Genomic DNA, 72,089 nt, shown 5'->3' with positions numbered 1-72,089 from the left:
AAAAGTAAGATAGGAAATGAAGATATAGAAAATCAATAATAAATGAAGTACAATAATAGTTTTAATAAGAAAAACTACTTTTTCCTATTAGTGCAGTGACAGAATAGGAAAAAGTCGATTATTAAAGGAGTTTAATTTCACTTCATGGTACACGGCTAAAAGTTGGCACAGTCCTAGAAAAATGATTTTACTTGAATTTAAGATTGGTCGTCAAAAAGTCGTATGGTGCAGTTTTTTTATTTCAGCTTTTAGTCAGCAAATTTGACATCAAATGCAGATCATAAGTGGCATGCAGTTTGGCTTTTTATTCAAAAGCTGCCATCGCATATCTTTCTTTTTTGTTTTATTTAAACGTGAAACATAATGTTCTATGCATTAGACAAGAAGGGTAATCCTCAAAGCCTTTTGATGACAAATTATGAAGGTAAAAACCACTGTTAACGGGGATATTTTGTGTTTTACCCGATTCCAACATCATACAACAAAGCGCTGATGAATGGATTATATCGTATCTACTATAAAGTAATAAAACTACATTTTTTCTTTTCATGTGCACATGTTTTTATGAGGTCATATTGTTTAAAACGATATTTTTTTAATTTCAAAAATCTCTTCTCATCAATCATTTACTTAAAAATATTCCGGATAATTGTGTCCCGTCCATGATTGGGCTGGGACATAGTTTTCCTGTAATATTTGGACTTGATATTACTTGTTTTTGTTGATGTTTTATTGTTTCGTTGAATTATTTTGGTGTCCGTAATTCTTTTTTAAGGTTGTGTTATTTTGATTTTATTTATGTAAAAGGCGAAATAAGTTTTTCAATGATTTATTTAAGAAATAGGGATCCGACAAAATCCCAAAAAGATAACAAAACTAGAAAGTCCGTTGAAACTTTGCGTTTTCATTTCAAAAAAGCAAACATTCATTTTAATACCCTAAATAGTGCTATTTTATTAAATGCAGAAGTAGAATAATTGATTTATTTTTACAAACGTACAGTAAATTGAGGTATTTTGACACAGTTGATTGGTGTAAATATAAATATACACAAGATTGTGCATATAATTGTGACTTTAATTCATAGATGTACATCTATCATCGGATTCATTCTATTCGCTTGAAAATTGTTTATAATAAAAATGGATACGAATGATGCATAAGTCTACATGACATAGTGATATCTACATTTCGCACTGCAATTTGAAATGCTAAACCTTTTAAAGACCTAAAGTAAACCGTTTTGCTTAGTTCTATGATTTCAAAATTCAGATGTATTGAAGATTACCTTTCTTTTTTTTACCTACATTTTCGTCAGTCAGTACTTACATTTCCCAGTTAGCCTGTGATAAAGGATACTACAGAAATTAGAATGTTCACTTCATATCTTGGCCTTTTTCTTTGATATTGAGACGGATTGACGACTACAAACAAAAATCTATGACAAACTTTGGAGGGCGATTTTAACTTTCCAAATGTCAATTCCCCAGCTAGGTCTCAATGTACTACACTCCTCTGCGCCATCGTATATTGTGCACATATCTCAACTGATACCCTATGCTGGTGCTTGTTGAGTCAATACAGTCTTCTTGGGCAGGGGTATACCCCTGACTACTTAAAACAGGCCGCAGAATTTTAAGGGATGTTCAAACATATTAGTCGACGATAATATCAAAACGGCATGGTAAAATTAGGAGAACGACGTAAATGACAAACAAAATTCTGCAAAACTATTCATAGACCACCAAAGATTAACACGAAACATACTGAAAACACGGTTATCTCGTGTGCCCCCGGAATGTTTAGAAGATTATGTTTCAATTTTAAAACCTGAGTGTCGAACGTGGAAATTTAATTTTGGTGTCATGTACTTAATTATGAAGAACTTGCGACTGAAATAGACACAAAATAGGTTTTTATATTACCGTATCACGAATAATGATACATTTAAGCTCTGTCGTGGCCCAACTCACTAGCACGTCTTTTTGCGGTTTACAATTTTAAGTTACTAAGTGTCAGATCAGATCTGAAAATTTGCAATTGATTTGTGTTCCATTCCTGTTTGTAATATAATGATACTTTTGATTCGTATGACACGGGTAACATCTTGTTGACACAACCAAACTGAGCTATTTTTTGTTTTTCCTGGAATTCACCATGCTTTGTTTTAAACATAACCATCGGTAACTTATGTACTGTTGTCTGTTTTTCTTTGAGATATACAGACAAAATGGCAGCCGGCTCAAGTCAAGAAACCGAAGTCACGGCTATCAAAGGTTGTGCTATGTGTACTATTGTTTGTCTGTGGGTTTTTTTTTTAATTTTTTGGCCATGGCGTTGTCAGCTTATTTCGACTTATGACTTTTAATGTCCCTTTGGTATCTTTTGTCTCTCTTTCATATGCTTGCATCTATTGTAAAGAAAACTACAACCAAGACGAGGAATTTCATTCTAATCTCTAAAACAGAACATTTAAGTAAAGGCTGTTTAATGCGTATTTGTCATATAGCCACTATGAACCTTTACTGGGAGTCAAACTGTTGTATTCTAAATTACAAGATCATTCACAGAAGAAAGTGTTTTTACCATCAGCAGTGTGATATAAATGCTATCCCTAGTTCAGATATCAAATCACTTATACAGACCAGAATGTAGGGCGTAACGACCACGACAATCGGAAACTTTGCACAAACTACAGTCATGTGATCATGGCTAGTGTATACTGTCGATGCGGATCACATATTTTTTTTTTCTTGGCTTTTGTTTAAAGATATTTTGAGTTTCAAGCAGCAGGACAAGACGTTTCTTTCAACACAGGGTTCTTTTGACATTTGTCCTAGAGGTGCACTGATGTTTCAGTTGTTTTATGTCCCCCATAAAATAGATTGACATGGCCAAAGTGTATTTAGCAATAACGATGATGTCAAATGGTGATGGATAAAAGATCGCTATATGTGGTACACAAACATTTGACCAACACTCTATTGCAAGGCATAACACGTTAGATGTCCGAAGTTTAACATTGATATTCGCAATATCATTATAGGATTTGTGGCTTAAGAATTTTGTCGTGTTCGTTAAACACTACGGACCAATACTGACATTCGAGATTTGCTAATACTTCCACTTGCGAACATACGTATTCCAGCCAATGGTCAGAACGTCCTAATAACGTCCCTACATTACAAAAGTCATTTGAGGTCTGAATTACTGATTAAAGTTAGATATATTTAGTGCTATGTCAATATATCCCGCATAAAAAAAATATGATCTTGCGTCACTTAGTTTGGGATTGAATAACCGAAACGTTCTTCATTTTCAAACGAATAAAAGGCTATTCTTTCATAAAATATACCTTTTTAAAGTTGTAACTTTATCTTAAAATGATTTATTTTCCTATTGATACAAATTTATTTCATAGAAATCGTCATGACATTGTCAAAACTCAGCTATAAGTATGTTTTAAAATAATTTGTGTTGTCTGTTTTGCATGAACCGAGTTCAACGTATATGGCAAAAACTTAAGTTTTCACTTCCATTGATGTATACTAGATGGTTATATGAATAAATACATATTTCTTCATAATTTTCTTTAAATTTTGTTAAGTTTTGACAGACGTTGATCTTATTATTTGAAAAAAATACATCATGTAAAACTGAAAACTACCCCCCTTTTTGTACAGTCGCAAACGTGTGTTCGGAAATCTCATATAATGATGGATTTCCACTTTTTGGATGAAAAATTGAATAAGGAAGAAAATAGATGTAAGTTTTCAATCATTCTACTGTAAAAAGGGTATTTAAATTAGAGTTGGATATTCAATTTTAATTTTCCTTGAAAACGACATATGACCTTTGATCAAGATTTCTGAAAAACTGCACCATATTTTCATTTGACGACCAGAAGAATCTCAAAGTACACATATTTCCGAATCCAATGATATATGATATAGACGTGTACCATTTTTGACGATTAAAATTTTATAAATCCGACTTTGGTCACCGGCCTATATACCAGCAATGTTCAACCAACAATCTGTGACTGTGTAGACCTATCAAAAGAAAGATAATCTGCATTTAGGTATGGTAATTTATTTGATAATAAGGTGAGTTGTAGACTGCAGCAGTGATGTCAGTGGGAGCACATTAAATTTGTGTATTTGATATCAAAATAACAAATCTATATATACTATGCAGTCTGGGCCTTGCTTATTGTTACAGGCCATACGGTTACCTTTAGTTGTTAATTTTGTGTCATTTGTTCTCGTGTGGAGAGTTGTATCGTTGGAAACTATGCCACATCTTTTTTTTCATAAAGTTTGAAATATTATTTTATGAATAATTTAGTTAGAAAATAGAAAATTTATGTGTCGCATTATATAGATTTATTTCTTGTGTATATTTCAGAAAAGACAACCAATTTTTGTTTCTATAACAGTACGGTATTTATAAAACTATTTTTTTTATTGACATTGACAAAGGACCAATCATATCTTGAATTATAAGAGGACTGGTATATATATATATAATATTCCAAACGACGAAAAGATAACAGTGTACACAATACCGAAAACAAACGACTGAGTAACACAAACTCCATAAAAAAAATGGGGAATCTCAAGTGCTAAGTAACAGATTATGCTCCATATATGACACTAGTCGTTTTACTTTGAAATATAGTTAGACTCATATGAATAAAAATACAAGTCTCTAGTATTAGCATTTTGAAATTTCTCAAGGGGAAAACATTTTGAAACGGGTGGACAAATTTGGATATTCACCTTTCTACGGGTCATTCATTATATATCAGTTCGTCTCATACTAAAAGTAAAATGGAGTCTTAACATATTTTTCTGTGTGAAAAGAAAAACCTCCACGCTTTTTGTTAAACTTCTTTTTTAAAAGCATTGCAATGAAGAACCTTACTCAGCATCTGTCTCACAAATAAACGGATAATTGGTAAGACAGTTCAAATCATTCCAATATCCATGGTAAGAACTCTCCAATGCCACACAGTTTTGGGAAGTATGTCCATTAGGTTGTCCTGGTTGAAAATGATTAACTGTAATCGATTTCTGTCCGGTTGAGTATATCCGTCTGTCTTCAACGATTACGTCTGATATGCCAATCCAAAAATTTCCTCCTGCAAAGATATATTTTGATATTCTCTGAAAATACATTTAACCAATTTCAATTGGTTCCTCCAATATATATGAATCAATAGACCGGCGCATATATGAGCCTCTTTCCTAAAAAAAACCAACACTTTGTTAGAGTAAACCGGTTGACATGATGGGACATTTGTTTATAGGAATCGTTGCTCTTTACAAAGTATAAATCAAAGAAATGAAACATTGGACTTAAATTACTAGGCTTACACAGCATAGTGTTTTCTTTCATCTATATAGTTGAATTTTCCTTCATTAAAAAGTTGGTTTCATTAAGGAAGCTCGCTTGTCAAGTTTTGGAATTTTGGTCAGATTTTCAGAATTATCTGGTTTTATCCATTTGAATGCCTTAACAAATTTTGCCCGGTGACCCCCATTTTTCTTTTTATAATTCTTTTACATGTATAATGATAAACAGTCTGTTAAAGTCTAATAAAATTTTAATTATATTTCAATAGTTTTTGAGGACTTAAACTTCAAAAAGTCAAGAGAGAACAATTTCCCGGCAAAATTTCAATGGCTAATATCTAGAAAACAAGCAATATATCAATATATGCTAGTGTTTTGAAAAGTTAATTATTTTGAAACTGAGAAACCAAAAGACTGTGATCAATAACAAAATATCTCAATATCTTTATATCAGAAATTTAAACACGTAGGGAATAGTACCAGATGACAAAGTATAATATATAATGTACTAGTATATATTTAAAGAGTATACAGAAAGTGCTTAAAAAATCAAAATACCAGTAGAAAGGATTGTTTGTGTCCTCCCCAACCGTGGCTGAACCTGTATTTTTCATTTTAGCTTCTATGACATAACCGCCTAGCAATATGCAGACGCCTTGTCCCCTATATATTTACTTTAATATTTTTTGTAAGTTCATTCAGACATATTTTGAAGACCCATTGGTTGCTTTTGTCTGTTTTATGTACATTTTCCATTTCAATTCTAGGATCCAGCTGAAGCCCACCTCCGGGTGCAGGAATTACTCGCTGTGTTGAAGACCCTTGGTGAAGTTTGGCTGTTTTCTTCCCATCTGTCGGGTTATTGTCTCTTTGACACATTCCCCATTTCCATTCTTTGGGCCAGCTGAAGTCCGCCTCCATTTGCAAGATTTTTTTGCTGTGTTGAAGACCAATTGGTGGCATTCTGCTGTTTTCTGTCAATTGGTTGGGTTGTTAACTCTTTGACACATTCCTCATTTCCATTCTCAATTTCATATATCGTGTAGAAGATTGGATACATTATTTGTTGAGGAAATCTAAAACAAAATACATACCAATATGCTGACTATGACTTATTAAAAAATGTGATTCCTCTGCAGTCAATGGCTCGGCTAATTTCGAATCAAACACACGACAAAAGGACTGAAAAAAATCAATAATTGAAGAATGCACATACTACTTGAAGCGTATTCCTAAGACCAAGCACAATGCTTATTGAATTTGAAGAAGCTGTATGACGAAATCTTATTTTCTGTTCACTTTTCTGTTTAATTTTTTTTTCTGTTATGATTTCACACAGTAATATTTTCTAACAATCAAATGAAAGACCTTTATTCCAGTGTATGATATATACTAATGCCGTTCAATTTGTAGTTACTATGGTCTGTTTGAATGTAAAGAGACTGATTAAAAAATGTGATTCCTCTGCAGTCAATGGCTCGGCTAATTTCGAATCAAACACACGACAAAAGGACTGAAAAAATCAATAATTGAAGAATGCACATACTACTTGAAGCGTATTCCTAAGACCAAGTACAATTCTTATTGAATTTGAAGAAGCTGTATGACGAAATCTTATTTTCTGTTCACTTTTCTGTTTGATTTTTTTTTTTTTTTTTCTGTTATGATTTCACACAGTAATATTTTCTAACAATCAAATGAAAGACCTTTATTCCAGTGTATGATATATACTTATGCCGTTCAATTTGTAGTTACTATGGTCTGTTTGAATGTAAAGAGCTAAACAGCAATAGGCATCTTTGACCCCTTAATAGTTCAATATGCTAGGAAATTATATATACTATTCTAGTATTATTATTAATAGGGATTTTTAGGACAGCATCAAAGCAAAGCTCAACGTGACTGGACAATAAACTAGGTGACAGGGCTTCTAAATAGTCACGACAATACCTTGTATAGATAGTAGTGCAACTTTATAGAAAATATCGATAATCACCAGAAGTTCCTATTAAAGCATGTGCATCTCTGAGGAGTCAAACATTTCTAGAATTAAACTTTTTTTCTTAACCTGATTTCTGCGTTTATATTACTATAAGAAAGTTATTAATGAAGAATAAATCATATAGTTGTGCACCTTTTTAACTCCAGCTGTTAGAAAGTACCCTAGTTTTTGTTATTTACCAATTTTTTTTATTTAAAGGTTTACCCAATTCTTGGCTATAACTTTGAAAAAAATCACAGTTTTGTAATACTTTCAGTAAAGATGAAGCGAAAATAAATGGATTCATTTATTTTCATGGGTAAAAACTTTCATGGATTGAGCAAAACTTGCTTGTTCGTGGATATGTTAGTTCGTGCTTTTGTGTAGGTCTGTATACAATCTGATGGAAAATGTGTAATTCGTTGAACATTTGAATTCGTGGGTCATCTGTTCTAACGAAAACCCCGAAAATTGGTATCCAACGAATAATAATGAATCCTTAGAAGTCATGTCTATGAATTTGTCAGGAATGTTTTTTTTTTTTTACATATAACATATACAGATGTATACTTCACATTTGCTTTTATTCAAAGTATATAAACTTTATCAAGAAACAACATAATCTTTTTGGTTTTGTTTTTTTAAGAAACAATAATGTTCAGACAATTTTCTAAATATTTATGCCAAATTTACGACCATACTATTTGATACTAGTCTATTCTAAGGAAAATAATATAAAGAAAATAAATAAGACACGTGGAATACTTTTTTCGAGCTTTCATTTAAATCCAATATGCCGTTGTTTTATGCAACGAAAAAGGGTGGCATCACTCATTTACTTAAACTCAATCACATAGTAACTTACAACTTATGGGCGAAACACAACACAGAAAAACCACGAAATCAAAAACACGTACTGCCATTTGCATTTGAACTGATAAGATACTATTGAAAAGACGTGTAGGTCGTCTTAAATATAGGTCTTCAGATTTGTGTTCATATTATCAACATGTCAGAGTTCATCAATTGTATGCTATATTCAACTTCAGAAATGTGGTAATGTTTTACGTATGTACAATATTAAGATTTCTTTAAAACATAATCAGCTAACGGAGAACCTGTTTCAGATTGAATCTAAACGTTCGGGGTTAAAACACACAGAAACTGAACTTTCGTTTTATGACTTATGACAAAGTTTTTTTTCTTTAGGAAACAATTGTGATTTATAAATATCATTTATAATATGACAAAAATATTTTCAACGATTTTGATTTGTTAACACAAGTTTTTAACAATGTGTAATTCTGTGAAAAAGCACTAACGATTACAATTTTGTTCAAACATTGTTCAATACATGGTACTAATTATATACCCACTATATCTGATATGTGTACACCAACGTGACAAAAACCCTACATACAAACATTTTGAAGGCAAATAAGTTAGAATCATGAACAAATAACTCTCAACGGGAATATATTAAGGTCAATCAATTTGTCCCAAGACTACTTCGCAGGGGTATCTGAAAGTTATCATGTATAAAACATTTTTTTTTTTCAGTATGAAATTTTATAGTTGTTAGAAATATGTCAAAGGATATTAATTGTGAATAGATTTAAGACAAGCACTTGATTTATGAAAAAGCCTTCCATTACTAATATGTTTCAATCGACATCCGTCCCACAAATAAATCACTTTCGAGTTATGTCCTTCTCCAGAAAAGTTCGTCAATTTTGTGCGCCTTTGTGACGTCATTTGCCAGATATGGGGAATCGCCTGTTTTTTGTATCTTTTAACGTTCGTCAAGCGTCTTCGTGGTCGTCATTATGCAGGAAAAACTAAAATATATATAGCTTCCTGTTCGTTGTGACCCAATGCTCTGTGTTAAAGACCATACTTTTACCTATAATGGATTTATTTTTTTAAATTGTGACTTGGATGTAGAGTTGTCTCATTGGCACTCAAACCACATCTTCTTATATCTATATATGAGAATGAAACATGAGACGTCCAACAGAATTCCGAGTAAGACGGCTTGATATTAACAGGACAAGAATCTCCTGCTATAAGAAATCAAATAGATGATTGACATGGATATGCAAATTCTTATTTTACATTCATATAATAGACGAATAACCAGATCCTGCCCCACATGTAAATGTGTGGGTTTGCTTTATAGTTATTAAATTTATCTCGTCATACATCTTACTCATTATTTGTCTCACAAACGAACTGGTGAAGTGTAATGCAGTTGTCGTCTGCCCATTTTCCACGGAAAGGACCATACAATACTACACAGTTAGCGGAAGTATGAGAATTAGGTTCGCCCGGTTGAAAATTATTGACTTTTATCGGTTCTTGTCCGGTTGAGTATATCCATCGGTCATCATCAATTATGTCTGATATGCCAATCCAAAATGATCCTCCTGGAAAATTGGAAATATATATATTGAGATTTTCAGTGTGTTCAGCAATATAGATACAATGAAAAAGCGTTCCTTCTTGAAAAAGAAACCATGAGCCCGTGTCCAAAAAGTAACCATAAATGTGCTGATACGATGTACGATACAATATGTTTACTCTTGCAAAATTATGTTTTCAACAGGAAATCACATAACTTATTTGGAAAATACACAGATTACGTGTGTTTGTATATACAAATCTAAAAACGACAAATGCACCGATTTTCTGGTTCTATTATTACATCAACAATGAAGATATAAACAAAACAAATATTTTGTTAGCATAAATAAAATACATTTACTTAAATATTTTAAACAATAAAATCTTAGAAATGATGACGTTGTCAGATGGTGTTGCACACATATTTATGGATTAACAGAGAATAGATAATTAAAAGCCAGTTCAAGAACATATATTAACATTGAGACATTTACTATGTAGTTTCTTATACGATATTATTACTTTCACCCATGTAGACATATGAAGCAGCTATGCGAGATATTTGGGATATAAATTATAGTGTCTACTACAAAAACATACCAACTTTCTGACTTTGGCTTATTATAAAACTAGATTCTTATGACGTCATCGGCTCAGCAAGTTTTGAATCAAATACACAACAAACAGACTACAAAGAAAAAACGTTCATTAAAATATAACAGAATATTGAGTGTAATCAGTTAGCTAGATCAAGACACTATCTTCAGTTGTTTAAACTGAATTTTACGTCTTCTTTCTTGATAGTTTGGACGGTCAAATGTATAAATCAGATAGGCCAGAACAGTATCATCAAAGAGATCTAAAATAGGCAAGAACAGTACTACCAACTACCAAGGAAATTTAAAAAGAGTATAACATTACCATTAAAAACATTTTATATAGGCCAGAACAATATCATCAAAAGAATTTAAAGTAGGCAAGAACAGTATAACCAAATACCAAAGAAATTTTAAAAGGGAAGAACTGTACTACCAAAGAAATCTAAAAAGACAAAAACAGTACTATCAATGAGATCTAAAATATGCAAAACAGTACTATCAAAGAAATCTAAAATTAGATGAACAGTACTATCATAGAAATCTAAAATTGGATGAACAGTATTATCACAGAAATCTAAAATAGGAAAGAACAGTTATACCAAAGAAATATAAAAATAGAGGAGAACAGTACTATCAAAGAAATCTGAAATAGACAGGAACAGTTCTATCAGAGATATCTAAAAAGGGAAGAACAGTACTATGAACGAATTTTAAATAAAAAAAAGAAAGGCAAGAACAGTACTACCGAAACCATCTAAAAAGGCAAGAATAATACTTCCAAAAACATTTAAATAGACATGCAGGAACAGTACTATGAAAGAAATCTAACATTGGCAAGGTCAGAACTGTGAAAGGAATCATACAAAGGTGAGAACAGTACTATCGAATAAATCTAAAATGGGCAAGAATAGGGCACCATGTTTCAAAGGAATCTTAAATAGGCAAGAATAGGGCACCCTGTTTCAAAGGAATCTAAAATAGGCAAGAACAGTTCTATCAAAGAGATCTATTACAGGCAAGAACAGTACTTCAAAGAAATATAATAAAGACAAGGATAGTGCTACTCACCATTGCTTCACTCCATGGTTCAACTTGGTGACTGAAGAGGTAGCATTTGTTTCCAAATTGTGTCCATCCATTTTTTCAGCCTAAAGAGGAATAATAACGAAGCATGTATGAGATTATAATTTAAAATTCGCGAATATAGATTATAATTTGTTCTTATGTTGTACTGTTTCGCCACTGTTAGGTGGAGTGTTTGGTGCCAGTAAACTAGAGTAATTCCTCCACATTCTGTATGAAGTCATGAGTGGTTGTCGTTAATTTGAGTATATCATATTTGTTTTTCGTTCATAGCTTTGTACATAAATCAATCCGTTAGCTTTAATCTGAATTGTTTTACATTTGCCATTTCGGGAACTTTCATAGCTGATTTTGTAGCATGGTTTGTGCTGAATGTATGACTACTGATGACCTACATATGATGCAAACTTCTACGTCACGTCCTTTTGTCTCTGGTGGAGAGCTACCTCATTGGAAACCATATCAAATCTTCTTATTTAGATAAAATACTATAGACCTAGTAAGACTGTGAGATAGCTTTGTCTCGCTTTTGCGACAAAAGTCGCAGGCTCAACAATAATTGGGGAAAATAATAAAATACTTCTGGATACTATTTTACGATTGTAAACAAACTTCTGTCCAAGTTTGGAACAAAACGGGATAGTTGAAGAAAGTTATAAAATTTCAAAAACGTTAACCAGAGTGAATATTGGTGGACGAACGACGACAACAAATGTTCCATATAGTAATTATTGAACTGGTTACCTGTTACTTTTTTTGTTTTCTGTAGCATACTGTAGGTGCCTTTTTGTTAATTTTCCATACACTCTAGGTGCCCTTTTTATCAATGTTTGTGCGCTCTTCAATTAAGTTAGCATGCTCTTTTAGTGTGTTAAGTGAAACGCTATTATGACATAAGAAGTCTACGAAAATCAAAATTATATTTGTGATCTAGCTGCCAATATCTTTAGTATCGAAAACAAAAGCTGAAGATAAAGATAAAAATGAACAATAAATGCCGACCAGTAACCGAAAACATCTTGTGAACAATCGAAATATGTTGATAATGTAACATGTCAAAAATTACCTTCGATATTTTTTGATTTATCTCTCTTTCGTCTTTGTATAGAGTTCATCAAAGAAGTGAAATTTGGAAATGAAATAAAATTCGGGAAAAAAGAAAAGATAATTATTATATTAGCATTTATATATTTTATCAAATCATGTTTATGAAACAGTTGAATTATTTTGTCTAAATATTATTTAAAGGTATTTCAAAATATGATTTACTTCATTCTAGTAATTAGTGTACAAGTAAAAACAGTTCACTATATTGTATTTTTTTACTATTGATAAATAACTGATCGACAGGTGCAGTTGTGTCTCAGTTTTGTGAACAAGACTATTTGAAGATTGACGGTATTTCTATGTATTTTTCCTACTAGAGGATGATATTTGGCAGTGAAATCGTCTGTCATTTCCTTAATTAGGATATGTATATTGAATTGTAACTATGTGCCCTTGGTGGATATTATAATTATGTTTATTTAATTTTTTATATTTCTAATTGAAACATTATTGATTATCCATGAACAATTGTTGATTACTTTTAAGACTTTCTCTTGTTTCATACTTTGATTTTAGAAAAGTTTAGAATTGCAGAAAGGGAGATCATCATGTTCTTGTAGTTTTTATATAGCTTTGTATAGATAAATGTTTTTGATATTTGAAAAAGCAATCTTTATTCCAAGTTAAAATTTATCGAATTTATGATTAGCATTACAATAGATTTATGATGTTTTGTGTTTTCTATTTTTGTACAAATATTGATCTATTCAGCGTTGCCAATTAGTGTGATTATTTTTTATATATGTATAATGTGAATATATAATTATACAATGGAATTCATGAACCCTATTTTGTGCTTTAATAAGCCAGTTTTGTCGACTACGGAGGTTATAATAAGGATGCGGTACTGTTACCTGTTAATTAAAAAATATGATGTTATTGTTATATAATGAAAACAGTTCTTGATTTTTTATTACAAAAGAAAACAACTACTTAATCCAATACATGAACAAAACATTTAATGCACTTATGTCTCACACCAAATTTTAAATTGTATGATATATAGAAGCATGAGAATAACCTTTACAAGTAAAATGATCAGAAGAACATTAAGTTCAATTGAGCGACCCTCTTTTAATTGGCGTCCAATGATATTATAGTTCATTTCAACTTTTCAAATCAGGCTTCAAGATAACATTTTTAAAGCTTTGGATTGGTCTTCGAAAAATCATAATTTTCAGACAAACTGAAGAATGACTTATACCGATTTTACGTGAACTTAATACAGATGTGAATCATACGCCCCCATATGTGTACCTACATGTACAGGAGCCTGTATTTTAGTGTTTGTTGTTTGTTCGGTTTTTCGTAATTTTTTGTGTACATTAATCATGTTGATAGGTCGTTAGTTTTCTCGTTTGATTTTTTTACATATGTGATTTCGGTGCCGTTTAAAGATGACTATGTAGTATGGGTTTTGCTGATTGTTGTAGACCGTACAGTGACCTATAACTGTTAATTTCTCTGTTTTGAATATTTGTGGAGCGGAAGTACAACTACCTCGCAAAACAAATCAGTTTTCAATCTATAAAGTGTTTCTAAATTGGAAATAAAATGGGTCAATTAGGACTGCATTGTAACTGTTAATCAAACTAACTACTTTTTCTGTATATTTTAAAATTGCGCAATATACAATATTTGAGTCATAAATTTGTCTACCATTACTTTAAGCGCCACCTTGATTGCACTGTATGAACTACGTGTATTAGCAACAATTAAATACTGTAAGTTAGATTCTTATAGTCAGTAGTTTTGTAGTGCGTGTTGACACAATGTGGGCTTGTGGGTCCCAATTATGAATGAATTGCTCGCCAAACATTGTCAATATAACGAAACTATAAACACCTGTCATACAATAGGAAGGTTTAGCTAGCTAGAAAACAAGGTTTGACCCACCATTTGCTTCGAAAAAATGTCTGTAACAAGTCAGACGTTTCACAGTTGTTTTACAATCTTTTTGTTTGCTTAGAACATTTGATTTCATAAGTTTTTATGGAGTTCCACTTTTTGAATTCACCTTGGATGACGGTATTTTTTTTTTTCTAAAAAGCCTTAAATACCGTTGTGCCCGTTGTACTTAGAAGCATACAACTGCGTGATCGAACATAGCTGATCCAGTCGGATACATTCGGTTACAGTGTTCAGTTTTGGTTCATAAATCTCGTGTTTTATTAGTTTCCATTTAACGGTTTTAAAACATCAGAACTTTAGTTACATGTATATTATTAACTCTTCCTAACGAAGTTCCATCCATCGTTCAAGTTCGATAACTTTCCATTATAATATTTGACAGGTTTCAATTGTTAAGAGCACAAAGTCTGTACTGTTTTTATGATACATCTTTGTAATCAGCGGAAAATCGTATGTTACATTATTGTCTCCTCGATTTTATGATAAAAGCGTTTCTGAAAAAAAACGTGCGTGATTCAACTCACAACCTCAATATTTTTCACTTTGAATCAGTTAAATTGAAAAATTGATGAAAATCTTTATTACTGGTATACTATAAAACTATAATGGATAGATTTATAATTATGTAGTCCTCGTCATTAGATCGCTACATACATGAATGGCAACGATCTTTGAGGTGGTAAACAGTATGACAAATAATAATATCCTTATTTATTCTTTATTATTTCATCCATGTATAAACATCACGCAGCAACCCTATCAAGAGAAAACAAAACAAAAGATAGAAATTATACAAACTACCATTATCATTCAGTCATACAATATTCCACTGAAAATTAGTGTGTGTTCTCTTGAGCATACTGCATACATCATATTTATAATTTTATCTTATAAAAGAGGGACGAAAGATACCAGAGGGACAGTCAAACTCATAGATAGAAAATAAACTGACAATGCCATGTCTAAAAAAGAAAAAGACAAACAGACAAATAATAGTACAATAGGAAAAGGTGTCATTGCCCCAAGGGTATCCCAATCCAGAACATAGCACACAAGTTCTGACATGAAATATCATTGATTACTTGTTCTGTTACTTTCTGAATTTTGGGTCTTTCAATTGAACTTGTGGACAAAGCCCATGTCTCTTGTAAAACATAAAAAGCCTGGTATCTTTAACTAATGTATGCAAAAATAATCGTTTACTGTGTTTTGGTGTGTTTCTCATCCGTTATCAATCTATTTAAGAAATCTTCTATGCAATATGTTTTCCAAACTTCTAACCTGTATCGAGATCAAATGCACCCCCCCCCCCAAAAGTATATATATCTTGTTTATTTTTGACTGGTTCTTTGTTTTAATTAAAACTTGTTTGTTTTGCATTATTGAATTTTATGCAATAATCTTACATGTTATCTGCCTCACAAATGAACCTGTATCTAGTTAAACAATTCTCGTCTGCCCAGTATCCGTAGTAGGCAGTCCACAAAGCGACACAATTTGCGGCAGTCCCAGAATTTGGTTCACCAGGTTGAAAGTTGTTGACTTTTATCGGAATCTTTCCTCTTGAGTATATCCATTTTCCCTCTTGAATTATATCCGATATGCCTATCCAGAAAATGCCACCTGTGAAATAAATTTAAATTCCATAAAATATATATAATTATTATATATATTGGCAAAAAATAAAATAGTACTTTCAAATCAGAAAGTCCTTTATCTAATGGAAAAATAAAAATCTCAAACATATCAAACGAAAGGAAAATAAACTGACATATTCCTGACAGTACCTGCATTTCCTTATGTAGAATCGGATATCATACCATTGCAAATAGTTTTACTTTTACTAAAGAACAAAATGTGTGGTGTACATGCTTTTTTTTTGGGGGGTCTAACTATTATTCGTTGTTTGGGATCTTGTTTGAGGTTTTTTTCATGTCTTGTCCTTCATCGACAGTTTGGTTATTGAAACAATAAGTAAATCATTATTTATCAACGTTTGTATACAAGTTCACATCAATTAGTTTGTTCTGATATCAACTTTCAGCTAACAAAAATGTGTCTTTCAAAATTGATGAGTCGTTAAGCATGGCCCTTGAAAGTTAATCTTTAGTTCTTTATGTTTTGTCTTCAGTACTTTTATTTGTCTGTTTGTCTTTTTCTTTGTTAGCCATGGCTTTGTCTATTTTTTATTTATTAGCTTGACTATCCCTCTGGTATCTTTCGCCCCTCACTTAGTAGGTTGATGGAAATCATTTTTGCTTTTTTTTTTAAACCTTTCTTATAGAAAAGAGGAGATTTTTCACCGAATGTTTCTTGTCATTATCAAAACAACTGGTACACCATGTGGAATACGATATGTTTACCCTTCTGATGCACCTGGGATCAATCCCATTTTAAGGTGGGTTTTAAAATGAAAGTCTATGCTTCGTAACTTGTTTTAAGGATTACTCAATGTCATGCAAAGTTGTACGGAAAAAAAGTAAAACATATTTGTTTCTACGTAATATGGCCATAAAATCATCCTTTGTGTAATTTTTTTTTTGTTTCTTTATTTTGCTCTGATTTAAATTTCCAATTCTATTAAAACCTACCCATAATCTGACTGTGACTAATCAGGAAATGAGAAGTGTTGGTATTCATAGGCTCAGCAAGCTTAGAATTAAATCCATCACAAACTGTCTTTAAAATAGAACATATTAAACTTACTGATGTATAACTCGAGTTTTACAGATACAACAAAAATACAAAAGCTTGAGAACTACCTGTGTACAAATTAAAGAAATTTAAAAGTTCATATGGAATAAGAAAAGCTTATTATAAGAAAACTTCATGCTCATTCTGAACAATAACAACTTCATTGTCCTTACTTTTGTAATAGCCATGATCTTTTCTATGATTATATTGGGTTGTTTAAAGATAATTTAATAAAATGACCAACCAACAAAAGTCAGCTGTTACCTGTTTTGTCCTTGTAATTGGGTCTTGTGATGGTTATTATTACTAATTTAGTTAATATTTGTTCTATTTACTAGCTGCAACTTGCGCTTTGAACACGAGATTTGAAATCACGATGAATAATAATCGAACAAAAAAAAATGAAATTCTTTGAATAGCTAACAATCCTGCAATACACTAACCGATGCTTCAATCCATGATTCCACCTGCCGACTGAACAAATAGCATTTGTTTTCAAATTGTGTCCATCCATTCATGCAACCTAGAGAAGAAGGTAAGAACAAACAATCGACAGTTTTAATGAAACCGTTACAGTAGTAATATTGTTTTGGGTGAAACATAAAAAAAAACCACAATCAATTAATATAGATCCGCAACTGTATCTACAAGGACTCACTTTAGTTTTATTCCTTCATAGTTACGTTCTTATCAGTGATTCACAGTTCAAAAGATCACATTTCCATTTATAAATGAAAACCAAAAGAACACAATTGAATCATTAAAATCGTCTATGGTCAATTCTTATATGAGTTAGTTCAAATCGTACCAAACTCAGAGCAAATTTCAAACGGAAAGTCCCTAATCGAATGGCAAAATCAAAAGCTCAAACACATCAAGAAATGAATAACAACTGTCATATTTCTGACTTGAAACATGCATTTTCATTGGTAGAAAATGGTTAATTAGGGCCCCGCCAAAGGCGGGTCGCCCTATAGTGATCAGTCTGTCCGTCCGTCCGTCTGTCCGTCCGTCTGTCCGTCCGTAACACTTTGTGTGTCCGCTCCATATCTAGAGAACCATTATGATTTCATACTTTATACTTTTCATGTTTATTAACCACCACCAGAGGGCGTGTCATGATGTATGTACAACTTCCTAGGTCAAAGGTCAAGGTAAAAAAACTTTGGTTTCAGTTGACAACCCTGTGTCCTGTGGTGAAGATCGTGTCCGCTCTATATCTTGAGAACCGTTATGATTTCAAAGTTTATACTTGACATGTATATGAACCAACACCAGAGGGTGTGTCATAATTTATGAACGACTGCCTAGGGCAAAGTTCAAGGTCAAAAACTTTGGTTTCAGTTGACAACCCCATGTCCTATGGTAAAGATCGTGTCCGCTCTATATCTTGAGAACCGTTATCATTTCAAAGTTTATACTTGACATGTTTATAAACCAACACCAAAGGGTGTGTCATAATTTATTTACAACTTCCTAGGTCAAAGGTCAAGGTCAAAAACTTTGATTTCAGTTGACAAACCCATGTCTTATGGTAAAGATACAATTTTTTAATGCACATTATTCACAGCGGGGCCCACAGAGATGGCTCCCATCTCAATGATATCTAGTTAACCTGGTTTGTAACTAGTTAAATATATCACTTGTAGGACAGCCGCATAAAATTTTCGTTATGTTGCTCAAGGTTAGTATGAAGTCAATGATAAGCATCATTTTACAATGTCACATCCGTTTAAAAAATGACTGGGAAGACAGTTATAATATATCTGGTGCAATCCGATATTCCTGAACGATCAACTAAAAGGTATGTAAAATATACAATAAAAATTCTTCGCTTTAAAAGTGACTTTGGTTGCCACAAAAACATAATTTTCATACATACCTGACAATAATGTATGCCGATTTTACGCGCATTTAATATAAATGTAAATGAACGTTACATAACAATAATTCAATAATATTTTAGAAAAAAAATCCTATACAGCTAATATGCTATGTTGTATAAAATAGTTTATTTAAACATTCTGCGACTGCAACTTAATTTTAAAGTAACTTACAACTAATAGAAGAGAAACAACATAGAACCACCACTAAATCAATCACGATTATCTAAAGTTGTGTGTAAATAACTAAGATACTAGGTTAAAATAAAGGTTGTTAATTACGTCATAAATATGTTCATTCAATATAGTTTGTTATCATCTAGATGTCTTATCTTTATGCCTTTAGATTCACTGTGACTTTTCTATACATGAAAGTCAGAACTTATAATATTTTAATTTCTACTTAAGAAACAATCCAAAGTGTTCTTAAATAAAGGCAACAGTAGTATACCGCTGTTCAAAACTCGTAAATCAATGGACAAAAAACAAAATTTGGGTAACAAACTAAAACTGAGCGAAACTCATTAAATATAAGAGGGGAACAACGACACAACATTAAAATTAAGGCAAGAGCACACAGAAACGGACTAAGCATTAGACAAAATCCGATGGGAATAACAAATATAACATATAAACCAAATACATGAATTTGGGATAGAAAAGTACAGTGACACTAAATGTTTTATATATATATATAGCTGCTTTAGATTGAATCTTGCTGTATTTAAAAACAATAATGAGGTCAAAGATGCAGTCGTATGAAAAACAATTGTTTTCTGTCTTCTCAAATATGACAGGGTTGATAACACTTCTTTGTATTCAAGATTTTCCAATTGATAGACTTCATAACTTCAGCCATTAATTTACTTAAAACTTCGTAAATTTTTTTTTGTGTAATACATCAAAGTCCTCATTGAATGTTGAATTCAGTTCCAAATACTGCTAGTTCGATTTCTTTTGCCATAACCCTAAAACCTAAAATCAAATGCTCGAGTTTAACCAACTGTCATATTTCTGATTTGGTACAGGCAGTTTCTTGTTTCAGAAGAAAATGTTGAGTTACACCTGCAGATTGGATTCTATACAAAAAAAGGTCGGCCTTTCGGTCTTATCTATTGCTTCTTAATAAGTTTTGTGATGAAATATTTAGTTCATGTACGTTAACATATACTTTAGACAGCAGTTTGATGGTTTGAAAGTACACAAGGTCTGTTTGAATGATTCGGAGGCCTGGTCACACTCAACAATATATTAGTACCAATACAATACGTTAAACTCTTCGTCAACTAGTCTAATAATGAGTAATGGCAACATGTAACGGAAATCATTCGCAAGATTGATTGTGAAAAAAATTAAAACATGATGTCTGTTTATTTCAAATTCTAAATCCTAAACATTATATACTGAATAATTTAATGTTGGATGTAACGCGTCTTCTTATTGGCTGACGTTGTTTTGTTTATCAGCTCGGAGACAAAATTTAGTCATTTGACCGTGAAGTTATCAGCATTTTTGCATGGTTTACTCTGGTTTATGGAATTTAGACTTAAATTATAAGAAATAACTGGATTTTTTTTCTGTCTATTAAAAAAACCTGTGGTGCACATTTTAGGATAACCCACTAAAAGACATTGAATGTCGAAATACGCATCTGGTGGAGACGACATAATTAATAGAGGAATAAAATTGATAAAGGAAATGGGGAATGTGCCATAGCGACCACAACCCGACCATAGACCAGACAACAGCCGAAGGCCACCAGTGGGTCTTTAATGTAGCGAGAAACTCCCGCAACCGTAGGCGTCCTTCAGCTGGCCCCTTAAAAAATATGTATACTAGTACAGTGATAATGGACGTCATACTAAACTCCGAAATATACACAAGAAACGGTTGAATGTAATTTCGTTTATGTGTTATTACCTCTTGGAATCTTTTAAGATCGGTTCAAATTCAATCATAATATATGTTTTCAACGGGAAACCCCCTTTTTATAAGCCTAATCACACAATAACGTTGCGTGCACGAAAATAGACCGTAACAGTTCAAGGTTAATCATGTAGATCACTGTCAGTACGTACATAAATATCGGATTAAACAGAAAGCAAGCAAAATGTCATAAGACTCGACACCGATTCAACAATATAAAGCATGTAAGTACAAGTATCTTAGGAAATATAAGATTCATAACAAGCTAGAAAACAAAGCTGTTATTCATCCGCCACATGTTGGCGGAGTTTTGTTACGTTAAATCGTCAACTGTCAAATTTTCCGGAAAAGACATAACGTTTACAAAAAGGTACTGCTGCGATATTTAACGTTCTCAACAAAGACTAACAAAGGCCAGAGGCTCCTAACTTGGGACAGGCGCAAAATTGCGGCGGGGTTAAACATGATTATGAGATCTCAACCCTGCCCCTATACATTTAGCCAATGTAGAAAAGTAAACGCATAACTACTAACAGTTAACTGACATGCCAGCTCCAGACTTCAATTAAACTGATTAAAAGATTATGTCTTCATCATATGAAAATCATGCACAATCTCTCCCGTTAGGGGTTTAGTATCATACTATTATAACATATATGAGAAGAACATAACTTGTGTTATGCCTACAACTGGGTTTTTTTAAACATGCTTTAAAAGGCCTATGTGTCTGATTTCGTCCAGTTGTTTTCTTCTTTAACATGTTTAAGTTGATGAGTTTCCCTCGGTTTCAGTTTGCAACCCAGATTTGTTTTTACCATGCGATTTATCACTTTTGAACACCGGTATACTACTGTTTTCTTTATTTTTCCTCTTTTTATTTTGTTGTTTTCAGTTACTAAAGCACTGAGTCGATACCTCTGCTGATGGATTATCAGTCCCCGAACACAGGGTATCTTCAGCTCAGTAGTCAGTACTTCGGTACTGACATGATTTAGAGCAAAGTTTATAAAATTGCCCGTTTATAAATTTTAAAATTAAAAAATGATGAGGTGTCTGCTCCCCCAGGATGTTGGCGTTAGATTGATTTGTTATTTTGTGTGTCCTTTTTGTTTTATAGAACGTCATCATTTTTGGTCCTTATGCATCCTTGGCTTTCAAATATTCTGCTTTGCGCGTTTCTGATGAAGCTAAATCCATAGAAGCGGATCGGCCGCATTAAATTTGTAACGTGTTATTTTCATTTTTTTTTTATATCTATTTAAAGAGCTGATCATAAATGATGATACGAAAAGAAATGGATAAATAGAGAACCAATATATATGTATGAAAGTGCGGATACCAGTGAAGTTTTTTTTATCCCATCAGTTACTGAAAAAAGAATCGTTATACGAACTTTAGATTGGTATTCTATTAAACACCCTGACGACCCGACTATATATCATTATTTGTATTGATTGTTTTGATGTTTAGGTATACTGTATATAGACGCAAGATTTTCAAGAAATTAATTGACAGAAAACCACATATTCGTATAAGAGTTACGATCCAATCCTGTCTCCTCTCCGCCGTTGGCGAAATAAGCTAGAATTCCGGAGACACAAGGTTATGGTTAAAACTGGTTGCAGTCGTAGCTGGCTGCATCAAATCAAAACGCGCCTTTAAGATGACCACGTGTAAATGTAGAAATTGTCCCGTGCTGATTGAGCAACACGTCTTAAAACGATGTTTATTGACAATTTTAAAGTTCCTAATCAACTCATTGAAGTTCCTGGTTATGTTTCTTGTTGGAATGTCAATGCATATTTTCGGTTTTTTTCTTCACGAAGTTTGTAACCTCTAAAAGTTACCGTTTTACACCTCCACAATGAAAAGGGTTCAAGTGCTTCCATTGGTCAAGAATAATGTATTTGGAATAGGCGTGCTTTTGATAAACCGATAGATTGCGCAACATTATTATCACAAACAGTGGAGAGGAGGGTATTGGATCGTAGATACTCTTTCCGAATGGATTAAGGATTTGAGGTCGTTGATACAAATCATAATTAAGAAACTCAATGGGTACATGTATATCAATTTTCCATGCTAAATCAGTTACTGAAATAAAATAGCCCATCAATCTTTCAAAACCCAACTGTTGCAAAACACTTGTCCTACATCTGACCAAATATGATGTTGTCCCCGCAGATAAAGACACAAACAACATCATGTGTGTGTGTAAATCTCATTGCAAAACTGCTTGATAAATGAATTAGGTATTGACAATTCACTTGGATACTCAACATAAAACCCTACGACTCTTACCAAAGAGGAAATCCTGGAAAATCATAGGTCTGTTCTATATTCCTTTTGAATTTCAACAAAAGATGAAGAACTAGATCTTCCTTCAATGTATTGGATACCTAAGTATATAAGTGTCTTTACAAACAACGGAATTTTGCTGGGTCTAACAAGTACTACACGATTCTTCTGTCTAAATTATTAACATCAACTGTATCAACAATCAATGCCGGGCTTTAAAGTAATTGTAGAACTTCCTATTCTAGAGGCGGAGTAAATCAGATGTTGATACTTAATAATTCCAAAGATCTTGTAGAGTACATACAATATAAGACTCTTTCATCTTGCAATAGTATTACAACATTTGACTTTTTTACACTTTACACAAGTTTTCACCATTTCCAAAATAAAAAAAACATTGAAATAATTGGTATTGCTTTGTTCAATAAAAAAAAATTAACACCGAAGATACTAGTATCTTATCTTAGGGAGGGATACATCCTACTTTGAAAAGAATCACTCTGATCTGATTCAACAAAAAAGTCTCTGAAACTGACAATATCAAGATGCTTGATTTCTTGATTGACAACATATTTGTTACATTTGGAGGACATGTTTTTCAACATACAATCGGCATTCCCATGGGAACCAATTGCGTCTCTCTTCTAACCGACATGTTCTTTTATTCTTATGGGGCTTATTTCATACAGGAACTTCCTAAGAAGAAACAAAAGAATTTAGAAATGTCCTTTCACTTTACTTTCCGCTACATTGTATAGAGATAATGTTCTCTCACTAAATTTGACGACTATGTTGAACGCATCTATCCTATCGAGCTAGAGATAAGGGATACAACAGATACAGTCAAGTTTGTCTTAAATCTTGACTTACATCTAGAAAAAGACAATTAGGTTCGGTTGAAAACAAAACTTTACGACAAAAGAGTAGATTTCAGCTTCCAAATTGTAAACTTTTCGTTTTTATGTAGCAACATTCCAACAGCGCATGCATACGGAGTACTAGTATATATCTTCCCATCGATACGATATTTCAGGGCTTGTATTTCATATCATGCTTCCTTGATAGAGGATTGCTGCCCACAAGGAAGCTTATAAACAAAGAGTTCCAAATGGTGAAGTTGACATCATCTCTTCGTAAATTTTACAGAAGCCATCACGGTTGGCCGTTATGGTATATCCGTGAAACAGATGATATCGGATATTTTTCTTATGTCGTAACTACAATCCCGATCCCTTTCACGAATGTGACCTACCGGAGCAGACTATTTACCGGGTTTGTAATAATATGAGCAACACGACGGGTGCCACATGTGGAGCAGGGTCTGCTTACATGTCCGGAGCACATTAAATCACCCCCAGTTTTTGGTGGAGTTCGTGTTGCTAAGTTTTTAGTTTTCTATGTTGTGTCGTTTCTTCTATTATTTGTCGGTTTGTCTTTTTTCTTTTTTGGCCATAGTTTTTGTCAGTTTAAATTTAGATCTATGAGTTAGAATGATCCTCTGGTTCTTTCACCCTCTTTTGGCTATTGAAGATGAGAAAAACATTGTATAATGCAAGCATAATGTTTTTTAAATTATCTGTATCTTTATGTATACCAGCAAATTATCAACCAATTACTTGTGACCCTGACGATCTACAAATAGAAAAAAGACTACATATAAAAATGCCCGTTAGAGTTAATACTATACATTTATTTCCTGTGCCTGAGGGAAATATGAAGATTTGTTCACCCGAGAAAAATCATATTTCACAAGGGCATCGCCCTTCATATCTCACAATGAATGTTTTGATTTCACTGCCTATACTTTTGTTTTACTTCTGAATATAAAATTTACATTTTTTAATCCATTTTGTTTTATAACTAAACACAATATACACAATGATAATCAGTACCGATTTTAAGTTAATTATTTATTTATTCTTTTTTAATTGTTTTTTCTTTTTAGATTTGGGTAATTTTTAAAACAAACCCTATCAAAATGTTTTGTACGATTTTGCCCCCCGCAGAGCTATAGAGAAACAGTACATTAACGGGTGTTACACGGACTCTTTTTAGATGATACATGGACTCTTTTTACTTGTGACACGGACACTTTTTATGAATAGAATCACTCGTGCATGATCAGTGAGTTCATGGGCACTTTATCTTTCGATTAGATTTGAACTTTTTGTTTCACCGACATATTTCCTGTCTTTTTTTTTTAAATAAGATATTAACATTAGCATCAATATTTTTTTTCAAACATTTCCTGTAAAATATTATTCATATCAGTACATTAAAGAATTAGGCATTTAACTTCAAAAAAGGGGATGGTTTTCTCCTGAAAAAAGATATTTTGATCATGATTCCTGATTTTCCGAATACCGTATATAAATCAGTGCTTATTTAAAACAAAAATATTTGGGTGATTGCGTTGAAAAAGTAAATAGTTAATATACTCAGAACTTACCCCCTTTTACGAAACAAAATAATCGGTCAATATTTTGTTTCTTCAATATATTGATATGAATAGTATTTTGGACAATGTTGAAAGTAAAGAAATAATGATACCGACGTGTATATCTCAATAAAAAAGACAGGAAAATTTGTAAATAATGATCAAATCTTATCAAAAGATAAAATCCCTATCAACTCACCAATGCACGATTGATTCTATATATAAAAAGTGTTCGTGTGAAACATGTTTTCACATAAAAAACAAACGTTTGCGTACTTACCACTAAAATATTTCTTCAATATATTATTTATTTTTACGAAGTTACATTTTACACAGTCTCAAATGTGTACTAAATTCATTTTTTACTTGAAATGGGTTTTGACATCTTTAGATTCCTAATTTGTTTTTTGAAAAAAATCTCTTGGTTGAAGGGATATGAAAAAAAATGTGTTTATACAATAACTTACATTTACTGCTTTATGGCTATTTAATATTCTCAAATTTTCAGTCTTGCAAAATTTACTACTACTTTCTTGAACGTCGTACAAGTCAGATACAAAACAAAAGTAACAAAAAACAGGCCGGAAACAACCTGCCGTATAGTTTTTCTGCACTTGTAGTCAGGTCAGGGTCCTCGGCTATCGCCTCGAACCTTGACCTGACTACTCTTGCAGAAAAAACTATCCGGCAACGGTTGTTACCGGACTGTTTCTTTGTTACCTTTGTATAGTATCTAATACTTATTCAAACATTAACCGCGGGTAAAGTGTTTTGTTCTACGACACGTATGATCGTTTGAAGCAAAACAAGTTAAATACATTTCACGTTTGTTGGACATAAGTAGTATTTTTATTTGTCTTTAAGTAAAAAAAGAAGTTTTTGTTCGTTTTAGGAACGTTTCGTGTCCCAAAAATTTGGGGAGGGGTTTTCTTTCTGAATTAAACTTACTCATTATCTGTCTCACAAATGAACGGATGGCTAGTACGGCAGTTTTCGTCTTCCCAGTATCCATGGTAAGCAGCCCACAACGCCACACAATTTGCAGCGGTATGGTCATTAGGTTGTCCCGGTTGAAAATGATTAACTTTTATCGGTGTTTGTCCGGTTGAGTATATCCATCGGTCTTCATCAATTATATCTGATATTCCAATCCAAAAGTTTCCTCCTGCAAAGTTGGAAAAATATTTTTATATTTTCAAGAGGGTTTTAAACCTATGACTGAGTTTAGTAAATATATATATATGTTCATATGGATTGATCTGTCGAAGAGTTGTCACTTGTTTTGATGTACAAATAATTATTTCTGCATCTTACGATCCTTTATGCTGATAATTAAGCCAATCTGCAATCAATATCAATTTTATCTTCATGTCTAAAATATCATGAACTCTAGATTCGACTGAGTTTTCATTGCAATCTTAGGAAATACAAACCCACGTGCTGACTGTGACTAATCAAAAAATGAGAATCTTGTGAAGTCATCGGCTCAGCTAGCTTTGAATCAAACACACGACACACTAACTGAAAAAAAATAATTACATTTTTTTATAGAACGCATAAACGAATTGCAGCGTGATCTGGATCTCCTATCAAGTGACATTTGTATTTAAGAAAGCTTATATAACCTGTTTAATCCACATAACATGTGTAGAACTAAAGAGTGACGCACAAACACATGATTCTGTTTATATCTAGTTTTAGTCTTTGTTTTCAGACAGTGATATTGTCTTTCAAGAAAATGAAAGACCTATATTCCGGTGGATGTATATCATTATGTCATTCAATTTGTTAGAGATGTGATAAGTTTGAATGTTTAGAGCTTAACAACAAAAGTGATCGTTCTTCCCTTATATTTTACCATATTTTTCAATTTCGGTTCCTTCTCTCCTGCTAGATATTGGAATTTTATTTTCGACATGAATCATGTTTGCTTGGAGAAAGGTGTCGGTTTCTATTTCAAGGTTTTATGGTTTTCATTTTTATATGTTGTCAACAGGATGTTCAACAAAGTGACAGTACTTGTTATATTCGATAAAATTGTTTACAATGACGTAATCGACATTTGGGCCAGTGATTACTTCTAAAGATAATAAGCATGTAACAAACTTCATCACTTTCCTATATTGAATAGAGTATATATATAAGTATTTACTTTAAACCATAAAAAAAACACTTAGAAATAAGATAAAATCCAGGAAAGTATAATGTCATTAATGTCGGGCTCTTTCAAAAATGTATAGTTTTGATATTGTGGAAACTGTCTTTTCAAACGTTTAGGCATTAAAATGACTTGAATTGGTTTATTTCTTTATGCAAATTTCTGAATAGAAAACAAATAAAATTCTTATTATTATCCATTTGTGTTGTACAGTTGGTTAAGATCTTCTCTGCATTGTCGGATTTATACATTATTCTTAAATAAACAGTAAATAAAACAAAAGCACGTAATTCTAAACATAGATAGGGAAGTATTAACATTTGCATTAAATCGAAATCGTATTTGGTTGTAAGAGAATAAAAATTAAGTCACAAATAATTCTTATGGCTTGTTTTTACCATTTTCACTTGAATTACCTCAGAAAAAAATGTGTATTTCCAAATAACCCTGTTAATAACTTTTCCGTGTTTTTGTGTTACATGTGTATTATTCTGAATAATGAAAAGTTGTATTGCATATTTCTCGTGTAATAAGATAACATCCTTCTTTACTATTCATCCCGACTTGACGGAAATTGCACCTGTTTATTTCGCAGGAAGATGGCAAAGACGATAAGAATTATAAAGCAATAATAAAAAGTCAAATGTTAAGTATGTGCTGTAATAATGAAGCTATGCGTTTAATGTCATCCCACCTTAATGGTATACTTTATTTAAAGTCTGTATTGAAAACCGTTTTGGAATTCTAAACAAACAAAAAACTTGGACTAACAAAAATTAGTCAGAACAGTACTTCTACTTACCATTGCATCTGTCCATGGCTCGACTTGCTGACTGAAGAAGTAACATTTATTTCCATTTTGTGTCCATCCACTTTTACAGCCTAAATAGGAGTTAAAATGCACAAGGTAAAAGTTTGAATGTTCATAAATTTTGGCTCTAAAATTATCACACGATGGGTTTCTTTTTTGGTGCAGGAAATGTTTATCATTCTTCGGCATCTGAAACAGTTCCCCTTTTTTTTGTAATGATCAGTCGACAGTTTCATATGTGCGTCTTTTTGGACTGTTGTTTATGAATTATTGCTGTGTTGTTTTTGTTTTTGTTTTTGTTTGTGTTATTTGTTTGTGTTTTTTTAGAGGGGGTGTCATGCTTCGGGCCACTATACACAACGATTTGAAAATAATTAAATTATATTCTTTTCCTCTCTCATTGCTCAAATAAAATTGAGAAATGTTATTCTTAATATATTATACAACAAATGGAGTAAGTTAGAGAATATATATTCTACTGAATGAATGATTTTTGTTAATCGCTTGAGTTTGTTAGCAGGCTAACAGGCGTCCCAAGACATAAATGTGTCATAATAATTCACAACAGCATAAGCCAGTTTTCACACAACAATCAAAGTTTTATGCGATAGGATTTTAATACTTTTGTACTGATAAATTCTTTTGAATAAAATGAACTTAAATTTGAAATTTTACTTTCAATAATTCGCTGCGGATTTTGTATAAAACGTATAGTTATTCAATCTTGTTAGTACCTTGATTTAACAGGGCATGTTCAATCGTTATTAAATTTGTTCTAAACAAACACAACAAGTAGTTGTTGTACTGCTTTAAAGTAATTTTTGGGAAATTTCAATTCTTATTTGTTTTTTACAGGTACGCCCTCAATCTTGGTAACTATGACGAGTTTATTATCTAAAACATTTATACCAAAAATCTAAAGCTTAAAAATACAACAATGGTTATGTATGAACAGGTAATAAATGGGACAAAATTGCCGATTCCGTTTAAGGTAAATTTCACCTTCTTCGTTTGTATCCCCCCCAAAAAAAAAAGAGGGTCTAACTTAAAAAGATACCAACAGAATATTCAAAAGTGTGCTTTATGCGTCTGATACCTTGTCAAAAAATTGATGAAAGAGTGAAATTGGGATCCTGCTATTTAGTAAGTTTAGTTTGTTGCTTTATATCTTATTTATTTTTCGATTATTATTTTTACATAAAATCAGGCTACTAGTTTTCTCGTCTGAAGTGTTTTACATTTTTTACGAGGAAATTTTTAGCTTACTATTCAGTATGATTTTTACTCATACCAATGCCCATTTGCTAAAGCTAAATCACATAATAATAACTTACAACTTATAGACGACACACAACACAGAAACACCACGAAATCAATAACACGTAATCCCATTTGTAAGAAAACTGATTCTTGTTAGAAACCTAATACAGTCTACATATTTGTGTTCATATCACCAAGATGTCAAAGTTTATGACTTATCTTTTGTTATCAAAAACGTGTTTCAATTTCCAAATTTCACATTCCGTCACTTTAAAGGGTCAGACATCTTACAAGATCAATGAATTAGGAGTGCTAAACCCATTTCTCTGACGTCAGTCTATTGTTCTAACGGTGGATTATTTTTCAAGAATCCACTGACCACCATGTTAACTTAAGATAACTTATATCATAACTTTTAACTTACGATATTTTATCCTCTCAAAAACGAGTGACTAATATAGGTTCGAACTCGCGCGTATTTTCGACAGTTAAGTCTGTAGTATATGCATGATACTACTAGACCACGAGTACTGATATAAATTGTTATTTAAATATCGCTCTTATAGCGTATATCTGTCAATGCATGTCAATAAACTGTATTTCTGTCTTTTTGTTATCTAATGAAAATTATAAACACTATAAAATCAAGGAATTGTAGATATTACTTACTAGTACAATTCCTTGATAAAATAAATATCCATGTACACATAACACTTATAAAAAAAAGTGCGATTAACTACGACTGTAAAACTACTTCTTTGACGGTGAAACCAGAAAAAAAATCGTCAATTTTAGAGCACAACTTTTTGGACTTTTGGATCCTCAATGCTCTTCAACTTTTTACTTGTTTGGCTTTATAAATATTTTGATATGAGCGTCACTGATGAGTCTTATGTAGACGAAACGCGCGTCTGGCGTACTAAATTATAATCCTGGTACCTTTGATAACTAATTAGAGTAAAAATGAAATATAGATACCTCTAAGATTAAAAACAATATTTTGGTAGAGAAAAACATTACAAAAAAAATCATTCCGGGTACTAGGCTTGAACCTGGCGCTGTTAATATCACAGTTTTTTCTTTCGATGCCAACGACTAGACGATCACGGCTATGAATAGCTTACATGACACATTGCAAAATTGACATAAAAGCAAAGATCGGTAGATACGTCACTAATTAGTCATGAATATTCATTTATCAGTCACATGACCGCACCTCATGCAAACAACTCTGTAATAACAATGGCATCCATTCAAGATTGTATGTAAATAAATTTAACTGATGAAGATAGTAATCGAGTAAAAATACATTTAAATGATTTGGAACTGTGGAAATATCCAACTAAAGAGATGAAATTAGTGCCGTGGTATTATAACTTTGGAAAACGATCGGAACCTCTACAAAGGCGAGTGACCTCGTTACGATACGCCTTTTTCTTTTGTTGACATGTTTTACCTGAGCTTCAAACAGTCGATCCTTTAAATATCGGAAAGTGAACTATGTCACCAGGCTTTGATTGGAAGTTGACAGTCTATGACACACCTTTTTCATTGACACAGTGACAATTATGGAAATTTTATGCAATTACACACACAATTCTTTGTTTACATTTACGCACATGCGGGGTGTTTATATAAAACTCTCAAAAACGAGTGACTAATATAGGTTCGAACTCGCGCGTATTTTCGACAGTTAAGTCTGTAGTATATGCATGATACTACTAGACCACGAGTACTGATATAAATTGTTATTTAAATATCACTCTTATAGCGTATATCTGTCAATGCATGTCAATAAACTGTATTTCTGTCTTTTTGTTATCTAATGAAAATTATAAACACTATAAAATCAAGGAATTGTAGATATTACTTACTAGTACAATTCCTTGATAAAATAAATATCCATGTACACATAACACTTATAAAAAAAAGTGCGATTAACTACGACTGTAAAACTACTTCTTTGACGGTGAAACCAGAAAAAAAATCGTCAATTTTAGAGCACAACTTTTTGGACTTTTGGATCCTCAATGCTCTTCAACTTTTTACTTGTTTGGCTTTATAAATATTTTGATATGAGCGTCACTGATGAGTCTTATGTAGACGAAACGCGCGTCTGGCGTACTAAATTATAATCCTGGTACCTTTGATAACTAATTAGAGTAAAAATGAAATATAGATACCTCTAAGATTAAAAACAATATTTTGGTAGAGAAAAACATTACAAAAAAAATCATTCCGGGTACTAGGCTTGAACCTGGCGCTGTTAATATCACAGTTTTTTCTTTCGATGCCAACGACTAGACGATCACGGCTATGAATAGCTTACATGACACATTGCAAAATTGACATAAAAGCAAAGATCGGTAGATACGTCACTAATTAGTCATGAATATTCATTTATCAGTCACATGACCGCACCTCATGCAAACAACTCGGTAATAACAATGGCATCCATTCAAGATTGTATGTAAATAAATTTAACTGATGAAGATAGTAATCGAGTAAAAATACATTTAAATGATTTGGAACTGTGGAAATATCCAACTAAAGAGATGAAATTAGTGCCGTGGTATTATAACTTTGGAAAACGATTGGAACCTCTACAAAGGCGAGTGACCTCGTTACGATACGCCTTTTTCTTTTGTTGACATGTTTTACCTGAGCTTCAAACAGTCGATCCTTTAAATATCGGAAAGTGAACTATGTCACCAGGCTTTGATTGGAAGTTGACAGTCTATGACACACCTTTTTCATTGACACAGTGACAATTATGGAAATTTTATGCAATTACACACACAATTCTTTGTTTACATTTACGCACATGCGGGGTGTTTATATAAAACTTAAACTTCTCGATAGGTATAAAATAAAAGAAATATTCATTCATTTTAAATGAAAATAAACAATATAAAGCTACGAACATAAAGAAAATAACTACTATTTTACCAGAAACAGGCTGTGAATGAGACAACTCTAGATCTCTAAAAAAAGTAAACAATTATATGTCTTATATATGTCAAAGTACGGACTTCAACACGGAGTCTTGGCTCACACTGAACAGCAAGTTGTAAAGAGCGCTCAAATATTTTTGTTCTCTGGAGAAAGACATAAAATATTCTTATTTATAAAAAATTTAAAGATGTAGCCGATGTTAAGGTATAGCTATGGAACCGTAACTCGTATCCTTGTGATATATTTTGACAATTTACAGATCATATACAGTCTCTGGTCCGCAAATTGTCAAAATAAACCATAAGAGCTACGGTTGCCCAGCTAGCTAAATGGCACACCATATTGAATTCAGCGTCGATGGTGGTAAATGGTACGATATAAAAAAAAAAAAGAAACCCTACACTTCCCCCCGTTCTGGCCAAAAACAAATTCCTAACAATTCCGGATTCTTCAAATTTTCTACTATGGTCAAATATCTTAAAGAATCACCGTCAAGAATTTCAGACAACAAAGGACACTGATTTGTCACATATGACTCATTTTAGCATTAAACGTTAAAAGTGGCAGTGTCTCCAATACAATGAACCTGTGAACAGTATATATATCATATGTACGAGAAACAAATAAGTAACACAGCAACACACGACAACTACTGAAACACAGGCTCCTGATTTGGGACAGGCACATACATACAAACGTGACTGACGCCGGGATGGACGGATGGATGAACGGACAGACAGAGGTAAACCAGTTTACCCCCACTTTTTTAAAACGGGGGTATAAAAAGTACAGAGTGGATATGAACGGGTTCTTGTACATCCCAACAACAGCTAGTTCAAAGCCAATCACAACTAAAAAAATCATGCATCTAAGACTAAATTATCAATCATACACATCCAACATCTAACAAAGACATCATACTGAAACAGTCAGAGAAAAATATGACCTTGGGCTATGCAATAGTCGACAGCTTGTAGATCCATGAAAGTGCATAACATGTATATAACAATATGTATTTAGTTTATCTAGAATTGGTACATGCCAGGGCCTTTTATAGCCGACTATACAGAATGGGATTTTCTCATTGTTAAAGGATGAACAGTTGCCTTTATTAATTACTTACATCCACTTCATTTGAACTCTGGTGGATAGTTGTCTTATTAACAATCATACCACATCTCTATACTTCTACGTACTCGATGTAAGATAATATTTTTTGTTTAATAATATAAACTTCCGTCAGTATTTATTTTGGTACTTTTAAAAGGAACACATGGGCGTAATTGTTATTCAACTAGTATTCTTAGAAAACAATCACAGTGCTGAGTCCGTGTTACTTATAATATTAAAGGAGTTTTGATTACAGTATGACCTATGGACCTAGGCTTATCCTCATTAGCTAGATAACCATGGCCATAAGTTTTCATTTTTATAATCTTAATAGAATTGATTATGGAAACGGGGATTGTGTAAAACAAGACAACAACTCGACGAAAGCCGATACTACTATAAAATGGTTCAATGCAACGAGAAAATCCCGCAACCGGAGGCGGGCTACAGTCGACCTCTTAACAAAAATAAGTACTAGTTCAGCGAAATGGACCTCTTAACAAAAATGTATACTAGTTCAACAAAATAGACTGCACACTTAACTCTGAAACATAAATGAATCAAAATTAAAAGTCATTACTATAGAATGGTTCAAATTTGATTTTTACGTAGGGGAACACATTTGTTGACAAAGCTAATCGGACCAGAACTTTTTGAAATGAGAGTTTTACTGGTTCAGTACCAGTTACTGTCAATGTTTCTTTATTCTTTTCGAATATATTTTTACTGGGACTATCTTTGGAAATATATTTTTTACGTCAAAAGGGGTACCAAAAGTTATGTCAAATACCACATTATCCTCAGACTTATTATGGTTACGATATCGCGGACCAGTTACCGTCACTTAAAATTATCGGACCACTTAATCATAGTGTATATAAATAATGAATGTCATTTATGCCATTCCATTTTTAGAAGGGAAGTAGATTTGAGAGTTTGTGAAACTGTCAGCAGCCATTCCTTGTTCATGTCGATTGTACACCCCTCTCACGTAACGTAAACACTTTTCTGAATTGCCTTATATTATTGCATAACACATTTGTATTTAGAAATTTGTAATGAATTCCCTATGACATAAAACTTATTTCAATAAATTCATAGAATTCATATGAATAGAAAATAAATACAGAAAAGACAACAAGTTGGAACAATGTAACTCAAATGTGACATTTTATTAATGTGGTAGAAAAAAAACGCCTTTTATCTCCTTACGCTAACGATATATATCTTGAATCAATGTTACATGTGACTAAACACAATGTTTACTGACTTCCTATATACTTTTTTCTGTTGAACTATCCATAGTTTTGTTTTAAAATACAGTATTTATAACCTCATGCACGTTATTGTTTACAACGAAAACGATTTCCGCTTGTATGACATCCGGGCATTTTTATCAATGATGTCATTCTAAAAATAACTTTAAATTTATTTAAAGTACAGTCGATCTTTGCTATTATATATTGTACATTTGAAGCAAAAGTAATTCTGATTGGGGTTTAGGATGCGTACAACAAATAAGACTAGTTCATTAACTGATTGACGATGGATGACAAATCCAATAACGTTAAAAAAAATCAAAACAAAATGAAAGGTAACCAGTTTAAACAAAATGTACATATAATATTTCAATTATGACCAATCATAGTATCTATTTTATCAACAACTGGTGTATAGTGAAGTGGTGTTATTGTGAATTTTAAAATGTTTATAGTAATTTTGTAAATGTGTGGGTTTTTTTATCTTAATTCCTGAATGTGTGTTGTAAATTCAATCAAACGGATCATTCGTTTGATCATTAGGTTGCTAAATACTATATATGTAAATATTACAGCAGATTCCAACGAGTATGAAGCTAAAGGTAGATTCTTTGGTTAGCTCCCATGCTAGCTCAACCATGAAATCATTATTAGACCTTATAAGGTAAGGTACAACAATCATTTGGGTGGAGTTAATAGTTAGGCAGAGAACCAATCAGAACTAGTGACAGAATTAAATAGTGTAAAACTAGTTTAACAAGTCAGTTTAAAAATGAGTGTTCAATCTAAATTTAAAATTAAGTGATAATTATAAGCTAATTTACACGCATGTTGTAGGTGTGTTTGATTTGTCAATTTTATTTCAATCAATTACTCAGTTCATTTATAAATCCAGTTATGTGTATGTATAAGGTTAATGATCCCTTCTGTAGCCTTTGAATTACGAATGTTTCAAACTGCAATAATATAAAAACAGCAAAGATAATGAATAATAGAGATGGGCCATTTTGTAATTTTACAATGAGGAAACTTCGATCAAGCATTATTATTTGTAGTTTTATTGCATTTAAAAGTTAAACGGGATTTTGTGTCAAATAAACCAAGATTTTTGTAGAAAATCCACAGATATTTTTGTTATAAAATTTTAAGCATATATTACTCAGACACTTGATTTTCTATGATGTGCTAGCGTTTATTGTTTACAAAAAGTCCTAGACAACCGTTAATGTAAATGAAAAAAAATCGTCCGAAGTCACGAAATTCGAGCGCACCCTAGAAGGTGTACTTCAATTGGTCCATATATATATTTGTTTAAACCAATATCTTAATTTATAAACTTGTTTTAATGAAATCATTGCTAGTACTGCTTGCAAAAAATCCTCCATATATCAAGTACTAAATTGTCAACTATGAAAGTGCAAAGGAAATGCTGTGGATTTTCTATAAAATTTCCATTTGTTTCGCATTGAATCAACACAAGGGTAAATCATCCTTGAACAAAACATAAACCGTAACTCCGCTTCTAATTTATTGTAATACATAGAATTTTTTAATTCAATTAAAAACTATAAGAAATGAAATTTAATTTGCAAAGTTGTTTAGGGAAACCTGTTTGTATGAAACATACATATTATAAACAGGCCATTGATATGAGAATTTTCATTGGATGATGAATTGGTGCTATGCTCCTCCCAATTTTGAGGTAATAATCATTTCATGATTGAGTTAACAAGGAAGCTAACCAAAGAATCTACCTGTAGCTTCATACTCGTTGGAATCTGCCGTAAAGGTTTCTAAATGTTGGTAATTAAAAAAAAATAACTTTTCAAAAAAGATTTAAAAAAATCCGTATATTAGTTATTTGTCTTTTTGAATGAATTATAAATACTAAAATCTAATATCATATATATTGTTTGTAATGATTCAACATTGAATGAAATAATCATTTACAAATACAAAATCTGGTAATAAAATGGGAAGATAACTACACATTTAAGTTAAATTGAACTTATATTAAGTTAAATATAAATGTGGTCCGTGTGGATCTAGTCAGTTCCAGCTATTAGACAATAAAAAAGACAAAACACAAAGTTATTTTCATGAAATTCAGTTGATTCATTGTCTGATCATGAAACAGATTTACTAGAAATGGGTTAATCTAGAGAATTGATAAGAAGTAGTGGATTCGAAAGCGATAATCAACTAAAGTCGCTCGTTGATTATCGTTTACGAATCCACTACTTCTTATCAATTATCTACTACGTATTGTCTTGGAGTAGTATTAAGGGCCAATTATCATTCATTCTGCTATCAAGGTAACTTGTAGAAGGTGGAGATGTCTGCTATTCAATCTGATGCAATTGAGACCCATCTCAATGAATGATCGCTTTCGTTTTGTTCAATTGTAAGTCTTCTACATTGTGTTTTGCAGACTCTTATTTGTCATTTGGTCGTTTTTCGTTTTTTACTATGATGGTATTGTCATTGATATTTGCGATTGTAAATCGTAAAAATGATAAAACATGTGGTATTTTAATTAATGATATCTGTTTGAAAGAAGTTCACCACCGAATGCAACAATTCAAACACTACACGAAGTCATAAAATTCTGTTTTGTGTACGTTATTAAAAGTACGTGTTGCTGACTGATACATGTCCACCAACAACCAACACTGCTCAAATAGAGTTACGAAAAGAAACTACCAAAATTAAACAATTATTCGTTTTGACGGTCTCCATCACGACTTCAAAACAATTATACGTCGATGTCTAACATCACAAGCGATATGTTTAGGCAGGCTTAGACATTCAAATAAAGAAAACGTCGTATGATAAGAAGATTTAGGCAAAATCACTTCACCTAGCGACGCGTAGCGAAGCAAGGTAATTGGAAAGTTTTACGAAGACCAAGCTTAAAACACAATACCGTTATTTCCATTCTTATGCATCACATTAAAGGAAACAACAAGGAATGGCAAATAAAACTGTAAATGCATAATTTGGGGGTGATAAATGATAGCAGTCTGAAGTATAAATTTTTGAGGGTGAAGGTCTGTAATATTTTAAAGTCATTTTAAATCTAGGGATGTTTTCCCTCGTGCATATCTACGATTCCCTTTCCACATTTGGATTACATTTTGCCCTTTTTTAGTTTTATCAGCTTATGTATTAGATTTTGGACGTTCAAATGTGGTTAATCTCGATCATCACATTATTCATCGAAATGCACATCTGCTTTATAAAATTGATACCGATAATGATATAGTCTAGCATCTAAACATTTTTGATATGATGGGTTTAGTGTAGGTTAAAGAATTTACAAGGATAATCTTATCTTTAAAGTAATTGGGTATAGTTTTATTGCACAGGCTCGTAGCAAAAAAAATGTTCCTATTGATTGCCTCCATAACTCTATTAACCAATTATTATATTGTGCAACATACTGTTTATCATCTCCGGATGTATTTGTCAGGGTTTTGAATTCATCTTACCTCCTATATACTTCTATGAATATGATTGGTTAATAGCGTCCGCGTGGCGACCGTGTATATTGCATATTAGGTTAGTAGAGAGGCGGGGCTTATTTCATATACGATAAGTAGTGGTGTTACGTCCCTTTGTATTCCATATTAGGTAAGAAGGGAGATTGGGCTTATTTCATGCACGGTAAGTAGTGGTGTTACGTCCCTTTATATTCCATATAATTAAAAAGGGAGGCGGGGCTTATTTCATACATGGTTAGTAGTGGTGTTACGTCCCTTTATAAAAACAAAACAAAATCTTGAAGGTTTCAACAGACGAAGAAATTGATGATTAAGATGGAAATAAATTCATAGAACACATTCAAACCTGACAAGTTGTTATTGTTTTTGTAGGATCAATGTAAGAAGTTTCTTAATGCTAACAGCATTAAAGATTTGCTCATGTTGATAGGTCACTAGTCTTAATTTCACACGTTGATATAGTCGGTAAGATAAATTCGTTACATAGTGTGCTAGTGACGTTATACGGTATATATGGGGTCAGTAAATTCCATATAAATTCCATATGGAATTAATTGATCCCTTATATACCGTATTAGGTCACTAGCACACTATGTAACTAATAATATTGTCATTATCGGTGTATGGGCTTCTTTAAATAAAGAATTATTCTTAACTAAAAGTAAGATAGGAAATGAAGATATAGAAAATCAATAATAAATGAAGTACAATTATAGTTTTAATAAGAAAAACTACTTTTTCCTTTACCAGCAATGTTCAACCAACAATCTGTGACTGTGTAGATCTATCAAAAGAAAAATAATCTGCATTTAGGTATGGTAATTTGTTTGATAATAAGGTGAGTTGTAGACTGCAGCAGTGATGTCAGTGGGAGCACATGATATAACAAAAACTGTATCTATATATACTATGCAGTATGGGCCTTGCTTATTGTTACAGGCTATACGGTTACCTATAGTTGTTAATTTTGTGTCATTTGTTCTCGTGTGGAGAATTCTATCGTTGGAAATTATGTCACATCTTCTTTGTCATTAAGTTTAGAATATCATTTTATGAATAATTTAGTTAGAAAATAGAAAAGTTATGTGTCGCATTATATAAATTTATTGTTTATGTATATTTCAGAAAAAGACAACCCATTTTTGTTTCTTTAACAGTATGGTATTAAAAAAAGCTGAAATAATGTTTTATTGACATTGCTTATCAATGATATAGAGTTATCAAAATGTCATCAATAATGTAAAATTGCCTTTTGCAGAATTAAGATTAATCTGAAGATAGTTACCAAAAAAGGACCAATCATATCTTGAATTTAAAGGAGACTGGTAGAATATTCCAAGCGACGAAAAGATGACAGTGTATACAATACTTAAAACAAACGACTGAGCAAAACAAACTCCACAAAAAAGGGGTGGATCTCAAATGCTAAGTAACAGATCATGCTCCATATATAACATTAGTCGTTTTACTTTAAAATAAAGTTATTCTCATATGAATAAAAATACAAGTCTCTAACATTAGCGTTTTGACATTTCTCAAGGGGAAAACATTTTGAAACGGGTGGACAAATTTGGATATTCACCTTTCTACGGGTCATTCATTATATATCAGTTCGTCTCAAACTTAAAGTAAAATGGAGTCTCAACCTATTTTTCTGTGTGAAAAGAAAAACCTCCACGCTTTTTGTTATACTTCTTTTTTTAAATCATTGCAATCAAGAACCTTACTCATCATCTGTCTCACAAATAAACGGATAATTGGTAAGACAGTTCAAATCATTCCAATATCCGTGGTAAGAACTGTCCAATGCCACACAGTTTTGGGAAGTATGTCCATTAGGTTGTCCTGATTGAAAATGATTAACTGTAATCGGTTTTTGATCGGTTGTGTATATCCATCTGTCTTCAACGATTACGTCTGATATGCCAATCCAAAAATTTCCTCCTGCAAAGATACATTTTGATATTCTCTGAAAATACATTAAACCAATTTCAATTGGTTCCTCCAATAAATATGAATCAATAGACAGGTGCATATATGAGCCTCTATCCTAAAAAAAAACAACATTTTGTTTGAGAAAACTAGGTGGCATAATGGTTCTTTTTTGTTGGAACCATTGCTCTTTACAACGTATAAATCAAAGAAATGAAACAATGGACTTAAAGTACTGGACTTACACAGCATAGGGTTTTCTTTCATCTATAAAGTTGAATGTTTCTTCATTAAAAAGTTGGTTTCATTAAAAAGACTGTGATCAATAACACAATATCTCAATATCTTTCTATCAGAAATTAAAATACGTAGGGAATAGTACCAGGTGACAAAGTTTAATATATAATGTACTAGTATATATTAAAAGAGTATACAGAAAGTGCCTAGAAAATCAAAATACCAGTAGAAAAGATTGTTTGTGTCCTCCCCAAGCGTGACTGAAACCTGTATTTTTCATTTTAGCTTCAATGACATCACCGCCTGGCAATATGCAGACGCCTTGTCCCCTATATATTTACTTTAATATTTTGTGTAAGTTCATTCAGACATATTTTGAAGACCCATTGGTGGCCTGTTTTATGTACATTTTCCATTTCAATTCTAGGAGCCAGCTGAAGCCCGCCTCCGGGTGCAGGAATTACTCGCTGTGTTGAAGACCCATGGTGAACTTTGGCTGTTTTCTTCCCATCTGTCGGGTTATTGTCTCTTTGACACATTCCCCATTTCCATTCTTTGGGCCAGCTGAAGTCCGCCTCCATTTGCAAGATGTTTTGGAAATGTTGAAGACCAATTGGTGGCATTCTGCTGTTTTCTGTCAATTGGTTGGGTTGTTAACTCTTTTACACATTCCTCATTTCCATTCTCAATTTCATATATCGAGTAGGCATTCAAGGAAGATTGGATACATTATTTGTTGAGGAAATCAAAAACAAAATACATACCAATATGCTGACTATGAATTATTAAAAAATGTGATTCCTCTGCAGTCAATGGCTCGGCTAATTTCGAATCAAACACACGATAAAGGGACTGAAAAAAATCAATAATTGAAGAATGCACATACTACTTGAAGCGTATTCCTAAGACCAAGCACAATTCTTACTGAATTTGAAGAAGCTGTATGACGAAATCTTATTTTCTGTTCACTTTTCTGTTTGGTTTTTTTTCTGTTATGATTTCACACAGTAATATTTTCTAACAATTAAATGAAAGACCTTTATTCCAGTGTAGGATATATACTAATGCCGTTCAATTTGTAGTTACTATGGTCTGTTTGAATGTAAAGAGCTAAACAGCAATAGGGATCTTTGACCCCTTATATTCTACTATATATTCAACTTTGATTCTTCTCACCTATTATGAGAAATTAACATGAAATTTTGTTTTCATGGAGTAAATTGTCCGTTTCTCTTGTTCAAATGTTGAGTATCATGTACTGTCAACTGGATTTAAGATTTTTTCATTGATTTCCTTTCACATTAGATGACACTCTCCAAGTCTACTCTGTGAATATCAAACCCCTCACGCTCAGAATGAAAGTATACGTTATTTTTATGCCTTTTCTTATAATTGAAAATGTTAAAAACTTCCTGGAGTTGTATATACAGATTACTTTCTTGCATTGAATGAAGCAAACAAATGGGAAGCGTTACGATGGTGTTTAATTTTACCAGAATGTTCAATATGCTAGGAAAGTATATATACTATTCTAGTATTATTATTAATAGGGATTTTTAAGACAGCATCAAAGCAAAGCTCAACGTGACTGGACAATAAACTAGATGACAGGGCTTCTAAATAGTCACGACAATACCTTGTATAGATAGTAGTGCAACTTTATAGAAAATATCGATAATTACCAGAAGTTCCTATTAAAGCATGTGCATCTCTGAGGAGTCAAACATTTCTAGAATTAAACTTTTTTTCTTAACTTGATTTTTGCGTTTATATTACTATAAGAAAGTTATTAATGAAGAACAAATCATATAGTTGTGCACCTTTTTAACTCCAGCTGTTAGAAAGTACCCTAGTTTTTGTTATTTACCAATTTTTTTTATTTAAAGGTTTACCCAATTCTTGGCTATAACTTTGAAAAAAATCACAGTTTTGTAATACTTTCAGTAAAGATGAAGCGAAAATAAATGGATTCATTTATTTTCATGGGTAAAAACTTTCATGGATTGAGCAAAACTTGCTTGTTCGTGGATATGTTAGTTCGTGGTTTTGTGTAGGTCTGTATACAATCTGATGGAAAATGTGTAAATCGTTGAACATTTGAATTCGTGGGTCATCTGTTCTAACGAAAACCCGAAAATTGGTATCCAACGAATAATAATGAATCCTTAGAAGTCATGTCTTTGAATTTGTCAGGAATGTTTTTTTTTACATATAACATATACAGATGTATACTTCACATTTGCTTTTATTCAAAGTATATAAACTTTATCAAGAAACAACATAATCTTTTTGGTTTTGTTCTTTTAAGAAACAATAATGTTCAGACAATTTTCTAAATATTTATGCCAAATTTACGACCATACTATTTGATACTAGTCTATTCTAAGGAAAATAATATAAAGAAAATAAATAAGACACGTGGAATACTTTTTTCGAGCTTTCATTTAAATCCAATATGCCGTTTTTTTATGCAACGAAAAAGTGTGGCATCACTCATTTACTTAAACTCAATCACATAGTAACTTACAACTTGTGGACGAAACACAACACAGAAAAACCACGAAATCAAAAACACGTACTGCCATTTGCATTTGAACTGATAAGATACTATTGAAAAGACGTGTAGGTCGTCTTAAATATAGGTCTTCAGATTTGTGTTCATATTATCAACATGTCAGAGTTCATCAATTGTATGCTATATTCAACTTAAGAAATGTGGTAATGTTTTACGTATGTACAATATTAAGATTTCTTTGAAACATAATCAGCTAATGGAGAACCTGTTTCAGATTGAATCTAAACGTTCGGGGTTAAAACACACAGAAACTCAACTTTCGTTTTATGACTTATGACAAAGGTTTTTTTTTCTTTAGGAAACAATTGTGATTTATAAATATCATTTATAATATGAGAAAAATATTTTCAACGATTTTGATTTGTTAACACAAGTTTTTAACAATGTGTAATTCTGTGAAAAAGCACTAACGATTACAATTTTGTTCAAACATTGTTCAATACATGGTACTAATTATATACCCACTACTGTGGATTCATTATTATTCGTCGGATATCAATTTTCGTGGGTTTCGTGGGTACATGTGAGCCACGAATTAAAATGTTCAACGAATACCATATTTTCAATTGGCTTTGTATACAGATATTGGCTAAACCACGAAATCAAATATCCACAAATATGCAAGTTTTCAGCAATCCACGAAAATTGATACCCACGAAAATAAATGAATCCACAGTATATCTGATATCTGTACACCAACGTGACAAAAACCCTACATACAAACATTTTGAAGGCAAATAAGTTAGAATCATGAACAAATAACTCTCAATGGGAATATATTAAGGTCAATCAATTTGTCCCAAGACTAATTCACATGGGTATCTGAAAATTATCATGTATAAAACAATTTTTTTTCAGTATGAAATTTTATAGTTTTCAGAAATATGTCAAAGGGATATTAATTGTTAATAGATTTAAGACAAGCACTTGATTTATGAAAAAGCATTCCATTACTAATATGTTTCAATCGACATCCGTCCCACAAATAAACCACTTTCGAGTTATGGCCTTCTCTAGAAAAGTTCGTCAATTTTGTGCGCCTTTGTGACGTCATTTGCCAGATATGGGGAATCGCCTGTTTTTCTGGTCTTTTAACGTTCGTCAAGCGTCTTCGTGGTCGTCATTATGCAGGAAAAACTAAAATATATATAGCTTGCTGTTCGTTGTGACCCAATGCTCTGTGTTAAAGACTGTACTTTTACCTATAATGGATTTATTTTTTTAAATTGTGACTTGGATGTAGAGTTGTCTCATTGGCACTCAAACCACATCTTCTTATATCTATATATGAGAATGAAACATGAGACGTCCAACAGAATTCCGAGTAAGACGGCTTGATATTAACAGGACAAGAATCTCCTGCTATAAGAAATCAAATAGATGATTGACATGGATATACAAATTCTTATTTTACATTCATATAATAGACGAATAACCAGATCCTGCCCCACATGTAAATGTGTGGGTTTGCTTTATAGTTATTAAATTTATCTCGTCATACATCTTACTCATTATTTGTCTCACAAACGAACTGGTGAAGTGTAATGCAGTTGTCGTCTGCCCATTTTCCACGGAAAGGACCATACAATACTACACAGTTTGCGGAAGTATGAGAATTAGGTTCGCCCGTTTGAAAATTATTGACTTTTATCGGTTCTTGTCCGGTTGAGTATATCCATCGGTCTTCATCGATTATGTCTGATATGCCAATCCAAAATGATCCTCCTGGAAAATTGGAAATATATATATTGAGATTTTCAGTGTGTTCAGTAATATAGATACAATGAAAAAGCGTTCATTCTTGAAAAAGAAACCATGAGCCCGTGTCCAAAAAGTAACCATAAATGTGATGATACGATGTACGATACAATATGTTTACTCTTGCAAAATTATGTTTTCAACAGGAAATCACATAACTTATTTGGAAAATACACAGATTACGTGTGTTTGTAAATACAAATCTAAAAACGACAAATGCACCGATTTTCTGGTTCTATTATTACATCAACAATGAAGATATAAACAAAACAAATATTTTGTTAGCATAAATAAAATACATTTACTTAAATATTTTAAACAATAAAATCTTAGAAATGATGACGTTGTCAGATGGTGTTGCACACTTATTTATGGATTAACAGAGAATAGATAATTAAAAGCCAGTTCAAGAACATATATTAACATTGACACATTTACTATGTAGTTTCTTATACGATATTATTACTTTCACCCATGTAGACATATGAAGCAGCTATGCGGGATATTTGGGATATAAATTATAGTGTCTACTACAAAAACATACCAACTTTCTGACTTTGGCTTATTATAAAACTAGATTCTTCTGACGTCATCGGCTCAGCAAGTTTTGAATCAAATACACGACAAACTGACTACAAAGAAAAAACGTTCATTACAATATAACAGAATATTGAGTGTAATCAGTTAGCTAGATCAAGACACTATCTTCGGTTGTTTAAACTGAGTTTTACGTCTTCTTTCGTGATAGTTTGGACGGTCAAATGTATTAATCAGATAGGCCAGAACAGTATCATCAAAGAGATCTAAAATAGGCAAGAACAGTACTACCAACTACCAAGGAAATTTAAAAAGAGTATAACATTACCATTAAAAACATTTTATATAGGCCAGAACAATATCATCAAAAGAATTTAAAGTAGGCAAGAACAGTATAACCAAATACCAAAGAAATTTTAAAAGGGAAGAACTGTACTACCAAAGAAATCTAAAAAGACAAAAACAGTACTATCAATGAGATCTAAAATATGCAAAAACAGTACTATCCAAGAAATCTAAAATTAGATGAACAGTACTATCATAGAAATCTAAAATTGGATGAACAGTATTATCACAAAAATCTAAAATAAGAAAGAACAGTTATACCAAAGAAATATAAAAATAGAGGAGAACAGTACTATCAAAGAAATCTGAAATAGACAGGAACAGTTCTATCAGAGATATCTAAAAAGGGAAGAAAAGTCCTATTAAAGAAATTTAAAAAGGGAAGTCAAGAACAGTACTATGAATGAATTTTAAATAAAAAAAAGAAAGGCAAGAACAGTACTACCGAAACCATCTAAAAAGGCAAGAATAATACTTCCAAAAACATTTAAATAGACATGCAGGAACAGTACTATGAAAGAAATCTAACATTGGCAGGGTCAGAACTGTGAAAGGAATCATACAAAGGTGAGAACAGTACTATCGAATAAATCTAAAATGGGCAAGAATAGGGCACCATGTTTCAAAGGAATCTTAAATAGGCAAGAATAGGGCTACATGTTTCAGAGGAATCTAAAATAGGCAAGAACAGTTCTATCAAAGAGATCTATTATAGGCAAGAACAGTACTTCAAAGAAATATAATAAAGACAAGGATAGTGCTACTCACCATTGCTTCACTCCATGGTTCAACTTGGTGACTGAAGAGGTAGCATTTGTTTCCAAATTGTGTCCATCCATTTTTGCAGCCTAAAGAGGAATAATAACGAAGCATGTATGAGATTATAATTTAAAATTCGCGAATATAGATTATAATTTGTTCTTATGTTGTACTGTTTCGCCACTGTTAGGTGGAGTGTTTGGTGCCAGTAAACTAGAGTAATTCCTCCACATTCTGTATGAAGTCATGAGTGGTTGTCGTTAATTTCAGTATATCATATTTGTTTTTCGTTCATAGCTTTGTACATAAATCAATCCGTTAGCTTTAATCTGAATTGTTTTACATTTGCCATTTCGGGAACTTTCATAGCTGATTTTGTAGCATGGTTTGTGCTGAATGTATGACTACTGATGACCTACATATGATGTAAACTTCTACGTCACGTCCTTTTGTCTCTGGTGGAGAGCTACCTCATTGGAAACCATATCAAATCTTCTTATTTAGATAAAATACTATAGACCTAGTAAGACTGTGAGATAGCTTTGTCTCGCTTTTGCGACAAAAGTCGCAGGCTCAACAATAATTGGGGAAAATAATAAAATACTTCTGGATACTATTTTACGATTGTAAACAAACTTCTGTCCAAGTTTGGAACAAAACGGGATAGATGAAGAAAGTTATAAAATTTCAAAAACGTTAACCAGAGTGAATATTGGTGGACGAACGACGACAACAAATGTTCCATATAGTAATTATTGAACTGGTTACCTGTTACTTTTTTTGTTTTCTGTAGCATACTGTAGGTGCCTTTTTGTTAATTTTCCATACACTCTAGGTGCCCATTTTATCAATGTTTGTGCGCTCTTCAATTAAGTTAGCATGCTCTTTTAGTGTGTTAGGTGAAACGCTATTATGACATAAGAAGTTTACGAAAATCAAAATTATATTTGTGATCTAGCTGCCAATATCTTTAGTATCGAAAACAAAAGCTGAAGATAAAGATAAAAATGAACAATAAATGCCGACCAGTAACCGAAAACATCTTGTGAACAATCGAAATATGTTGATAATGTAACATGTTAAAAATTACCTTCGATATTTTTTGATTTATCTCTCTTTCGTCTTTGTATAGAGTTCATCAAAGAAGTGAAATTTGGAAATGAAATAAAATTCGGGAAAAAAGAAAAGATAATTATTATATTAGCATTGATATATTTTATCAAATCATGTTTATGAAACAGTTGGATTATTTTGTCTAAATATTATTTAAAGGTATTTCAAAATATGATTTACTTCATTCTAGTAATTAGTGTACAAGTAAAAACAGTTCACTATATTGTATTTTTTTATTATTGATAAATAACTGATCGACAGGTGCAGTTGTGTCTCAGTTTTGTGAACAAGACTATTTGAAGATTGACGGTATTTCTATGTGTTTTTCCTACTAGAGGATGATATTTGGCAGTGAAATCGTCTGTCATTTCCTTAATTAGGATATGTATATTGAATTGTAACTATGTGCCCTTGGTTGATATTATAATTATGTTTATTTAATTTTTTATATTTCTAATTGAAACATTATTGATTATCCATGAACAATTGTTGATTACTTTTAAGACTTTCTCTTGTTTCATACTTTGATTTTAGAAAAGTTTAGAATTGCAGAAAGGGAGATCATCATGTTCTTGTAGTTTTTATATAGCTTTGTATAGATAAATGTATTTGATATTTGAAAAAGCAATCTTTATTCCAAGTTAAAATTTATCGAATTTATGATTAGCATTACAATAGATTGATGATGTTTTGTGTTTTCTATTTTTGTACAAATATTGATCTATTCAGCGTTGCCAATTAGTGTGATTATTTTTTATATATGTATAATGTGAATATATAATTATACAATGGAATTCATGAACCCTATTTTGTGCTTTAATAAGCCAGTTTTGTCGACTACGGAGGTTACAATAAGGAAGCGGTACTGTTAACTGTTAATTAAAAAATATGCTGTTATTGTTATATAATGAAAACAGTTCTTGATTTTTTATTACAAAAGAAAACAACTACTTAATCCAATACATGAACAAAACATTTAATGCACTTATATCTCACACCAAATTTTAAATTGTATGATATATAGAAGCATGAGAATAACCTTTACAAGTAAAATGATCAGAAGAACATTAAGTTCAATTGAGCGACCCTCTTTTAATTGGCGTCCAATGATATTATATTTCATTTCAACTTTTCAAATCAGGCTTCAAGATAACATTTTTAAAGCTTTGGATTGGTCTTCGAAAAATCATAATTTTCAGACAAACTGAAGAATGACTTATACCGATTTTACGTGAACTTAATACAGATGTGAATCATACGCCCCCATATGTGTATCTCATAAATAAGTTATTATGTCGTGTTGTATGCAAAATCATAACAATATCTTATTGTGACTTAATTGTACAATAACTCACAACTGATAGAAGAGACAAAACATAGAACCACCACGAAATCAATAAGGTTCATTTCAAGTTGTATGTCAAGTAATGAGATAGTAGCTTAACTGAAATGTTGTCAACTTCGTCACACATATATATTAATTCAATATATGACATTATCATCTAGATTTCTTATCTTAATACTATACATTCTCTGTGACTTTTATATTTATAACAGTACGAATTTATGGTATTTCATTGTCTACTTCGAAGCAATCCTAACTGATAGATGAAAAACCTAATAAATATGTAGACTACAAAAAAGAGAACATGGATGAACTAATGTCCAATATCATCAATTAAAGATTCAGACAAGTCTATTAACAACATAAGAAATCTCAAACAATTAGATGAAAAGATTGGATAACATGAGGCACCTTTTACTTTTAAATATATTTCACTAAATCATATTAATATTTTCTTTTTAGTAAAATTGAAAATAACACTTTATTAATTTCATTTATTAATTTTTTTTTTTTAATTTATCAATGAACAGCTTAAAAAGGTTTATGTAATATATCATGCCAGTACTTATGCACCAACTATTGAGCAGATGATATCCTCTGGACTTTTATTCATTAGCAGCGGTATCGACCCAGTTCAGTAAATGGTATTCGTCTCTTGTTTTATTCTAGATTAAACATCGTCAGGAACTCTCAAAATCAAATATCTGCAAGCTAAGGTTATATGAAATCAATAAAATGCGGAGAGCTATATGACCATAAGGACTCAGTGGCTTTGCTCATTGTTGAAGGCCGTACGGTGACCTATAGTTGTTAATGTCTGTGTCATTTTGGTCTTTTGTGGATAGTTGTCTCATTGGCAATCATACCACATCTTCTTTTTTATTTTTTTATATATAAGTAGTAAATGTGTAAAAAGGAATATTGCGTTGTCTGTAATGTTTTCTTTAAAAGCCATTCTAAAGTGTTTGTAGTTACGTGTTGAACCTCCATAATTCATTGAATGAATATTTCTGCTTTTGTTATGAATTCATCTATGATACAGTTATGTATCCTTGAGTATAAATTTTGCAGTTCTTGATAGTAAGTTCAAATGTTCCTGCCCATAGATATACCCATATATTACCTTCCTCTGCTTTAAGGGAGTCCGTAGAACTATCAAGCATCTGACGGCACTGACTATTTTGGCATCTTTACTACATTACCAAATTATGTTATGCTACTATCTGTTAGAGTTAAAGGTATCTAATTGTGTGACTCAAAAGGGACAAGCCTGTTCCTTTGCATGAATTTGATCAGTTTCCATTGAACTAGCATTAAGTCTAAGATGCATATTTGTTCTTTTTTTTTTTTTTTTTTTTTGTTATTGGCTTTGAACTAGCTGTGTTTTCGTTTTACGCATTTCTATTTGTATTCATCTGAACAGATAAGCCTTTTTCAACTGATTTATATAGTTCATTCTTATGTTGTACTGTTACACTACTGTCACAGGTTAGGGGGTGTCCCGCTTACATGTTTAACCCCGCCACATTATGTATGAATGTGCCTGTCCCAAGTTATGAGCCTGTATTTCAGTGGTTGTCGTTTGTTCGTTTTTTTTCGTAATTTTATGTGTACATTAATCATGTTGATAGGTCGTTAGTTTTTCTTGTTTGATTTTTTTATTTACATTTGTGATTTCGGGGCCATTCATAGATGACTATGTAGTATGGATTTTGCTGATTGTTGTAGGCCGTACGGTGGCCTTTAACTGTTAATTTCTGTGTCTTAAATATTTGTGGATCGGAAGTACACCTGCCCCGCAAAACAAATCAGTTTTCAATCTATCAAGTTTTCTAAATTGGAAATAAAATGGGTCAAATTAGGAATGCATTGTAACTGTTCATCAAATTAACTACATTTTCTATGTTTTAAAATTGCACAATATAAAATATGTGAGTTATAAATTTGTCTACCATCACCCTAAGCGCCACCTTGATTGCACGGTATGAACTACGTGTACTAACAACTACTAAATACTGTAAGTTAGGTTTGTATGCATGTTCGTTTGATACTTATAGTCAGTAGTTTTGTGGTGCGTGTTGACACAATTTGGGCTTGTGGATCCCAATTATGAATGAGTTGCTCGTCAAACATTGTCAATATAACCAAACTATAAAAACCTGTCATACAATAGGAAGGTTTAGCTAGCTATAAAACAAGGTTTGACCAACAATTTGCTTCGAAAAAAATATATGTTACAAGTCAGACGTTTCACAGTTGTTTTACAATCTTTTTGTTTGCAGAGAACATTTGATTTTATAAGTTTTTATGGAGTTCCACTTTTTGAATTTACCTTGGATGGCGGTATGTTTTGTTATAATTTTTTCTAAAAAGGCCTAAATACCGGTGTGCTCATTGTACGTAGAAGCATACAACCGCATGACCTAAAAGGGCTGATCCATTCGGATACAGTCAGATACAGTGTTCAGTTTTGGTTCATAAATCTCGTACTTTACTAATTTTCATTTAACGGTTTTAAAAAATCAGAACTTTAGTTACATGTATATGATTAATAACATTAACGGTACCAATTTTCCTGCATCAGATGCGCATTTCGACAATACATGTCTCTTCAGTGATGTTCGTGGCCAAAATATTTGAAATCCAAAGCTTATATAAAAGATGAAGAGCTATAATCCAAAAGGTCCAAAAAGTATAGATTAACTCTTCCTAACGAAGTTCCATCCTTCATTTAAGTTCGATAACTTTCTATTATAGTATTTGACAGGTTTCAATTGTTAAGAGTACAAAGTCTGTACTGTTTTTATGATACATCTTTCTAATCAGCGGGAAATCGTATGTTACGTTATTGTCTCCTCGATTTTATGACAAAAGCGTTTCTGAAAAAAAACGTGCGTGATTCAACTCACAACCAAGATATTGACATATTAGCTTTTTTCACTTTGTATTAGTTAGATTGAAAAATTGATGAAAATCTTTATTACTGGTATACTACAAAACTATAGTATAGATTTATAATTTAAAGTCCTCGTCATTACATCGAAACATTCATTATTCGCAACGATCTTTGAGGTGACAAACAGTATGACAAATAATAATATCCTTATATAAATTCTTTATTCTTTATAACTTCATTATTGTATAAACATCACGCCGCAACCCTATGGAGAGAAAACAAAACAAAAGATAGAAATTATACAAACTACTATTATCATTCAGTCATTCAATATTCCACTGAAAATTAGTGTGTGTTCTCTTGAGCATACTGCATACATCATATTTAAATGGGGACGAAGTCCCCAATTACGGTAGAAAAATCAATAAAAAATAATAAAAAATAATAAAAAATCGGGGAAAATTTCCCGAATTTTTCATTCTACTAATGAACTCAAAAATCGTTAACTTTTTTAAATCCCCGCATCTGCGCAGAATTCTACTTCCTTTTCCGGTCTAAATAATATGCTTAAATAATCGTACACTGTGTTTTGGTGTGTTTCTCATCCGTTATCATTCTATTCAAGAAATCTTTTATGTAACCTGTGTCGAGATCAAATGTCCCCCCCAGAAAAAAAATATATATATATATATATTGTTTATTTTTAACTGGTTCATTGTTTCAACTAAAACTTGTAAAGCATTTTTTTTTTTTTTTTTTTTTTTGCATTTTTGAATTTTATGCAATAATCTTATAAACATGTTATCTGCCTCACAAATGAACCTGTATTTAGCTAGACAATTCTCGTCTGCCCAGTATCCGTAGTAGGCAGCCCACAAAGCAACACAATTTGCGGCCGTCCCAGCATTTGGTTCACCAGGTTGAAAGTTGTTGACTTTTATCGGAATCTGTCCTGTTGAGTATATCCATTTTCCCTCTTGAATTATATCCGATATGCCTATCCAGAAAATGCCACCTGTCAAGTAAATGTAAATTATATATATTGGCAAAAAATAAAATAGTACTTTCAAATCAGAAAGTCCTTTATCTAATGGCAAAAAAAAGCTCAAACATATCAAACGAAAGGAACAAAACTGACATATTCCTGACAGTACATGCATTTCCTTATGTAGAATCGGATATCATACCATTGCACATGGTTTTACTTTTACTAAAGAAAAAAATGTGTGATGTACATGCTTTTTTTTTGGGGTCTAATTCGTTGTTTGGTTTTTTAATGTCTTTTCCTTCATTGACAGTTTGGTTGTTGAGACAATAAGTAAATCATCATTTATCAACGTTTGTATACAAGTTCACATCAATTGGTTTGTTCTGATAGCAACTTTCAGCTAACAAAAATGTATCGTTCAAAATTAATGAGTCGTTAAGCATGACCCGTGAAAGTTAATCTTTAGTTTCTCTATGCTGTGTCTTGAAAACTTTTATTTGTCTGTTTGTCTTTTTCTTTGTTAGCCATGGCTTTGTCTATTTTTTTATTTATTAGCTTGACTATTCCTCTGGTATCTTTCGCCCCTCTCTTAGTAGGTAGATGGAAATCATGTTTGCTTTCTTTTTTAAACTTTTTTTATAGAAAAGAGGAGATTTTTCACCGTATGTTTCTTGTCATTATCAAAACAACAGGTACAACATGTGGAATACGATATGTTTACCCTTCTGATGCACCTGGGATCAATCCCATTTTAAGGTTGGGTTTTAAAATCAAAGTCTATGCTTCTTATCTTGTTTTACGGACTACCCAACGTCATGCAAAGTTGAACGGAAAAAATTCTATTAAAACATACCCATAATCTGACTGTGACTAATCAGGAAATGAGATGTGTTGGTGTTCATAGGTTCAGCAAGCTTAGAATTAAATCCACCACACACTGTCTTTAAAATAGAACATATCAAACTTACTGATGTATAACTCGAGTTTTACAGATAGAACTTTAAAAAAACAAAAGCTTGAGAACTACCTGTGTACAAATTAAAGAAATTTAAAAGTTCATATAGAATCAGAAAAGCGTATTATTAGAAAAGTTCATGCTCAATCTGAACAATAACAACTTCATTAAGGTCTTTCCTTTTTCTATAAGGAAAGACCTTACTGTATTTCTTCTGATTATTATTATTATTCTTTCCGCCAAACGTTAACGACATTTCCCAAAAAAATGTACGCGACATGTTAAAATGATATTAGGTATCTATTATCGGTTGACCAAAGCTATCTTGTGGTGAGGGCACGACCCTGTTACATTTCCCTTATAGGGGTTATCTCCCCTAACACCGAAAACCTTGTTATCAATCTAACTCTGTAACCATAATAGATAGAAAAAAAACGAAGGGTGGAATTTGTTCAGGAACAGACCTTGGTTCTTCGTTACATATGGATCAAAAAGATTCAACGACTCATTGGTAGGGTTATGCCCCTTCGAAAATTAACCGATGTTGGTTGTCCCCTTAAACTCTGAAACCGTAAGTTGTTGCCACCTAGGACCCTCACCAATGATCATCAATTTACGTGACTAAGAAAACTGACCTAAGGTCAAAGGTCAAGGTCATGACCTAGATTTTGACCTTAGCTTGTTATCGGATTTACTCAATAACTGTAAAAGATGGCTGATCAAAATATAACGGAGGAAATGTGTGTCTTGTCCAGATCTACATTTTTTATGTGGGTTCAAAATTATTGGACCAACTATTTTGGACCTAGGGCACGAAAACTGTTTTTCGGGTCCGTAATGATGATTTTTCGCTTATAACTCAAAAGAGGTTAGAGATAGAAAAAAACTTTGAATTGCAAAAATGTTCAGCATAATAAGATCTATAAAATTAGTTCAAGGTCAGAGGTCAAGGTCCATAGCAACAACATAAAACACCTTAGCAACCATATATTTTTGAACTTGTAAGGCTATGAATAATATAAATATGAAATTTTTAATACTGGAAATGATATTTTTTCCCTAACAACGACATTTAAGTCCTTAGCAATCACTTATTTTTTTAACTTTAAATACTATGAATAGTACATATGACATTTTTAATACGGGTAGTAATATTTTTATCCTGGTAGTAATGTTTTTATCCTTAGGAATGATTTTTGTCCTTAGCAACCACTTGTTAAAAACGTAAAAGTCCTTAGAAACCATATATTTTTTAACTAAGAAGGAAAGATCTTTCAATTGTTCATGAACAATTGACATTTTAATTGTCCTTACTTTTGTAATAGCCATGGTCTTTTCTATGATTATATTGGGTTGTTTTAAGATAATTTAATAAAATGACCAACCAACAGAAGTCAGCTGTTACATGTTTGTCCTTTTAATTGGGTCTTGTGATGGTTATTATTACTAATTTAGTTAATATTTGTTCTATTTACGATCTGAAACTTGCGCCGATGAATAATAATCGAACAAAAAAAAAATATAATTGAAATTCTTTGATCAGCTAACAATCCTGCAATACACTAACCGATGCTTCAATCCATGATTCCACCTGCCGACTGAACAAATAGCATTTGTTTTCAAATTGTGTCCATCCATTCATGCAACCTAGAGAAGAAGGTAAGAAAAGACAATCGACAGTTTTAATGAAACCGTTACAGTAGTAATATTGTTTTGGGTGAAACATAAAACAAAACACAATCAATTAATATAGATACGCAACTGTATCTACAAGGACTCACTTTAGTTTCATTCATTCATAGTTATGTTCTTATCAGTAATTAAAAGTTAAAAAAAATCACATTTCCATTTATAGATGAAAACCAAAAGAACACAATTGGATTAATAAAATCGTCTATTGTCAATTCTTATATGAGTTAGTTCAAATCGTACCAAACTCCGAGGAAATTGCAAACAAAAAGTCCTTAATCGAATGGTAAAATCAAAAGATCAAACACATCAACAAATGAATAACAACTGTCATATTTCTGACTTGAAACATACATTTTCATTGGAAGAAAATTAACCTGGTTTATAGCTAGTTAAATATATCACCTGTAGGACAGCCGCATAAAATTTTTGTCATGTTGCTCATGGTTAGTATGAAGTCAATGATAAGCATCATTTTACAATTTCACATCCATTTAAAAAATGACTGGGAAGACAGTTTCATCCTGCAAAAGGGTGTTCTACTATATAGATACAGCCCTACAAATATCATTATGCAGTATCTGTATACTATACAGATATCGCTTTAAAGCTCCGCCCACTGCCGGACTGAGTATTGTATGAACCTGCGTGACCTCAGAATGTGTATTGCAGTCGTATTCCAATGACGTATTTAAAATTGCGAATTAACGTTTACTTTTATACGTTCTGTTTGTTTTCAAACAATTCTTTAGAGCAATAAGAATCACACCAATTTTCTGATAACATACACAAATAAACAGCAGTCTTTTCTAGAAGACAACTATCGATTTCAAAACTTGAATGTGTATGATTGTGTAACAAAAACAACCTTGTCAATTTCGAATGTCGAGTCTGAAGCGTAACAACTCGTACACTCCTGTTTCAAATTGGACAATGTTTTGTTATTTGTTTTTACTGTTGAAATTAGTTGTTGTGTTAAAATAGATAAGTTTTAACCTTGAGCGATGTATTATTGTTGACCATTGGAGATTATTTTTTTTTGCAAACCCGTCTTCAGCTGAATGTGTGATTATTGTATCGTATTACTACACGAGCCTCAGGGGATTTTAAATCGAAAATAAATGCAAAACATATTGTTTTTGTGTCTTTCAAAACACAAATAATACACAGAATTAATTGCAGGATAAAGACAATAACTGTTTAGTGTCTTTAAATATTAGTTGTATTTGTACTCGGCTCGAAACAGGTGAAATAGCTAGCCTAAAGCTCGCATACACCTTGTTTCCTAGCCTCGTACAAATACAACTGTCTATATAACATATATGTTGCAATCCGATATTCCTGAACGATCAACTAAAAGGTATGCAAAATACACAATACAAATTCTCCGTTTTAAAATTGACTTTGGTTGCCACAAAACATAATTTTCATACATACCTGACAATAATGTATGCCGATTTACGTGCATTTAATATAAATGTAAATGTACGTTACATTACAATAATTCAATAATATTTTTGAAAAAAAATCCTACACAGCTAATATGCTATGTTGTATAAAATAGTTTATTTAAACATTCTGCAACTGCAACTTAATTGTAGATAGTAACTCACAACTGATAGAAGAGACACAACATAGAACCACCAATAAATCAATCACGTTCATCTCAAGTTGTATGTAAAGAACTAAGATACTAGGTTAAAATTAAGGTTGTAAATTACGTCATAAATATGTTCATTCAATATAGTTTGTTATCATCCAGATGTCTTATCTTCATACTTATAGATTCTCTGTGACTTTTGTATACATGAAAGTCAGAACTTAGAATATTTTAATTTCTACTTAAGACACGGTCCAAAGTGTTCTTAAAAACACTAAATGTTTGTTTATACAGCTGCTTCAGATTGAATCTTGCTGTATTTAAAAACAATAATGAGGTCAAACATGCAGTCGTATGAAAAACAATTGTGTTCTGTCTTCTCAAAAATGACAGGGTTGATAACACTATTTTTTATTCAAGATTTTCCAAATGATAGACTTCATAACTTAAGCCATGTATTTACTTAAAACTTCGTGAATCTTATAATTCTTATTGTATATACAACAATCTTCTCATTGTATGTTGATTTCAGTTCAAGATACTGTTAGTTCAAGTTCTTCTGTCATATTCCTAAAACCTAACAAATTAAAATGTTCGACTTTTTCAACAAATGGAACGAATGCACAACAGTCATAGTCTTTATTTGGTCCAGTTTTTTTCTTGTTTCTAAAGAAAGTGTTGAGTTTCACCTGAATATTAGATTTTATACCAAAAAGAGCGGCATTTCGATATTATCTATTGCTCCATAAGAATTTTTATAATGAAAACATTTATTTCATGTACTTTAACATATACTTTAAACATGTCTATCATATTAGTTGCTCTTAAATTAAAATATGTAACAATTCGGAACAATGTATGTCAATACCGTAGTACTAAGACTGAGATAATGATACCCTTAAGGTAATGACCTAGTGATATTAGCATTTTAACGGAACCATTTTTTTTTCTTCACCAGTAACGTATTTTGACATTTAAGTCACTTCAGTAATATTCGATGCCTGCATATTTCAAATTTCAAATCCTAAAATGTTATTTATATTCAACTGTCATACAAGTGACAGGTTGAAGTAGCTATAAATTCAAGTTTAATCCATCATTTCTTCATTAAGAAAAGTTTTCACCTATTCAGGCATATGATAGCTGGTTTCCATCCCTGTGATATGTTTGAGGTTTTGATTTTGCAATTTGATAAGAGACTTTCCGTTTTGAATTTTACTTGGACTTTGGTACTTTTGTTATTTTACTTTTATTGATATATGATCAACATATTCATGTTTAAATAGGAACCATTGATGAGACCGATCTGGAGGTTTGAATCTTTATTGGCGAACGTATGTGATGTCTCTTTTGATTGCAATATTGCATTTGGTGTAGATAAACGTATTGATGGGTTTAGATTTATCTTTAAAGTAATCGGGTATTATTTTCTGTGCAGTCTTATGTTTGAAAATATTGCTACTATCTTTATTACAGAATTCTTTTTTTGATAAAAAAAAGTATATTTTCATCATCTTTGCAAGTAGTTACAAGATTTCGATTGTCTGTATTTTAGCAATGTACATAAATTCTAGCAGTATGTAAAATGTGTACCGATAAAGGGAGCATTTATACCTTTAGAAATAATTAATAGATCATGAATTATGGTACGAAAAGAAATGGATAAAAAGAAAACCAATGTACGAAAATACGGATAAGTTTTTTTTTATCCCATCTTTTATTGTAAAAACAATCGTTATACTAACTTAAGACTGGTATTTTATTAACACAAAGAGGACCCGACTAAATATCATTTTTAGCTCACCTTTCCCAAAGGGCCAAGTGAGCTTTTCCCATCACTTGGCGTCCGGCGTCCGTCGTCGTCGTCCGTCGTCGTTAACTTTTACAAAAATCTTCTCCTCTGAAACTACTGGGCCAAATTTAACCAAACTTGGCAACAATCATCATTGGGGTATCTAGTTTAAAAAATGTGTGGCGTGACCCCGCCAACCAACCAAGATGGCTGCCATGGCTAAAAATAGAACATAGGGGTAAAATGCAGTTTTTGGCTTATAACTCAAAAACCAAAGCATTTAGAGCAAATCTGACAGGGATAAAATTGATTATCAGGTCAAGATCTATCTACCCTGAAATTTTCAGACAAATCAGACAACCTGTTGTTGGGTTGCTGCCCCCGAATTAGTAATTTTAAGGAAATTTGCAGATTTTGTTTATTATCTTGAATATTATTATAGATAGATATAAACTGTAAACAGCAATAATGTTCAGCAAAATAAGATCTACAAATAAGTCAACAAGACCAAAATTGTCAATTGACCCCTTAAGGAGTTATTGCTCTTTATAGTCAATTGTTGACAATTTTCATAAATTTTTGTTAATTTTTGTAAATTTTTTAGAAAATATTTTCCACTGTAATTACTGGGCCAAGTTCATTATCGATAGAGATAATTGTAGCAACAAGAATATTCAGTAAAGAAAGATCTACAAACACATCACCATCACCAACACTCAATTTTGTCATGAATTTATCTGTGTTTATTGTTAATATGCACATAGACCATACCCGTAGCCAGGGGGTTCGGGGGGTTCGGATGAACCCCCCCCCCCTTGAAATCAAATTGTGACTGTTAAAGTCAACGTTTTGTTCAAATTGTGACTGTTAAAGTTGAGTTCAAGAGTCCAACGAACCCCCCCCCCCCCCCCCCTGGAAATTCCTGGCTACGGGCCTGTAGACCAATGTGAGCGACACAGGCTCTTGAGAGCCTCTAGTTTGTATTTATTGTTTTGATGTTTAGGTATCCAGTATAAAGACGCAAGATTTTCAAGAAATTAACTATTGAAACCTCCTTGGTAAGTATCGCAGGGGTATATGTTGAGTTTCCAAGTGAATTGTCAATACCTAATTCATTTGTCAAGTAGTTATGTAATGAGATTTACACACAAAACCGATTTTGTTTGGGTCTTTATCTGCGGAGACAACAACATGTTTGTCAAAGATTAAGTGTTTTGCTACATAAGGGTCTTGAAAGATTGACGTAGGATGGGTATTGATATACCTATTCAGTTTCTTAATTCTGATTTGTATCAACGACCTTACAGTCTTAATCCATTCGGAAATAGTATCTACGTTTCCTTTCTCGCGTAACGATCCGATACGCTCGTCTCCATCCTTGGCAGAAAACTACAAATACCGTTAAGTCTGTCTCTAATCTTGACTTACATCTTGAAATTGACATTGAGGGTCGGCTGAAAACAAAGCTTTTAAAAGACAAAAGAGATGCTTTCAGCTTCCCAATTGTGAACTTTCATTTTTTATGTAGCGACATTCCAGCAGCGCCTGCAGACGTAGCATATATCTCCAAATCGACACGATATTCCCGGGATTTCCTTGATAGAGGAGGTTCCTCTTACTAGGAAGCTATTAAACGAAGAGTTCCAATTGTGAAGTTTAAATCATCTCTTTGTAAATTTTACGTACGCCATCACGAGATGTTATGGAATGTCCGTTTCAAAGATGATATCTGATATGTTCCTTATGTCGTAAATATATAGGTTTTACAACTGCAACAAGTGTATTACGATATTCCTCCACTCGAGACAGTTAGATTTTAATAGTTAAAGCGCGAGCCTTGTCGAGCTTTTTAAATGATTAAAATTTAACTGTTGAGAGTGGAGAAATATCGTAATACACGAGTTACAGTGGTTGAATCTGTTTCTCTTCTGATTTTTATCCTTCCTTTTCAAAGATTTGAGAAAAGTTGTTTATTTTTTATGTGAAGAAAACAAGGAAATTTAACGTCACAATTAAATTTCACCCAATCTTTTGCCGAGAACAGATTTTTCACTAGTGAGGAGAAATAATTTTCTCACACCGGTCAGGAAATGTGAACATAGCACAAAAATTAGAGAAAACTCATCATAGATACCAGGACTAAAATTTTACAATTAAGCCAGACGCGTGTAACTACAATTCCGTTCCCTTTTCACGAATGTGACCTACCGAATTAGACTATTTACTGGGTTTGTAATAACATAAGCAACACGACGGGTGTCACATGTGGAGCCGGATCTGGTTACCATTCCGGAGCACCTAAAATCGCTCCCAGTTTTGAGTGGGTTTCGTGTTGCTTAGTTTTAAGTTTCCTATGTTTTCATGGCATTGTCAGATTATTTTCGATCTACGGGTTTGAATGTTCCTTTAGTATCTTTCGACCCTCTTTTTGTTAGCGAAGATAAGAAAACCAATGTTTAATGCAAGCATAGTTTTTTTTATTAAATTATCTGTATCTTTACGTATATCAGCAAACAATCAACCAATAACTTGTGACTCTGAAGATCTACAAATAGAAAAAAAAGATTACATTCGAGAATGCCCGTTTGAGTTACTACTACATTTCATTCCGGTGTTTAAGTAAAAAAAAGAAGTTTTTGTTCATTTAAGAAACATTTTGTATCCCGAAAATTGTTAACATAATATGCAAATGTTTTAGGTGCAACCACAAAGTGTGTAGGGTTAGCAATGTTAGATATTGACCGTTTCCTATCATAATTGTAAACATTTTTGCCTGAGCAAAACATCAAATTCGGTGTGAATAAAGTTGATGTGTGTTTTTAAAAATAAATTGGAAGTTTTTGGGTTTGCCTTTTTACTATTATTTAAGGAGGGGTTTCCTATTTTTAGATAACCTTACTCGTTAGTTGTCTCACAAATGAACTGCCGTCTTGAAAGACAGTCTTCATCTGCCCAGTATCCATGGTAATGAGCCCATAATGCCACACAATTTGAAGAGGTATGTTCATTAGGTTGTCCCGGTTGAAAATGATTAACTTTTATAGGTATTTGTCCGGTAGAGTATACCCATCGGTCTTCATCAATTATATCTGATATGCCAATCCAAAAGTTTCCTCCTGCAAAGTTAGAAAAAATACTTTGATATTTTCAAGAAAGGGTTTTAATATTATGACTGAGTTTAGTAAGTATATATATGTTTATATGGATGGATCTCTCGTAGACAAATAATTATTTCTGTGACTGCATCTTACGATCCTTTACGACAAATAATTTAGCTAATCTGCAGACAATTCCATATTCATGCCTAATATATCCTGAACTGTGTTACAACTCTTGATTCTACTGCCGAGGAAAAGTAACATTTTTCTCGATATCCCAATGGCATGAGTTTGAATACCGGCGAGGGAAGAACACAAATTTGCTTCCGTAAATTTGCAGATTCAACATTGTTTTGCTTTTATTTAGACTAATTATATATGAACATGTTCTTTAAAATATCTGTCATCTTCTTTTATATGGAACCACATCTTGATTCATGCCTTTACTAAGTACAATGCATTACAATGATTAGTGGACACATAAGGCCCTCAAAAATTGTTAGAATATGAAATGACATAAAAGGTTTGTGAGTTTTAACATGTTTACGAAAATTACAAAACGCCTAAATTAAAATTATTTGCGGACAACTTTGTCTGATGGTGTTGCAAAATGATACTGAAATGCAAATGTACGGTAACAAGGCTAAAGCGTTCTTCATATCATACATATATCAGAGCACTGGTTGTTGGATGGAAGATACTTACATTAAGGATGCAACCTCTTAGGAGCCAAAAATTTCTAGAATTAAACTTTTTTTCTAAACCTGTTTTGTGGGGTTTATGAGACTGTAAAAAAAATAATTGGTGAAGAAAAAATCATATGGTGGTGCACTTCGTTTTTTGCTACGACCCTTTGAAAGTACCCAATTTTGATGATTTTTTCATTTTTCATCAATTTTTACCTATTTTGGGGCTAAAATCATGAAAAAAATCACATTTCCACAATTAAACTTTTTGTCATACTTTCAACAAAGATGGCGGGGACCAATCTGAATAAATCTGAATTAAAAAAAACTATAGGTAGGTGTTAATATAAGAAACTTTTTTCATATTTTGATGCTTTTTTTGTGTCAAATTTACCATGTTGTCAAATTTGTAAATTTGTGATTTTTCTCCGTTTTAAGTACAAATTGCATATTTTTTCAACTTCTTTGTTATAAATGATTGAAAAAATACGTATCTAAGAAATTTGAAAAGAAAAAAGGGATATGGGATGTACATGTTTCTGGTAAAATCATTTTTTGTATCCCTCACCAATTTTCTCAAACTTTTTGCTAAAAAGACTGACTTGATTGGTAATAAAATTTGAGAAATTGATTACTCAAAAACTACTCATTGGAAATACCCAATTTTTTCACAGAGTTAAGTTTGATTATAACCTTTTTTAAATTCATTGATATTTTTCACTTGTATTACTTTTTTTTTAAATTATTGCAGAACGAAATTTCAACGAGACTGAACGAGACTAAAATTTCAGAAGAATACATCCTTAAGAAAGCTAGAAACAATTTAGCTGTTTGACCCTAACCAACTTTACACAGTTCTCAAACGAGAGCTTACTTTGGAAGTATATTTATATTCGGTTATAGCTATATTAGCAGGTTTGATTTTTTTCTTCTGTATAACCTCAATTTACTCAATTTTCTTTGTCATATATATTCTAGTAGTAACATGGATATCGTTTGTGGGGGCCTTTATAGTTTGCTGTTTGGTGTGAGCAATTGCTCCGTGTTAAAGACCGTATTTTGGCCTATGATGGTTTACTTTTACGAATAGTGACTTAGATGGAGAGTTTTTTCATTGGCACTCATACCACATCTTCTAATATTATTCTGCTTATTATTAGTCAATGATATTTTCTAATTAGTCAAGCATTTTATTTTGCAATGACTACAAGGGTGATTAATTTTAATATATACAGCCTCTTTCATTAATAACTGCTGCTTCCTTTGAATCTTAGATAAGAAATAAGATAAAACAAATGTTTGCTTTATTTCGCAAAGGTGTTGTTATAACGCAAAATATGACGCAAAGGTTTGCATTATTTCGCAAAGTTTTGCGTTATAACTAATTAGAAAATATCATTGACTAATAATAAGCAGAATAATATTAGAAGATGTGGTATGAGTGCCAAAGGTTTGCGTTATATCGTATATACTTGCGTTATAACGCAAAGATAGAAAGAAAAATTTAAAAAAGATGTGTGGCGCTAATACGCTTCCATAGTAATCATTAAATGTATTTTCAATATCTTTTTATCAGAAACTTATTCAAATTATATATAAGGAGATGTGTGTTATTTGAGTGCCAATGAGACAACTCTCCATTCAAGTCACAATGTATAAAACAAAAATAATAATTATAAGTCACGACCTTCAACACGGAGCCTTGACTCACATCGAAGATCAAGGCCATTCAACAGAGAAATCTATAGAAAAATAAATAACGATACTAAGAAAATTTAAGGCTTCAGATTTATATGTTATATATATATATACTAGCTTCTTGTAATTACTAGTTTAATCTTATGAGCAAATCCCTTACATACATATATCGTGCAGGCGTGCATGAGCGATATGATTTATTATATTTTTATTGTAGTCTTACAAAATACATACCCACATGCTGACTGTGACTTATCAAATAATGTGATTCTGTTGAAGTCATCGGTTCAGCTAGTTTTGAATCAAACACACGACAAACGGACTGAAATAAATCGATATACATTTCTTTTAGAATGTACTTAATTTTTTGTTACTTGAAGCACATTCCGAGTCTACTACAGAATTAAACATATGTAGAGCTTAGAGCCACGTACTGGACGTATATTTTTCTGCTTATTTTGAGGTAAGATACTCGTCTCTAATGATTTTAGGTTGTCTTGTGATAAACTTTAAGACTTTATTTCAGTGATAGATACTTAATACAATTCTATTTATATTAACTGTGATCTGTTTTGATGTATAGAGCAAAACAACTATAGGGATATTTCTTCCCTTATATTTTACGATATTTTAAAGTTTGCATCTGCTTCCCTTCAAGACCTCGAACATCATAAGAAATTTGTATTCATTATGTTGTCATGGAGTAGCTATGGTGTTATACATGTTATATTCGGTAAAATCGTATAAAATGACGTGATTGACATGTGGACAACGCCTCGAAATGACATATGTAAAACAGTTCAAACGAGAAAACTAATGGCCTGATTTCTGTACAATTCAAAGGACCAAAAGAAATATGGTATACAGCAATACACGAACTGAACTGCAGGCTCTGAATTGGGAAGGAACATACAGGATGTGAAAGAGTAAAACTACTTTGTTCGTGCGAAACACTCACCCTAACCTCTGACGGTGGTTTAACAGTATAACATAAGAACAAACTATATAAATCCGCACAACAAAAAAGTTCAGATCTGAGAGTACTTTTAGTTACTGGTAGCTAATTCAACATGAAAAATAGTAACAAATAAAAAATGCATGCACCAATAAATAAAATATCAATCAGTTCACTTCCAACATCAAATGAATTTAGTGTAAAGACGTCATTAACAGTCAGAAAAAAACAATTACCTTGTGCAATGCGAAAATACAGATACCAACAGGTTGAAGAGCCATGCTTGTGAATATTTATATAAACATATGATATTCAGTTTTTTTTTAACTCATTATTATCAAATATAATAGTCATACCAATATTAAGAACACTAATATAACGAAAAGCATATTTGTCTGCAAGGAAATATTTTTCTACAGGACAAGAATCAACTATGATGAGTTTATTTGCAACCACTGTGTCGGTGCCTCTGCTGGTGGAGATTTATTTCCCCGAGTGTATCACCAGCCCAGTAGTCAGCACTTCTGTGTTGACTTGAGTTATCATTGATATGTTCATAATTATAAATTAACTGTGAACAAAACTTTGAAATTTTGAAAAAACTAAGGCTCTTCTACCTCAGGAATAGATTACCTTAGCTGTATTTGGCAAAACTTTTAGGAATTTTTGGTCCTCAATTCTCTTCAACTTCGTACTTTAGTTGGCCTTTTATAACATTTTTGATTCGAGCGTCACTGATGAGTCTTTTTTAGACGAAACACTCGTCTGGCGTATGTATTAAATTTAATTCCTGGTATCTATGATGAGTTTATCTACACATCTTCTTATTTTTATAGTTTTTGAAATATAAACACACAAATAACATGGGCATTAATTTGGTCAGAACAGTATTACTTACCATTGCATCCGTCCATGACTCGACTTGGTGACTGAAGAAGTAACACTTACTTCCATATTGTGTCCATCCATTTTTACAGCCTAAAGAGGAGTTAAAATGCACAAAGTAAAAGTTTTAAATTTTTCTGAATTTTGCTCTGGCTCATAAAACTTTAATGACCAAGGGAAACTAATCACCAAGTACGGGCAACAGATAATAAAACAACCAACTGTCTTTGACTTTCCTACATGTTGGTATCAGGTTTTCCTGTTGATGCGTATTAAAGAGTACAATCCATGCTATGCACAGTAACATTCGCATTAACTTTTTTTCTACATCCTATTAGAGAATCAGTTATATTTATAATGGATGTGTGACAATTAAAGAGTCATGTAACCATATGTAATAATAACTAGTACACACCCGCGAAATCGCGAAATCGCGGGCATATACAGCTTGTGAACTATTGTAGGATGATTTTTTGTCGAAGAAAAAAAAAATGAAAAGCTCTCTCCCTTTTTCCAAAGTCTGATATTTGTTTCCTTTCTGTTAAATTCAATTTTTTCGTGTTTCGGGCCTCAGACCACAATTATTCTTCTCCTTTGCTACAATGCTTCTTTTGGTAAAAGTCAAATCAAATTAAAAATTTGCACCGTTTCAAACATGAAATAAATGTAACTGCTTATATATCCATAATATACCATTATTCGTCTTATAAAATTAAATATGCTTCTAGGACAATCAATCAGTGCTTTTTCTTTTGGGATCCTTATTAACATGCCTATGGTAGGATATGAATCTTGTATAAACGACCAAGACTGACTTAGGCTAATTTGAGGGGTGGTCGGAGGGGTCCTGATTCCGAAATCCCGGGCTTAAAACATGAAATCATGAGATGCAGAACTTAAAGAAATTCCGAAATCGAAAAATATATTCCCAGATCACGTAATGATCAATTCCAAAATCAGGAGCTTAAAAACACCCGATTCCGACGCCCCCAAAAAAGGTCCTGCCTTCTCCTAATCTCTACCTTATTTTAATTTTTGCAAAATCACAATTTTCCCTTTCAACAATAAATTTGTATGCCCCATTTTGTGGGCATTATGTTTTCTAGTCTGTTCACCGTGCGTTCGTTCGTTCGGTCGTCCGTCCGTCTGTCCCGCTTCAGGTTAAAGTTTTTGGTCGAGGTAGTTTTAGATGAAGTTTAGCATGTTTTACTTATTTATGCAAGTGGTATGACCCCTTAAATAGTGAACATTTAAAAAAAAAACAGTAGACAGAATCAGCGACTTTCTATACTAACATAGAAAGTCCCTGACAGAATACAGAGTCTCTATATATTAAAGTAGTATAATCGTAGTTTACATGTAGATAAACGCGAAAAATAATTGTCCTCTCTAAGGAGGTAAAACAGTTGTGATTCTTGCGATCTAAACACCATGATATGGAGAACGCTCTGAATGGCTTATTTATTTTTCATTTTTGTTATCTATCATACGATTGGTTGTACTTGTGTCACATGTTTTTCTTATTTTAATATACATTTTGTATATGCAACTGGCTTGACCTCTTAAATAGTAAACATTTCAAAGAAAACAGTAGACAGAATACAGAGAGTCTCTTTATATTAAAGTGGTATAATCGTAGTTTACATTTAGATAAACGCGAAAAATAATTGTCCTCTATAAGGAGGTATAATAGTTGTGGGCCTTGCGATCTAAACCCCATGATATGGAGAACGCTCTGATTGGCTTATTTATTTTTCATTTTTGTTATCTATCATACGATTAGTTGTATTTGTGTATGTTTCAAACCGGAAGTCTTATCTATGACTAAAAGTCAGTCTGACGACGGAATCATATCAGGACTCCTTTTTTGTCGTTTTTCTCCCAAAAAAACTCAATCTGAATAATCGTAAGAATGGATTACAAATGCGACTATGCATGTTACCTATAGGACACAGAGGCATGATGATTGATTTATTGTGGAAGGAAGAGAAGCGACACACAAAATGAGGTCTTCTCGTTTAATAGTATAGATAATAAAAAAATCATTCGTTTGATATTTTTGATCTTTTGATTTTGACATTTGATTAGGGACTTTCCGTTTTTAATTTCCTCGGAGTTCAGTATTTTTGTGATTTGACTTTTTTCCTATAGAAAGCTCTGAATGGCATCGAAATACAATTTTTTACTTATTTTCTTGGATCATGTTAAGTCCAGTCGGCAAACATTTTATGTTTATTCAATATATGAAAGAACTACATTTATTTAAAAGAAAAACGATTAATCCATAATCCCGTGTCTTTCTGTTTTATATAGATTTATATTACCTCTTAATCCATAGACCCGTGTCTTTCTGTTTTGCATAGATGAATATAACCTATTATGTATCTAGCAACAACATTGTGTTTGTTTGGTTTTTGAAAAATAAATTTAAATGTGTTTTGTCGATCTAAATGGCATTGTATAGAGAGGTGAAAATTCATTTAATGATATTGGGGGCCAGAAATAAAAAAAGACACGTGGCACACTTTTTCCATTTGCTAATATGTCAATTTTTTTCATTTGTTTTTAAATGTATATCATTGCTCATTTGATGAAGCTTAATTGAATATTAACTTACAACTTATAGACAAAACACAACACAGAAACACCACGAAATCAATAACCTGTATTCCCATTTGTATGAAAACTAATACTAGTTAGAAATCTCTAACAGTCTACAGATTTGTGTTCATATTACCAAGATGTCAAAGGTTATCAACTATCTTTTGTTATGAAGAACGTGTTTCAATTTAAAATTTTCACATTCGGTCAATTTGAAGGGTAAGACATGTTACAAGATCAATGATTTACGAATGTGTGATATAATGGAGTAATATAAGAGCCAATAACCAGTCTGCTATTAAAGTAATTCAAAGAACATGACGAAAGTGGAGCCAGATCTGCTATAATTTATAAGCTTCATATTGAAGAGTATATAACAAAGCACAGACAAGTACAATTAATCATATACAAACAACACTGAGTTATGTTTACATATGTTGTCAAAAGTTTTTTTTTAAAGATAAATTGTGTACTACCAGTAGCAGTTGCAGTTCTGTAACCATTTACAAAAATTGTCAATGGAATGTTCACACACAAAGTTAAACTGGGCATCTGAAACCCACCTCAATTTGTTGTTGCCCTTGGGTTGCTCAGTTTTTAGTCTTCAACGTTTTGTCGACTGTAGTTTATCGTTTTACTTTTTTTGTCATGATTTTTTCGGTTTGTCGAAAAGCTTATGAATTTAAATATTCCGTTCGTCTCCCCTGTAATTCTTTAATGTATTCTACTCTTCATTTAAATATAAAATTGGTAGAAATAATGGTCTTATTTTCAACTTGTGTATCATAACAAGAATTTTTGGAAACACAAAAGGCATTTGTAGATCGTAAAAACTATAAAACATGTGGTATATTCATTACTGATACCTGTTTGAAAGAAAATTCACCCCCAAATGTAACAATGCAACCAAAACATGAAGTCATGGAATTCTGGATTGTGTACTTTATTAAAAGTACGTGTTGCTGACTGATACATATCCATCAAAAACCAAAACTTCTCAAAAAAGAGTTATGAGGAAGAACTGCCAAAATCAATCAATTATTCGTTTTGAAGGTCTCCATCATGACTTCGAAACAATACGTCTATGTCTGAACTCACAAGCGATATGTTTTGGCAGTCTTAGACATTTAGATAAAAGAAAAGTCGTATAATTAGCAGTTTAGGGCAAAATGAGTTTACCTAGCGACGCGTAGCGGAGCAAGGTAAATAGATGTTTACAACAGTAAAAACAGTTATTTCCATTCTTATTCAGCATATTAAAAGAAAAATAGGAAAAATGGCCAAAAGAAATGTTTAATGCATTGTGGGTGATAAACAATAGCAGTCGGAAGTTTTAATCTTTCTGTAATATTTTGAATTTAAGGATGCTTTCCCTCATGCATATCTATGATTCCTTTTACGCAATTTGATTAACTTTTTGTCCTTTTTTTTTTTGTTTTGTTAGCTCTTGAACGTGTGTATTATGTTTTAGACGTTCAAATATGTTTTCTCGGTTATCCCTGATGAGATTTAAATTTCCGAAATGCAAATCTGCTGCATTAAATTGATACTGTTAATGTTATCGTCTAGCTTTTAATCAAATTGGATGCAATGGGTTTAGTGAAATAGAATACAAACATCTTCTTAACAGGCCTCTACAATAACGCTTGTCCGATTGTCCTGTACAAGAGGAAAAAAAGGTCGGACAAGTAAAAGCTATATCAAGCTTGTCCGATGGGACAAGTAAATATATTCTGCAGAAAATAAATTTAAATCAACTTTGATGAATAAAGAAGTTATAAACAACAAACAAGAAAACAAGTATTAGTTTGACATGCTTCTGTATTCTGTTTATTCAAATGCAAAACTGTTTTCTTCAACATGACTCATTCAACATGTTTACTTGCTATCGATCATTTTTAACTGGTTCCTTGTCAGGTACTCAGTTTTGACAGGTAAAAGGTATACTAATCTCGGAAACCAGTCTTATTGATTAGAATCAGTGATGCGCTTCATAGATAAGGTAACTTTTCAAAACAGTTCGTCACCAGATGCAGCTCTAAGTTTAATAGACAGTTTGGCACCGTAAGAGACATTTTAAGTAAACGTAATTAACAGACAGTTTGGCAACGCAGGAGAATTTCCAGACGAAGACAAATCAGTACCTCCCTGTTCTACCTTATTCTGTTCCTAATAAATACCATACCAGTAATTTATTTTTTTTAAATATTTTTTAAATACAAATGAAGAAATTATTTACCATAAAATTAACAAAATCATATTTGATCATAAGTAGAAAAAAAACAATACTTGCAATAGTTATTTTCTGTGTCATTTGGTCTCTTGCAGATAGTTGTCACATTGGCAATCATACCTTATCTTCTTTTTTTATTGATTGCATTTGAATAAACTTTTTTCAACTTAAAAAAAACAAAACAGGCCACAAATCCAATAAGTGAACAATGACAGGCCTATCAGATGGTGCCTCATGTGCATAGTCTGATGAGATGACTAAATCTAAGTCTTGTGACATGACTAGATTCAGATCTACTCATATTTTTAAAAATTATTTCAAAAGATAAACATCAAATTCTGTTCTATTATTTTTAATTCATTTTGTTCCTTTAATTAATCAACTAAAAATGTAAAAAGTTTTATTATTTTTTTGGACAAGTAACAATTCCATTCGGACAAGTAAGTTTTGGTATGTACTTGTCCTACTGGACAAGTTGAAAAAAAGTTATTGTAGAGGCCTGTCTTATTTATATCCATTTGTCTAAAACTATTAGTTTAGCTCTTCTCTATGAAGCATTATGGGATCGTTATATTATTCTTAAATGAATATTGTATAAAAAAAAAGCCACGGGTACACGTAATTGTAAATTTGTCCCATTTGAGCCGTTCGTATGATGTGTTTGAGCTTTGAGTTTG

The 72,089-nt window shown here is 32.1% G+C and overlaps 4 protein-coding genes and 1 long non-coding RNA gene across 5 annotated transcripts; all 5 read right to left on the bottom strand.

Annotated features, from left to right (window-relative positions):
- Positions 1-3,311: 3,311 nt before the first annotated feature.
- On the bottom strand, positions 3,312-11,766 carry LOC143046541 (tetranectin-like protein). Its single transcript, XM_076219697.1, has 4 exons — positions 11,743-11,766; positions 6,452-6,539; positions 4,927-5,143; positions 3,312-4,052 (listed from the first exon to the last, which is right to left on the bottom strand). The coding sequence occupies exons 1-4, from the start codon at positions 11,764-11,766 to the stop codon at positions 4,025-4,027; spliced, it is 357 nt and encodes a 118-aa protein (XP_076075812.1). The 3' UTR covers positions 3,312-4,024.
- Positions 11,767-15,137: 3,371 nt separating this feature from the next.
- On the bottom strand, positions 15,138-19,273 carry LOC143044891 (uncharacterized). The gene is made up of 5 exons (XR_012968800.1): positions 19,193-19,273; positions 17,579-17,658; positions 17,033-17,120; positions 15,848-16,064; positions 15,138-15,197 (listed from the first exon to the last, which is right to left on the bottom strand). It is a non-coding gene; the product is annotated as an uncharacterized LOC143044891 (long non-coding RNA).
- Positions 19,274-24,784: 5,511 nt separating this feature from the next.
- Positions 24,785-30,107, bottom strand: LOC143044890 (asialoglycoprotein receptor 1-like). The gene is made up of 5 exons (XM_076217116.1): positions 29,983-30,107; positions 28,640-28,719; positions 27,113-27,200; positions 26,628-26,844; positions 24,785-24,874 (listed from the first exon to the last, which is right to left on the bottom strand). Exons 1-5 carry the CDS (start codon positions 30,038-30,040, stop codon positions 24,847-24,849), a joined length of 471 nt encoding a protein of 156 aa, XP_076073231.1. The 5' UTR covers positions 30,041-30,107; the 3' UTR covers positions 24,785-24,846.
- A 9,375-nt stretch (positions 30,108-39,482) lies between these two features.
- LOC143046540 (macrophage mannose receptor 1-like) lies at positions 39,483-49,455 on the bottom strand. The gene is made up of 8 exons (XM_076219696.1): positions 49,347-49,455; positions 46,888-46,967; positions 45,782-45,869; positions 44,988-45,204; positions 42,398-42,413; positions 41,669-41,789; positions 40,463-40,679; positions 39,483-39,519 (listed from the first exon to the last, which is right to left on the bottom strand). The coding sequence occupies exons 1-8, from the start codon at positions 49,396-49,398 to the stop codon at positions 39,492-39,494; spliced, it is 819 nt and encodes a 272-aa protein (XP_076075811.1). The 5' UTR covers positions 49,399-49,455; the 3' UTR covers positions 39,483-39,491.
- A 12,256-nt stretch (positions 49,456-61,711) lies between these two features.
- On the bottom strand, positions 61,712-69,333 carry LOC143044889 (perlucin-like protein). Its single transcript, XM_076217115.1, has 5 exons — positions 69,196-69,333; positions 66,592-66,671; positions 64,973-65,060; positions 62,156-62,372; positions 61,712-61,801 (listed from the first exon to the last, which is right to left on the bottom strand). The coding sequence occupies exons 1-5, from the start codon at positions 69,251-69,253 to the stop codon at positions 61,774-61,776; spliced, it is 471 nt and encodes a 156-aa protein (XP_076073230.1). The 5' UTR covers positions 69,254-69,333; the 3' UTR covers positions 61,712-61,773.
- Between the last annotated feature and the right edge of the window lie 2,756 nt (positions 69,334-72,089).

The sequence above is a fragment of the Mytilus galloprovincialis genome, chromosome 9 (assembly GCF_965363235.1).
Source record: "Mytilus galloprovincialis chromosome 9, xbMytGall1.hap1.1, whole genome shotgun sequence".
In the NCBI taxonomy this organism is placed as follows: Eukaryota; Metazoa; Mollusca; class Bivalvia; order Mytilida; family Mytilidae; genus Mytilus; species Mytilus galloprovincialis.
The sequence above is the reverse complement of the archived record's forward strand: the minus strand, read 5'-3'. Positions and strand labels throughout refer to the sequence as shown.

What these genes read in the sequence shown, in the direction of transcription:
- LOC143046541 (XM_076219697.1), bottom strand. Translation starts at nt 11,766, where the DNA reads ATGAAAGTTCCCGAAATGGCAAAT. An exon ending in AAGTCATAGTCAGCATATTG is followed by an intron (nt 5,144 to 6,451) that starts GTATGTATTTTG and finishes ATATCTTTGCAG; the next exon opens with GAGGAAATTTTTGGATTGGC. An exon ending in ATTTGTGAGACAGATGCTGA is followed by an intron (nt 4,053 to 4,926) that starts GTAAGGTTCTTC and finishes TTCTTTTGATAG; the next exon opens with GTCTACACAGTCACAGATTG.
- LOC143044890 (XM_076217116.1), bottom strand. Translation starts at nt 30,040, where the DNA reads ATGGGATTACGTGTTATTGATTTCGTGGTGTTTCTGTGTTGTGTGTCG. An exon ending in TAGTCACAGTCAGCACGTGG is followed by an intron (nt 26,845 to 27,112) that starts GTTTGTATTTCC and finishes CCAACTTTGCAG; the next exon opens with GAGGAAACTTTTGGATTGGA. An exon ending in ATTTGTGAGACAGATAATGA is followed by an intron (nt 24,875 to 26,627) that starts GTAAGTTTAATT and finishes TTCTATTTGTAG; the next exon opens with ATCGTCAGGGTCACAAGTAA.
- LOC143046540 (XM_076219696.1), bottom strand. Translation starts at nt 49,398, where the DNA reads ATGAACCTTATTGATTTCGTGGTGGTTCTATGTTTTGTCTCTTCTATC. An exon ending in TTTTGTCTCTTCTATCAGTT is followed by an intron (nt 46,968 to 49,346) that starts GTGAGTTATTGT and finishes ATTCCTCTTTAG; the next exon opens with GCTGCAAAAATGGATGGACA. An exon ending in AAGCCAAAGTCAGAAAGTTG is followed by an intron (nt 45,205 to 45,781) that starts GTATGTTTTTGT and finishes CCAATTTTCCAG; the next exon opens with GAGGATCATTTTGGATTGGC.
- LOC143044889 (XM_076217115.1), bottom strand. Translation starts at nt 69,253, where the DNA reads ATGGGAATACAGGTTATTGATTTCGTGGTGTTTCTGTGTTGTGTTTTG. An exon ending in AGTCATGGACGGATGCAATG is followed by an intron (nt 65,061 to 66,591) that starts GTAAGTAATACT and finishes GATTTATTTCAG; the next exon opens with TCCGTTTGTCGTGTGTTTGA. An exon ending in AAGTCACAGTCAGCATGTGG is followed by an intron (nt 62,373 to 64,972) that starts GTATGTATTTTG and finishes CTAACTTTGCAG; the next exon opens with GAGGAAACTTTTGGATTGGC.